The 72089-nt window shown below is 39.3% G+C and overlaps 2 protein-coding genes across 2 annotated transcripts; both read left to right on the forward strand.

Annotated features, from left to right (window-relative positions):
* The first annotated feature begins 3960 nt into the window (after positions 1 to 3960).
* Positions 3961 to 41081, forward strand: LOC115259353 (serine-enriched protein-like). Its single transcript, XM_029859892.2, has 7 exons — positions 3961 to 4782; positions 27020 to 27176; positions 27244 to 27409; positions 28743 to 28876; positions 39696 to 40217; positions 40476 to 40651; positions 40710 to 41081. The coding sequence occupies exons 1-7, from the start codon at positions 4574 to 4576 to the stop codon at positions 40933 to 40935; spliced, it is 1590 nt and encodes a 529-aa protein (XP_029715752.1). The 5' UTR covers positions 3961 to 4573; the 3' UTR covers positions 40936 to 41081.
* On the forward strand, positions 27954 to 28642 carry LOC115257589 (probable small nuclear ribonucleoprotein E). The gene is made up of 2 exons (XM_029857373.2): positions 27954 to 28185; positions 28311 to 28642. The coding sequence occupies exons 1-2, from the start codon at positions 28050 to 28052 to the stop codon at positions 28448 to 28450; spliced, it is 276 nt and encodes a 91-aa protein (XP_029713233.1). The 5' UTR covers positions 27954 to 28049; the 3' UTR covers positions 28451 to 28642.
* Positions 41082 to 72089: the final 31008 nt, after the last annotated feature.

A 72089-nucleotide genomic window follows, 5' to 3' on the forward strand; every position in this document is an offset into this window, starting at 1 on the left:
TTTCAGAAACTCGTACAAGAATTCCTCAAAAGATTTTTCCAGGAATTACTTCAGAGGATCATCCAAAAATTCCATCACGAATTCTCCTAGGCATTCTTCCGAGAAATTTTCCAGGCATTCTTTGAGGGATTCCTTCTTGGATTTTTACAGAGATTTCTCTAGCATTTTTTTCAGCGATTCCTTCAGGAATTCCACCAGATATTCCTCCAGAAATTGCCTCGGGGACTCCTGGGATTGCTTCAGGAAATCTTTTTGGGATTTCTCTAGAAATTCATGCAGGCATTCCTCCAGGAATTTCTCCAGGAAATCGCGTAGGGATTCCTTCATAAACTCTTGTAGGAATTTCTCCAGGAACTCCTCCGGGAAATTCTCGAGGAATTACCCCAAGAATTTCTTCAGGAACTCCTCCAGGAATTTCTCTAGGAATTTATCCAGGAATTGCTCCAGGGATTTCTTCACAATTTTTTTCAATGATTTCCTCAGGGATTCCTCCAGGAAATCCTGCGAAGATTCCAGCAGGAAATCCTCTAGGGATTTTTTCAGAAAATATTTCAGGAAATTCTCCAGGAACACCTTCAGGAATTTTTTAAGAATTCCTCCAGGAATTCCTTCAAGGATTCCTCAAGAAATTCCCAAAGGAAAACCTCCAGGAATTCCCCCAAGATTTCATTCAGGAATTTCTCCTGGAACTCCTCCGGGAAATTCTCGAGGAATTACCACATAAATTTCTTCAGGAATTCCTCCAAGAATTTCTCTAGGAATTCGTCCAGGAATTGCTCCTGGACATCCTTCAGAAATTATGTCAGCAATTTCTCCAGGATATTCTTCAGAAAATGTTCTGGGATTTTTTTTTTTCAGAAATTTCTTTAGGAAATTCTCCTAGAATATCCTCAGGAATTTTTCAGGGATTCCTCCAGGCATTTCTCCAGGATTTTTTCCTGAAATTCCTTTATGAACAGCTTGAGGGATTTCTTCAAGAATTTTGTTCAGCGATTTTCCCAGATTCCTCCAGGAAATCCTCTAGGGATTGCTTCAGAAAATATTTCAGAAAATTCTCCAGGAATACTTTCAGGATTTTTTTAGGAAATTCCCCTGGAGATTCCTCTAGAAAATTATCCAGTAATTGTTTCAAAAATTCCTCTAGAGATTCCACCAGGAATTCAATCAAGGATTCCTCCAGCAATTCCCACAGAAATACCTCTAGGAATTCCTCCAGGCATTCCATCAGGATTTTATGAAGGAATTTTTCCAGAAACTCCTCCAGGAATTACCCCAGGATTTTTTTCAGAAACTCCTTCATATATTTCTCCAGGAATTGCTCCTGGATATCCTTCAGAAATTATGTCAGCACTTCCTCTAGGGATTCCTCCAGAAATTTCTCCAGGGATTTTCCCAAGTTTTCCTCCAGGAAATGCGTCGAAGATTCCTCCGTTAAATCTTCTAGAAGTTCTTCCAAGGATTCTTCCAGGAAATTCTCCAGGAAATTCCTTCTGGAATTTTTCAGAGATTTTTCTAGGTATTCCTCCAAGAATTCCTCCAGAGATTCTCCCAGGGATTTCTCCACAGATTTATTCAAAGATTCCCACAGGGATTCTTTCGGAATTCCCTCAAGGATTTCTCAAGGATTTTTTTCAGAAATAGAACAATAATAGAAATAGCAATCTCCCAGAATTCCTCTGGTGATTCCTCTAGAAATTCATCCAGTAATTCTTTCAAGATTTCCTCTAGAGATTCCTCAAGCAATTCCCACAGGAATACCTCTAGAAATTCCTCCAGGCATTCCTCCAAGATTTTATCCAGGAATTTCTCCAGGAACTTCTCCAGGAATTTTTCCAAGAAACTCCCCAGGAATTTCTTCAGGATTTCCTCCAGGAATTGCTTCTGGTCATCCTTCAGAAATTATATCAGCAATTCCTTCAGGAATATCTCTAGGAAATCCTCTAGGGATTTCTCCAGAGATTCTTCCAGGAAATTCTACATTAACGCATATGACGAAGTCAACTTCAATCTTGTACCCCATTTGACCGACCATTTGACGTTTATCTCCATTTGAAATCTGTCACTACAAATGCTGCAAATTTGTGGAGATTGGCTTTCATTGGGATTCTATAAATAAGGTTCACTCAGATAGGTACAAGAATCAGCGCCAACCCAAAATTAATTATATTTTCCCTCGTTGCCTGCCATTGTTCACTGCTTGATTTAGAATAAGAATGAGTATGATTTCTGACCAATCATATTCGATTCCTTTCTTAGAAAAAGGATGATGCCCACAGGCACAAATAACTGCAGCTTTCATGATATCGTGATGGAAGCAGAAATATCCACTCGATATATCAGCAAAGAAAACATACCGATGTTGATTGATATTTGATTTAGGGTGGCGTGATTATATTTTCTTCGTTTTCATCGTTCATCGAATCCACACGTTTTATTCGATAAACAATGCCATTTGATGAGGGAAGCCCCTGCAGATGAAGCGCGTTCGGACAATTGGATCTCGTACGTTCGATAGGGTTGGAGCCATGAGCTGTAGAACAAATAAATGTTTTGTTTTTATGAATATCAGGAGTAATAATCATAACTCTGAACATTATTAGTGTTTATGTAATAGCAAATCAAGTCCCAAAATTTGTATACCCTAAATGGTTCCGGGTCATTTGGCCGAAAGGGTCACTTGGCCGAATGTCATTTGGCCGAATGCCGTTTGGCCGAAAAATGAATGATGTACTATAGTGACCATACCACTGTTCCTAGCCTCAGTATAACATGAAAGAACAGCCTATGAGTCAATGAAGGAAAAATCTGTGGCAGTTTCAATGCCAACTAATCTCTGAATGTCTAAACTAGAAAGAATAGCCTGTGATTTAAAGAAGGAAATATTTCTGATATGATCATCAGGTAGTTAGAATGTCAAAAACTACTTCTTTCAAATGGCGTTCGGTCAAACGGCATTCGGCCAAATGGCCGGACACCACCCTAAATGTATTTCAGAAGGATTAACTCCTAGGGGTCTCCAGTTAGCCTAGTGGTTAAGGCTATGGATCGTCAATCCGGAGACGGTGGGTTCGGTTCCCGTTCCGGTCGGGGAAATTTTCTCGACTCTCTGGGCATAGTGTATCATTGAACTTGCCTCACAATATACAAATGCAATGGCAGGCAAAGAAAGTCCTTCAATCAATAACTGTGGAAGTGCTCAAAGAACACTAAGTTGAAGCGAGGCAGGCCAAGTCCCAGTGGGGACGTCGAAGAAGAAGAAGGGTTAACTCCTGTGTACCGTAATTTCAGGTGAACTTAATCGCTTTTTACAATTTTTAACGTCTTAATTTTGAATACTTACTGATATTGCCAAACAACTGGTTTAAAAATAAGTACGATGTCAAAAATAAGTAAAGTGGAAAATAAGTACATGTAAAAATCAACAAGGTTGGATTTTTACTGCAATATTTTTAGTGAAATAATTAATATAATTAAAATATCACTGATTCTGCCTTCGGAGTGAAATTGATCAGTCGATTGGGTGGCTCTGTCAAAGCTGAAAATGTTTTCTTTTCTAACTGATAAAAAATGGAAAAGTATGAAAAACCCCGAATTTGGTAGCCTCAACTGAGTATGTTCGAGTTCTTCATCTGGTCATATCTGTGATTTGTTTTCTTTAAATCCATGCACACCATCTCCATAAACATTCGAATGAAACGGATAACAATAGAGTATCCTACCAAATCTAATAAAATATAGACCACTACAACGTAAAACCTCATATAAACCAGACACCAAACCGTATTGAACAAACGATCAAAACATGAAACAGAAAAGAGAGAGAGACCTCAACAGCAACAGACGAGATCTCTCAACACAAGCCTTACCGGGCCAAATGAACGATCGTCCGTCTGGAATCCCAAAGAGAAGACGATGAAAGTTGATCGAGCTACTGCTGCTGGCTATCTGGCTGGCTGCCGGTACGTACTCAGTCGGTCGGTTAGTGTCTTCAGTTGTCCATAAGTTGACCAGGTTCGTTGCTTTATCAGCTCAAATCTCCGCAATTCTGTAACGGAATGCGCTAAAGTTGGTGTTCAAGTGATCTTTGGGCTACCCATAGCAGCTAATTAGTAAAGACTCCCTGTGATATGTCCAAATCAGACCGTTTTATGAGATTTTTTTCTTGACCCAACAAGTGATCGGTTTCACTGATTTGAGGACCATTATTTTTGTTGGCTTATGCTGTCGGTTGGTGTGAGTGAAATGCGAAAGAGTTCGGTTACCTGTTGCACAAACATAAGCTCAAAGGATCGTCGCGGTTGTTCCAAGTGATGGTGGTGGTTCCTATCGCACGTGTTTTGTTTATGCTTTGGTCTAGCGGCCTGTAGTCTGCGTATTGCGTAAGAAGCCGAGACGCCGATCAAAACATAAAAACGTGATCGCTCCTTAGCGGGCACAAGAACGTGCTTAGTTGTTTACTCATTTTGTTTACGCGTCTACGAAATCAGGTGAACGTTCCAAAGCGGCGGTCGGTGAGAGTAAAGCTTCATCGAAAATTATTTTGAGACTACCAACGGTAAGGAATTTCGGTTGAATGAAATACGAAATCAGCTATCACAGTGACTCTGAGAAGATGGGAAGCCGTGCGCAGTCTGTAATCTGTGACAAGGTGCTGGCTGGATTGCCACAGCTGTTGGATGATTTGCAGAAACTATCGGAAGATCAGGATACAGCGGATGTGGTGTTCATTCTTGGGACGGGCGAGGAAAGGATCTTCGCTCATCGGATCATTTTGATGGCAAGGTTAGTATACTATAGTAAGCTTCATAATATGAGAGGAATTTCACGGAGTCATGTCAGTCGATCCTGAGCGACCATTTCAAAAATATCTGAAACTTTGCATAGTTTTTCAATTTCATCTAAATCTCCATTTTTCGATATTAAACCTTCATATTCACTCACGACTAACTTTTCAAAAGGGTGTATGCGGCAATAAAGCCTGTATCCGCAATAATCGGGACACAGAAGTATGGCAGTAACTCTGTACTGAATCAATAAAAATTGATCAAAAATTAACTGAGAACTCTTTGATGTATGTTTATTATTTGTGCAAAATTTCATTAAAATCGATGCATTACTTTTAACTGTGGATGAGAAACAAACAGACGTGGTTTTTAAGATTTTGTACAATCATCAACAATTTTCATTCGCATACTTGATGGTTCTTTTCCGCTACAATTCAAAGTTCAGTGAGGATAATTATGAAATTTCGTGAGCAGTTATGATACTAATAGAGACACTTTCTTGCAAAATTTCATCAACTTTTATCGATTGGATTGAAAGACACTGGTGTTGATAGGGGATAGTGTTAGTGAAAATGTTTCATGTTTTTCATGTGCGATGTTTGCCCATTCATAACTTTTGAATGTCTCTGCCAATTTTCATGAAATTTTCACAGAAGGTAGTTGATTATGTGTATATTATTTCTGCAAAATTTGGTGATTATTGGTGTAGTACTTTCAACAATACAATCGAAACAATAAGGGGTGCTCACTAATTGTTGTCTGAGGGGCTAAAATCACGGTTAGCCCCATTATATGTTTCGGTTATAAAATTGTTGATAGTGCATCGATTTTTTTGAAATTTTGCCTATGCAAGGGATGTACATTTAGGGGCTGTCCATAAACCACGTCATGAGGGGGGGGGGGGGGGGTTCGGCCAATGAGCATTTTGTATGGACGAAAAAAAAATTTTGTATGGACAAATGACCACGCGGGGGGGGGGGGTGGTTTGAGAAGTCCCAAAAAAATGACCACGTGGTTTATGGACAGCCCCTTAGAGGTTTGTGTTCAAAATTTTAGCCATTTCTTTTGTCAAATTCAAAAGTTACAGCGCTGACAAGCTAAACCAGGGGCTGTACAAAATTCAATTGCTCGCGTTCTACTGTTTCATTGCTACAACAAAAGGTACTTCACCGATTCAGTTGAAATTTTGCAGGTGAAATAAACACGTCTTGAGATATTATCAGGCAAAATTTGAGCAATTTTAATGTATATATTGCAGAGTCGCAGCCATATTTCTGTGTCCCGATTATTGCGGATACAGGCTTTAGTTCAAAAATATTCTAAAAGCTGTACAGCAAAAACTGATGGTTCGATTGTTATGAATTATCCAGCAAAGTTAGATAACTAAATGATGATTCCTAAGAAAATGTATACTGTTAAAAATTTTTTTTTTCATAAAAAAATGATCTTTGTCACAAAAACTCAAATATCTCAAAACCCTATCTTTTTACCAACGTCAATTTTTTAGGGTCCCATTATATCAGCTATCTACCATAAAATTTTGGTGATGGTAAACTAATAATTATTAGTAATTATAAACAAAAAAGGTATGACATTTCAAACATTTCACAATTTTTACATTAAGTAACAAAAAAAAATTTCTGTGTAGATTATTTCGAGAATTATAGTTTGATGCTGATTTTATTGTAAAGGCTACCGCCTAAATTAAACAAGTTGTTTTCATGATATTTTTGTTTGATTATTCATAATGACTATAGTCTATAGTACCTATAGTATATATAGTATCTATTTGAAACTTAGACGCGATCCAGTGTTGTGATCAAAAATATTGAGAGTGTCATACTTTTTATAGTACGTGACTGGTGAAAAAATATCTTGATAGTGTTGAAAACTTGTTGATTATAAGAAAAGTGGAATTAAACTTATTGTTAAGACAAAAGCTGTATAATAAAAGTTTTATATACGCGTATACGTCTAGTTTATCTGCAAAAAAAATACCTCTTAGAGAACAGATTTTATGATCGGAAGAAAGCGAGTAACTTCAACAACAACAAATGCATGAGAGGTACATACCACAGACAACCAGACGAAACACCTAGAACAATTTTCGTGAAAATCCATCGCCCAGTTCACACTACCACCACCTGGTGGAAATATTTCACGAAACACTGCGTTGTGCAATATCGTCGTCAGAAGGCGCTGGTGTGACCTCTAGATCGGTCAATTTCAAAGCTACATAAAAAAAGGCTTCGGCAAATTTGCTCAAAATTGATAGATCTACAACTTTCCCGAAGAATGTATACAGTTATTCTTGCAAATAAAAAAGTTTGGTTACCAATTTCTTGGAGAATGTGGACCACCCTATTTTTCATGCACATTTTAAAGAGCGCCTTATTATTGGGGACAACTTTGTAGAAGACCATATTTGCCTAAAAACTCATTTGAAGGCGTTGAATGCATCTTTCCTCGTAAATGTGGTTCGTGGACCACCGTGCAGTGTATGTGTTAGATGTTCATCTAATCCCATCCGAAGGAGGTTTGGATTGTGAAAAGAAGATAACCATGTGCGACTGTGAAATCGAGTTCAGTTCTAGGACTGCTGGCGACGGAGATAGTCGTGTGACTCCGTAGCTTGAAGGAATAGAAGCGCCCGTATAGCGAATTGGGATTCGTGAGTTCGAGTCTCACCGGAGTACGTAGGTTTCTTTTCATAATTCAAATCTCAATTTGTTCATCGAGCACATGTTTTGTTGTGCACATGGATGTCAAAGCATTTTCAACCGTGTTCTTTAGCCATGTTAAGATAATTTCATATTGTGAATCTGCATGCCAAACTGAGCGGAAATTCAAATTTTCATGAATGTTGATGCCCAGGAACCAGTGCTTGAAATCGAGTGAATATGAAGGATACGATCAGTCATCAGCGCCAACCATCACTACGAACGAACACGCACAGGGAGCAAAGAGAAACCGAACCAACCGCGACCACTATTCCTCATCGGTCGGTTGGCTGGTGAAGCATATTGACTGGTAACGATTATTTATCACTTGCTGCGGTGAGGCTGAAGATGCGTAAGTGATCCAGTGGATTTATTTTTTGCTCAAAACTTGTAAAAACAAACAATTTGTCCGTAAGAGAATGATGGACATGACTATTATAATAATTATTTAACTTTGTTTTGGTACCTAAAATCAATTTCAAAGAGATTTTTTGAAATCACCTTTTGACAGCTGGACAACTGCTTAACAGCTGCGCCCAGTACAAAATGCGACGAGGGGTGATTCGACAAATCGCTCCCATATAAAATTCAAATTGATTTTTAAATAGGTTCCCGGGCACCAAAATTCATCATAATTTGGATTTCGACTCAGTTTTGCATGCAGATTCAGAATATGGGATTATCTGAACATCGCTAAAGAAGCCAATTCGAGTTTATGTCATTTGCACTGTAATAACGAGATAAGAATCAAGTACAGTCAGGTCTTTTTTTACGCGGTTTTCATTTACGCGGCCGCGTAAATGAAAACTCCATACAAAAAAAAAATTCATCGTCTTATTTTTGCATGATTCGTCGAGAAATGGTGAGACTTTTTTTACGCGGTTTTTTGAATTTTGAACTGAGTTTTTTTTTTACGCGGTACGTATCCCCCGCGTAAAAAAAAACCTGACTGTATATTCATTGCTGTATACACCGGCGAAGAGAGAGATTCAGAGAGCCGCACGGCGCTGAATCGTCGTTCCTCACTCTCACTCGTAATTTTTATTGCTCCCGCTCCCACTTGCTTCAGAGTTCAGAAGCATGTTAGCCAATGAAGGCATATTGCCGCACAAGTTTTCCATATACCATATTCTCAGGTTCAGCTGCCAAAATGAGCTGTAGGTAGTTGAATTTGGATATGACGAAATGAATTTTTCAGCACTGATTGTGACATTCAAAGTTTTCTAACTTTGAAAGTGTTAAGACAAAATTGCTCAAAATTTGATTGAAAACTTGTTATTATATTAGGTTCACACTGTCAAGTTTTATTGAGAACCGCATCAGTATTGACAGTTTTATAGTTGAAATAGTGCAAATGAATCTTAAAATTGTTAAGAAGTGCCTAAAATTCAGTCTGAAGCGGTTTGAGTTTCGAATTTTATAAAAATCAGTACTCAACCGATTTCGATGGAAATTTTACCACTTAGTATTTATTATGTTGAAAATTTAACTGCGACCCACTTTTGATTTTCAAAGAATTTGGCGACCCACCAGCACGAAAATTTATATATATTATTTTTGGACTGCCTCTTTAAATAAATACATTTTATCAGCCGTCACACTAAAAAAGAATTATAAGGACTGTTCAGTGTTCATTAAAGAAAGTGGACATCTGTTTACGGTTAGTTTAGAGTTAAAACTAAATAAAAAAATGTATTTTTGCTCAGAGTGTAAAAACAATGTTCACTTTGGCAACACACTCAAAGAAAACGGAAAAAGGCAAGAAATTTTGAGTGATGGGTCGAATTAGCTTAGCGACTAGCCGATTAATTCTGCACAAATGATGTTCCAAAAACTTGACGTTTCGAGAATCGGCATACTAGTACACTTCCGGGACCGCATTTTTTCAACGCTGAGCAGGAGACAGATGTGCCGGATGATGTAGGGCTACATCAGAACCGAAAAAAATGGGAAAAAGTTTTTGGTCTGACAAGCCAATTGTTCATGCGGCTTAAAGAGTTCTTCATATTTCACAACGGGAACAATCAACGGTGAAAATAACAGAAAGGAATGCATCAAAAAACGACTTTTACCTATCTACCGAAAACATACGGATCCTCTATTGTTCTGGCCGGTTCTGGCATCTGCTTATTACGCTTCTTCTACACTAGAGATGCTCAAGACGTAAATTGTCGAAAAGTGGCAAAATCCACCAAACTTCCCTGAACTGCGTTCTGTAGAAAGATACTGGACAAAAATTGGGTTGTTTAGTGAATTAAATATTGCCATTTTCTTTAGCCTAATCGAAAGAGCTCATTTTTCTGAGTATAAGGTGATTTTATTGCGTCCCGATTCATTTGTTTTGATGGTTAAATAAACAAAACAGTTTTAATTTCCGCGGCTAGAATGACAGTTCAATCGATAAAGTGACAGTTCGCCCCGAACAAAAAAATTTCCCCATACAAACTTAAAATGCGTTTTAAAAATAGTTCCCGGCCACCAAAAATGATGAAATTTTGGATTTCGACTAATTTTTGGACGTAGATTCCGATTATGCAATAATCAGGATACCCCTAAAGAACCCAATTAAGCGGCATCTCAAGAAAGATGGAAGAGAAGCAAGCCCAGTTGATTGCTTCAAGAAAATATGGTCTGCGGCACAACGAAAGGCTACGGAGAAAGTTGAGCAGAATCTAATGGTAGGTATTGTAGGAAGAATAATTGAATTGAAAATAATAAATAGTTTGATTGTTATGAATTTCATTAGAACATTCATATCAGTGTAAAGGTAGAGAGACGAAATAATTGGATTCTGCAATATACCAGCATCCGAGCTGTCGGCGGCGTCGTCGGCGCGGCACGTGAGCATTCGGATGAAATATGAGCAAGGGAGAGAGATCAGCGACGGCAGAATGAAAAGGATAGCAACAAAAGGAGGCTTGTGAATGGGATGAGTGGGCATTGAGAGTCAGTTTTGGAAACGAAGTTTGTGGTTGAAGGATGTGATGGTGTAGTGATGGTAAACAAAGTGAACGTTTGCGAAATAAAAGAAAAAATGTGAGAATTACAAATGTGTTTAACTTATTCGCCGAATCCTACAATGGCGCAAATCGGTAGGTACAAGTTACTTATATTAATGAACGGGATTACAAAGGATAAAACCTAAAATGAGTGTGGCGTTACCCGAGATTTTCTGTGTGGTGTTTGGTAAGAACGGATCTAAATGGCGAATGGTTTTCTTTATAGACTTTTCTTGTGATTTGAGCGAGTAATGTGGGTGGATCTGTCCTAGTTTGAGTGTAAGGGATGGAGGCCGGATTGCGGATTGGAGCGGTCACAGGTTTATTGACAGCGCTTTGTTTGAGTGATTTTCATGAGGTTGACGAATCGTTGCATTTTTGGTGGCGGAAGTGCTGTGGGCGAGCTGTGACATGATTTTTTTTCTTACCAGTGCTGTACTCAGGGGCTATAAAGGAGTATTGGCAGCAACGAGTTGTTTAGAGATTGTCGTTAAATGAACTTTCAAGATCGTTGATTTGTCGTGATAAATAAACGAGTTGTATTCGGCCATAAGCTGCATTGTTTGCAAACAGCGATAGTCGTTGCACAATGTAAAAGTTTTCAATGAAATTGTAAGCTGTTAGCATATTTGTTTTTTATGGATGGACATTGGACGCTCCTCACCTTGGGTTTGCCATGTTTTTGACATCAAAAATACCAATCCAAAAAAAAAGATTATGCGATCAGAGATTGTGATTTGTGGAAACATTGAGCTTGAAAACCTCAATCAAGAAAGTTTTTGAGGTTGGAGGTAATGAATGGACACACTTTTGGCAAGGAATACGAAATGAAACAATGGAATATTTTCTGGTTTTGATGCTTTATTGGATACATTGACCTTGAAAACCTCAATCCAAGAAAGTTTTTGCGATCGGAGATTGTGAATGGAGTACCTGTGGCAAGGAATACGGAATGAAACAATAGAATATTTTCTGGTTTTGATGCTTTATTGGATACATTGAGCTTGAAAACCTCAATCCAAGAACGTTTTGAAATCGGAGATTGTGAATGGAATACCTGTGGCAAGAAACAATAGAATATTTTCTGGTTTTGATGCTTTATTGGATACTTCGAGCTTGAAAACCTCAATACAAGAAAGTTTTGAGATCGGAGATTGTGAATGGAATACCTGTGGCAAGGAACACGAAATGAAACAATGGAATATTTTCTGGTTTTGATGCTTTGTTGGATACATTGAGCTTGAAAACCTATATTCAAGGAAGTTTTTGAGATCGGAGATCGTGAATGGAATACCTGTGGCAAGGAATACGGAATGAAACAATAGAATATTTTCTGGTTTTGATGCCTTATTGGATACATTGAGCTTGAAAACCTCAACCCAAGAAAGTTTTTAAGATCGGAGATTGTGAATGGAATACCTGTGGCAAGAAATACGAAATGAAACAATAGAATATTTTCTGGTTTTGATGCTTTATTGGATACTTTGAGCTTGAAAACCTCAATCCAAGAAAGTTTTGAGATCGGAGATTGTGAATGGAATACCTGTGGCAAGGAATACGGAATGAATCAATAGAATATTTTCTGGTTTTGATGCTTTATTGGATACATTGAGCTTGATCCAAGAAAGTTTTTAAGATCGGAGATTGTGAATGGAATACCTGTGGCAAGAAATACGAAATGAAACAATAGAATATTTTCTGGTTTTGATGCTTTATTGGATACATTGAGCTTGAAAACCTCAATCCCTGAAAGTTTTTGCGATCGGAGATTGTGAATGGAATACCTGTGGCAAGGAATGCGGAATGAAACAATAGAATATTTTCTGGTTTTGATGCTTTATTGGATACATTGAGCTTGAAAACCTCAATCCAAGAAAGTTTTTGAGATCGGAGATTGTGAATGGAATACCTGTGGCAAGGAATGCGGAATGAAACAATAGAATATTTTCTGGATTTGATGCTGTCTTGGATACATTGAGCTTGAAAACCTCAATCCAAGAAAGTTTTTGAGATCGAAAATTGTGAACGGATTAGCAAGGAATACGGAATGAAACAATGAATATTTTCTGGTTTGATGCTTTATTGGATACATTGAGCTTGAAAATCTCAATCCAAGAAAGTTTTTGAGATCGGAGATTGTGAATGGAATACCTGTGGCAAGGAATACGGAATGAATCAATAGAATATTTTCTGGTTTTGATGCTTTATTGGATACATTGAGCTTGAAAACCTCAATCCCTGAAAGTTTTTGCGATCGGAGATTGTGAATGGAATACCTGTGGCAAGGAATGCGGAATGAAACAATAGAATATTTTCTGGTTTTGATGCTTTATTGGATACATTGAGCTTGAAAACCTCAATCCAAGAAAGTTTTTGAGATCGGAGATTGTGAATGGAACACCTGTGGCAAGAAATACGAAATGAAACAATAGAATATTTTGTGGGTTTGATGCGTTATTGAATTCATTAAGCTTGAAAACCTCAATCTAAGAAAGTTTTGAGATCGGAGATTGTGAATGGAATACCTGTGGCAAGGAATACGGAATGAATCAATAGAATATTTTCTGGTTTTGATGCTTTATTGGATACATTGAGCTTGATCCAAGAAAGTTTTTGAGATCGGAGATTGTGAATGGAATACCTGTGGCAAGGAATACGGAATGAAACAATAGAATATTTTCTGGATTTGATGCTGCCTTGGATACATTGAGCTTGAAAACCTCAATCCAAGAAAGTTTTTGAGATCGAAAATTGTGAACGGATTAGCAAGGAATACGGAATGAAACAATGATTTTTTTCTGGTTTGATGCTTTATTGGATACATTGAGCTTGAAAACCTCAATCCAAGAAAGTTTTTGAGATCGGGATTGTGAATGGAATACCTGTGGCAAGGAATACGGAATGAATTAATAGAATATTTTCTAGTTTTGATGCTTTGTTGGAAACATTGAGCTTGAAAACCTCAATCCAAGAAAGTTTTTGACACTAGATATGTCTGAAAGATGGCATGAGATGTGTCTGAAAGATGACACTAGATTTGTGTGAAAGATGGCACGAAATGTGTCTGAAAGATGACACCAGAGATGTCTGAAAGATGGCATGAGATGTGTCTGAAAGATGACACCAGATATGTCTGAAAAATGGCATGAAATGTGTCTGAAAGATGACACCAGAGATGTCTGAAAGATGGCATGAAATGTGTCTGAAAGATGACACCAGAGATGTCTGAAAGATGGCATGAGATGTATATGAAAGATGACACTAGAGATGTCTGAAAGATGGCATGAAATGTGTCTGAAAGATGACACTTGAGATGTCTGAAAGATGGCATGAGATTTGTCTGAAAGATGACAGTAGAGATGTCTGAAAGATGGCATGAAATGTGTCTGAAAGATGACACCAGAGATGTCTGAAAGATGGCATGAGATGTGTCTGAATGATGACACTAGAAATGTCCTAAAGATGGCATGAAATGTGTCTGAAAGATGACACTTGAGGGGTCTGAAAGGAGGCATGAAATGTGTCTGAAAGATAACACTAGAGATGTCTGAAAGATGGCATGAAATGTCTCTGAAAGATGACGCTAGATGTGTCTGAAAGATGGCATGAAATGTGTCTGAAAGATGACATCAGAGATGTCTGAAAAATGGCATGAGATGTGTCTGAAAGATGACGCTTGAGATGTCTGAAAGATGGCATGAAATGTGTCTGAAAGATGACACTAGATATGTCTGAAAGATGGCATGAAATGTGTCTGAAAGATGACACCAGAGATGTCTGAAAGATGGCATGAGATGTGTCTGAAAGATGACACTTGAGATGTCTGAAAGATGGCATTAAATGTGTCTGAAAGATGGCATGAGATGTGTCTGAAAGATGACACTTGAGATGTCTGAAAGATGGCATTAAATGTGTCTGAAAGATGACACTAGAGATGTCTGAAAGATGGCATGAAATGTCTCTGAAAGATGACACTAGAGATATCTGAAAGATCGCATGAGATGTGTCTGAAAGATGACTCTAGATATGTCTGAAAGATGGCATGAAATGTGTCTGAAAGATGACACCAGAGATGTCTGAAAAATGGCATGAGATGTGTCTCGAAGATGACGCTTGAGATGTCTGAAAGATGGCATGAAATGTGTCTGAAAGATGACACTAGAGATGTCTGGAAGATGGCATGAAATGTCTCAGAAAGATGACGCTAGATATGTCTGAAAGATGACATGAAATGTGTCTGAAAAATTACACTAGATATGTCTGAAAAACGGCATGAAATGTGTCTGAAGGATGACACTAGAGATGTCTGAAAGATGGCATGAAATGTCTCTGAAAGATGACACTAGATATGTCTGAAAGATGGCATGAGATGTGTCTGAAAAGTGAAACAAGATATGTCTGGAAGATGGCATGAGATTTTTCTGAAAGATGACGCTAGATATGTCTGAAAGATGGTATGAAATGTGTCTGAAAGATGACACTAGAGATGTCTGAAAGATGGCATGAGATGTGTCTGAAAGGTGACACTGAAATCTTAAAATAATATAAGCTTATCTGAATGGATTAGCTTAATTAAATTTACTGTTTGAATAGATAAATTTTTAACTTGGATTAGGTGAATCCTCAAGCGGATTGCTTGAGCTCTGATCAAGGATGCACAAATGTGTCGATCGCGGTTGAAGCGCATCGGGCGATCATAGTAACAACGATAGAATTTTGTCGTCAAGCATCATGACATCATAAGCATTATAACAAACCACGCTCCACGATAAATGAATTGCTCGGCATGTGCGGCCGCAATGCGATCGTTATCATGAAGTCGAAATTTTCACGAAATCATTCGCTTGTTGAGCTTTCTTATTGCACTTACTTCAAAATTTGACTATGAATATATTGTTTCTAATCATGAATTTGGTTTATGGGCTCATAAATGTCATGATTTTAATAGTAGAATGCATATAACCATGCATGGACGACTATATTGTTTTGTTGGTGTAATGTATTATCCGTGGCTAGATTTAATTTTCTTTAAACCTTGGCTCTGACAGTAGTATTTAATAGTAGAATGCATATAACCATACATGGAAAGGCGTGGGTATTCATCACGATCATACTGAAGGTGACGGATTCTAAATCATGGTTACTACATCAAGACTTTAGAATTAGTTGCTGCCTTCCGAAGCAGAGTTGAAACAAAAAAAAAAACACTTGATTGTGGAATAATTGGATTCATTTTAAGAAAATTAAGAGGTTGTCATGTAAGTTGTAAGAAAGGACATGTTTTGTTTATTTTTATGTGACATTGAAAATAATGAATGAAAAAATTAATTGAATGTTTTGTGAGTATGTATTCAATGGAGCCTAACGTTAACAAAGTTAAAGTATTTCTGTTTGATCAATGATATATTAGCATGGATATGCACATGAATAAACTAAGAGAAAATGTTCTGACTTCAACAAAATATAATAAAAAATAATGAGTTGATCATTTTGAAAATTTGATATGTGAGCGCTTTAATGTATATCAATTATATGTAAAAAAAAAAAACTAATCTATGTTGAATAGCTATAAAATAAAGAGTTATTTTCAAATAAACATCGTGAAATTTATGCTTTAATGGGTTTTTAAAACACGCAAAACTATAAAAACAACCTTTTGTGTAGTGGGATATATGTTTAGACTGTGCAGTCTTGGGTGATAACGGTATGTATGTCATTGTCTTTTCTCATATCCCTTCTCGTGTCCTTTCTTTCGAGTTTTCAAAAATACTGTAAGTATATTCCAACGAACACAATAGTGTTTAATTTTATATTGTTCTCTTTAAAGCTAATAATTACCTTTTTTATTCACAGGATTATTTTGTTTCTTTACGTTTAGGTTAAGTCGGTTAATCTAGCAAAAGGAGTCACAGAAGATATTGAAAATACTATTATATAAGTACAATGCTATGTTATGTTAAAAAAATAGACCAAATAATTCCAAAATTTCAAAATATTTCAATGGACAGCAAAATGATTATAAGATCTAAAGGAATCAAAATAGAGTAGGGGAGCAGGAGAATGTAGGAAGAATAATTGAATTGAAAATAATAAATAGTTTGATTGTTATGAATTTCATTAGAACATTCATATCAGTGTAAAGGTAGAGAGACGAAATAATTGGATTCTGCAATATACCAGCATCCGAGCTGTCGGCGGCGTCGTCGGCGCGGCACGTGAGCATTCGGATGAAATATGAGCAAGGGAGAGAGATCAGCGACGGCAGAATGAAAAGGATAGCAACAAAAGGAGGCTTGTGAATGGGATGAGTGGGCATTGAGAGTCAGTTTTGGAAACGAAGTTTGTGGTTGAAGGATGTGATGGTGTAGTGATGGTAAACAAAGTGAGATTTTGCGAAATAAAAGAAAAAATGTGAGAATTACAAATGTGTTTAACTTATTCGCCGAATCCTACAGGTATCAAGAAGAAAGTCCGAGCGTTCTTCAGAAATGCGAAGTAAATGTTCAAACTCACGTGAATTCTGCCACATGTATGTTGATTGTCATTCATAAAAAATAAACTTATGAATTTGTTTGAAAATAAATATTTTCTATTGAAAAACAGGTGTCCACTTTCTTTAATGAACAGTCCTTAGGGCTCTTTAAGGTTTTTTTTTTTTTTGGAAAAGTCTAAGAAAGATTACGGTACCCAAGTCTGCAACATCAGTTAACTCTTAGTTGTAAAAGTTTGAGATAAGATTCCAAGTTTCTAATATATTTAACCAGATATAGTGGTAATTTTATGCTTCTGCAGAACTTTTAATCTACTCAAAAGTTAAATATCGGTTGAAAATGCTATAGATATTCACAGCGTATGGGTGAACATCAAGTAGTTTTAGAATTATAGCACTGCAGGATGGGCAGATGAGTACTCTTGACATTTTTAATACTATCCTTCATACACACTTATTTCAAGTGTCGTTAATAAATAGTAATAATAACTTATTTCATGTCCATTTTTTATTGAAATCACTTTTCAGTTGTGTCGTATTCCAGCATTTCGAAGCTGAATACGGTGTGAAACGCGATAACGAAACAACTTAGAGAAAATTTATCACTACAAAATAAAACGCGACTGCACTTGGCAAACTTCGATCACTGAATGGCTACCGTCTACCTTGATGTTCTTTTCCTCGTCCCGAAAGCTCTCTTTCTTTTCCGGTCCTGTTTTTGCGTTTCATCGCAGCGTTCGAGTTTTTCCGTTTCGTTTCACCTCATCTTTTTAAGCTATAAATAATCAAACTTTGTTTTCAGTGTACTTTGCTATAATTGAAAGCTTTCGCTTCAAAGCGTTCGGAACTTTTCGCTTGAAATATTTCATCAGCAGCTGTCAAGCGAATTACTGTTCAGTGGATTTTTGTTTATTTATTTTTGCACTTTTCTGCTAGCTACTCGTCGAGTAGTCAAAACGAGCGAAGGACTAGTTACATCGCTGGATTGTTTACCTACGTAAGTATTTACTGCCGTCGCTGCGTGATGCCTGAATAACGGTGCAGGCTTTATTTACTACATTACCCTCCTTCTCTACTCTGCGTGTGTGAACGTTTGTCAAGAAACGAAGTAAAATAACAGATCCGAGCAGTCCGGTTTTTTTTTCTTTTGGCATATATGAATGAAAACAAACTACTTTTTTCTCTTTTTTTTTTAATTCAAGTATACATTTATTAGTGGGGGCAGAAAAACAACTCCGCAGTGTTCATTGATTAATAATTCACATTTCTTCTACATTTTAGGTTCGCGCATCCTCACCAAAAAACACGATACACGTACTGGTCGTCGAATCGTCTTGGTCGTTTGATCGCATTCCTTTGCCGGAGGTTCCTATTTACTGAAGACTCAGCCGAACCTTTGACGTCAAGATCTCCAGGGAAAGTTGCCCAAGTGCTTGTCCATCGTCGCATTCTTCGGAAATTTGTCCGTCTGCAGTTTTATCGCGCACATCAACAGGAACCTCGTCGCATAACGAAGAGTCGTCGGCTACCCAATTCTCCGGAGCTTTTCTTACTTCCCGGACATTGCGACTATATTGAATTCCTGCTTTACTCATAACTACCACTTTTGCCCCATCTCGAGCGACAACGGTATACCGCTCTGCCGAAAATGTGGGGTCGACCTTGCTTTTCTTGGATTGTGCTAGCAAAACAATGTCACCAACCTGGATGTTAGACGGTTTGGCTCCCCGGATGGTATCAGCATACGTTTTACTGGCAAGTTTTGCTTCAGCATCTTTCTCTCGCCAATCGGAATGGTCGCCGTTTCGGTCGTCGTCATCTCTCGTTGGCGTCCACAAGCAAGGGAAAGTTCCGCGATATCTCCATCCAACCATCATCTCGAATGGAGTAACTCCGACTCTAGAGTGAGGAACCAACGTGTTGTGCCGGTGAACATATCTTTGCAGCGAAGTTCTCCAGTTGGTGCCATCTAGTCTAGAAGCCGCCAGTGCCTTTATTATACCTTGATTCTGTCTTTCGACAGAACCATTGGATTGAGGGCTCAATGGTATCGACTTGCGTACTTCAACGCCCTTATTTTGCCAGAACTGAATGAATTCTGCACTCTGAAAGGGCGGACCATTGTCACTCTGCAGTATGACGGGACACCCCCATATCTGGAACACTTCACAAAGCGCACGGTTAGTGCTGCTAGCATCGATTCCCGTGAGTAGGTGTCAACGACAACCAAAAGCTCTCCGGATCCGTAGTTAGGGACCGATAAGAAATCAACTTGAAGGATTTCCCAGGGTCCACCGGGTAGATCTCTGCTGACTAGAGGTAAGGGTGGGTTCCTCTTCGATAACTGCGCACATGTTTCGCAGCCTTTTATGAACCTTGACACCTCCGCTGACATACGAGGCCACCAGAAGAACAGGCGCATGATTCGTTTGGTGGCAACCTCTCCGACATGCCCTTCATGCGCCAAACGTAGCGCTTCGTTCCGTAGAGAAACAGGGAGAACCGTCCTATCATCCTTGAACAGCAGGGAACCGAGAGTGTGCAAATTCTTCCTCTGGGCTTCGTATGCACGGAGCTCCGGTGGCCATTTATTCGACACAACGGCTTCTCTTACCATCTCTAACTCACCATCTTCCTGCGATGCGATTTCAATGTCGTTCCAGGTCATTTGCATACAGCCGGCATCCAACGCATACAAGTAATGATTTTCCTCATCTTCGTCGAACGGCTTGTCTTGCTGTGAAGCCGGGATTAGCCTGGATAAGGCATCTGCAATGTTCTGACAGCCTGGAACACGCTCGATTGTAAAGTCATATGCCTGTAGCCGAAGCGCCCAGCTCTCTGCTCTCGATACAGCTCGCTTGCCCAACCTGTGGTTCGTATTAAAGATAAACTGATTTGCTTCAGCATCCGTACGTACCACAAAGCTTTTGGCCAGCAGGTAGAACGAAAACTTCTCTACCCCCCACACGACAGCCAAAGCTTCTTTTTGCGTCTGAGGATATTTTTGTTCAGGTGCGGTCAAAACTTTAGAAGCGCAAGCAATTATCCGTGGAGTTCCTTCAGCATTAAATTGAGCCAATACTGCTCCCAATCCTATAGGGGAAGCGTCCACGAATAGTTCCGTTCGATCATCGGCGTTGAAATATCCAAGACGTTCAATGGAAGCTAACGCTTCTTCCTTGAAGTAATTGAACTCAGCTTCCTCGCTTTCGGTCCAATAGAACGAGTCAGAACATGCTAGGCTGCGAAGGTATTCCGTTTTTGTTGCGCGGTGGGGTACGAATTTGTCGATAAAAGTTATTAAACCCAGGAAACTCTTTACTTCGGAGCATGTCGTAGGCCTTCGGAAATTCTTGATTGCTTCCGTCTTCTGTTCGCTGATTTTCCATCCATCGGGAGTTAATGTGAATCCCAGGAACTCTGCTGACTGTGTCCCAAAGGTACATTTGTTGTCGTTTAGCTTCACATTGTGGTTTTCTAGCCGTGCGAGTACGGCTGCTAGATTTTCGTCATGTTCAGCCTTGGTTCTTCCGAAGACCAGTACATCATCTAGGTAGTTTTTACAGCCTTTACAGCCAGCCAATACCTTGCGTTGTAAAGCCTCTTGAAATAGATCTGGCGCATTGCACAGACCAAAAGGCAATCTCACGCAGCGGAACATTCCGAATTCCGTATAGAAGTTTGTGAGATGTCTGGATTCTTCGTCGAGCTCCATGTGAAAAAATGCGTTCGACAAATCGATTGTCGAAAACCATTTCGCACCGTTCAACTCAGCCAGGATCTTTTCAAGAGTGGGCATCGCGAATGGAGTACGGTATATATATCGATTAGGCCCTCTAAGATCTACCACTAGGCGGATATCATCTTTCCCTTTTGGGACCACTAGCATAGACGAGCAAAATGAAGTGTCCATGCCGTCTACGATGCGTTCGATTATATTTGCCGAAACTAAGCCTTCCAGCCTTTCCTCGACCAATGGCCTCACGGCTAATGGTATATTCGAAAATACGTTACGGCACGGAGGCTTCGATTGGTCGTAGAAAATCTTCACAGGTGGAAGGTTGAACTTGGGGAAAATTTTGTTCAGTTCCACCGCAGCTATTTCTCCAGCACATCGAACCGATTCGTAAGGATATTGTGACGACTGAACGGGTACCTTCAAGCCAATCATTAGTACGCTATATCGAGAAGCAGTTGGCCGACTGAGTAGAGCTCGACTTTCTCTGACGACGTAGAACTTCTCTAGCAAGGTGGGTCTGTTTTCCGTGATGAAAAGATACGCCTCGAATGTTGCCAGAACCTCGATAGCCTTTTCTGTAGCATATGCTTTGAGGAAGTGGTCTGCCGAGTCTTGGACGTTGAATACCTCCTTGTTGGATTCAGGGTTTTCGATGAGTTGCTGGAACATACCTTCGGTGAACGTGTTAACTTGAGCTCCCGAATCAATCAGGAAGACACATTCCATTCCCGCTACTTTTGCTGTTATGTATCCGTCGTCAAAATGGTTCAACGCCGTTTTCCGTCGTACAATCAGACCGCTTGCTCGTGGATCCGTACCAACACCACCACCTGGTATCGATACGGGCATGCAATCCTGTTAATAATAAAAATTATCAACTAAGCATTGAAATGGCGCTTTGTTTAAAATATACCGCTTTCCTTCTTTTTTTTTTTTTTTACGGCTTGTACTTTCCTTTAATGGGAACTGTTACTTACTCGTTGTAGAAGATTATTACTTAGTGTCGGAATAGCATTGACAGATACCGGTTTGCTCTCGCTTTTGTCGTTAGTTGGGTACGAATGATCCTTCTCTTGCTTTTGTTGAGGAATAGCGGATTTCATGTTTTGTCCACGTATCGAATCAGGCATACGATCCTGTCAATTGACATAAACCAATCAATTGTTGTACATTTTAGTTTTTTTTTTTTTTGACTTTTCTTTCTTTTAATACATTTATACCAGTTATTGGACATTTTATCATATCGTGTATTCAAGATAATGGAAATCATTTAATGGAATTCAATTTCATGTAAGTTATTGAGAAAAGAAATATTGAGGATTCTCGAGCAATCTCAAGGCTCTTGAATTTCTTTTAAAAAAATCATGAATATCATTTACGCTTCAAATCTAGGAATCAATTTCACTCACATTTTCTACCTCTGTCGGATCTTCCTTTGTTTTCTCAACAATAGCAATGCGTTGTGGTTGCTCCTCGTGAACTTTCAATACTCGCTGCTCCCGATAACGTTGGCAGGCCCGTCGAATGTGTCCTTTGGTACCGCAACTGTCACAAAACTTCCACTTGGCTGAGCATTCGTCCGGCGAATGAAATACGCTGTCGCATCTGTAACACTTCACTTGAGTTTGGATTGCAGCATTATTGTTGATTTGCCCATCGCGGGGTGGCCTCCACCCAGTTCTAGACATCTGTGCTGGTCGTTGATATGGCCTGTTGCGTGTTTGATAACGACCTGAGAATCTTTGTTGACGCCGGAATGGTGCGGAAACTGCCGCAACAGATACCTGACCCTGTACCTGACTGGCCATCCCTTGTTTGCGCATCACGTACTCCTCGTTCAGCTTAATCGATTCAATTTCTCTGACTTTGTCGATGAGATCTGTGAAGCATCCATTTTTCTTACTCAGCATCTTCAACGCTGTTGTACGAATTTCTTTATCGCGGGCATGTTCCGCGATTGTTGCGACGGTCTCTTCAAATTCCTTGCCATTATCAAATCCACAAAGCCTAGCTGTTGAACCCACTCGGGTAACAAATGCCAGGTTAGTCTCGTCAACTTGTTGAGCCATCATTGCCAACTTTCTACGCATCAACATAATATCCGAACCGGAACCAAAGTAGGACTTAAGCCGCTGCATTGCATTGGCAAATGGCTTAGTGATGGGATCCGGGTCATCGTTTTGGGACTTCGTATTCCTGAATATCTCCAAGAGTTTGGTCCCCGCTTTCACTTTGAACACGGTAAACCTTGTATGTTCATCTTCGATACCCGCTAGGCTCATGGAATCAACTAGCAGATCTTTCCACAGTTCGAAAGATTGTCGATGAATGTCGCCGTCGTCCGTCGGTTTGCATTCGGGAACATTTATGGATGCCACCGACAGTTGATTCATCGACGAGAGAAATCTAGATTCCTCCTGTGTCGTCACGTTCCGAATAAAACTAGTTTGATAACCGGTCTGTCTCTCCTTTGTTGCATTTCGTGCCATAGTGATCCGAGACTCGTCGTCACTTCCTAGGAATCGCGATTCGTCCTGATTGCAAGCATTGTCATTCTCATCCTGCGGGTTGCCGTGTGACGGGTCGTGGACTTCATCTTGAATCTCGTCATTTTGCGTATTACCCTTCCGTTGTTCCTCCTGATTGACGTCCTGGATCGTTCCAACTGCATTTCTCGTGCTGCTCAAGCCATCAGATTGTTCCATACCAAACGCATCGCTTCCGCTCGTAGAACTACCGTCGACCATCGAATGTTTGTTGAGCCTGTTCTGAAGCAACTTGTTTTCCGCTTTTCTTTTCAGAAGCTTCCTTTTCAGCAACTTCGTTTTCTTTTTCTCGGTGACCAAGCGCCGCATCATTTCTTTATACTTCATCCTCTTCTTTGACTTCTGTGATGCTTGCTCATCTGCAATATTTGAACAAAAGAAAGAAAAAACAACTTTATTTCCCATATTACTTTTTCCTTTCATATCTAGTATATTTCTCATTTCTTATCACATGGTTAAGCCGAAATTTTCTATCTCGAGGGTTTCAATCAACATTTTGACCACACCACATCCACTGTGATCTCCCGCGCAAAGAAAACCAACTCCATCGTGACCTCTCGCACGGATTTCAATTTTCATCGTGGCCTCTCGCACGGTAAATCAAATAATTCCATCGTAACCTCTCACACGATTAAACTCGAATCTATTCTTCGTGACCTCTCGCACGGACAATTCAAATAAATTCTTTCGTGACCTCTCGCACGGTATTTCAATAATCATCGTGACCTCTCGCACGGTACTTATTTACTTGTAGTCTCTCACCCCAAAATTGACCACGTATTAATGGACGAATTAAAACTAAAACGTCCATAAATAGTAGACAACTTTAAACTCTTTTACTTACCCACCGACTGCACCATGTCGTATTCCAGCATTTCGAAGCTGAATACGGTGTGAAACGCGATAACGAAACAACTTAGAGAAAATTTATCACTACAAAATAAAACGCGACTGCACTTGGCAAACTTCGATCACTGAATGGCTACCGTCTACCTTGATGTTCTTTTCCTCGTCCCGAAAGCTCTCTTTCTTTTCCGGTCCTGTTTTTGCGTTTCATCGCAGCGTTCGAGTTTTTCCGTTTCGTTTCACCTCATCTTTTTAAGCTATAAATAATCAAACTTTGTTTTCAGTGTACTTTGCTATAATTGAAAGCTTTCGCTTCAAAGCGTTCGGAACTTTTCGCTTGAAATATTTCATCAGCAGCTGTCAAGCGAATTACTGTTCAGTGGATTTTTGTTTATTTATTTTTGCACTTTTCTGCTAGCTACTCGTCGAGTAGTCAAAACGCAAGGAGAATACATTTTACTAAGGTGGCGCAGATAAACATTGCAAACCACTGGTTGTCTCTTCCACTCTTCTGGTGTTCTTATGCAACTAAAATAGTGACGTCACCATTTCAGTTCCATAAGAACACCAGAAGAATGGAAGAGACAACCAGTGGTTTGCAATGTTTATCTGCGCCACCTTAGTAAAATGTATTCTCCTTGGTCAAAACGAGCGAAGGACTATTACATCGCTGGATTGTTTACCTACGTAAGTATTTACTGCAGGGGACTGTTACGGTCTTCTTGTTTTCTTACCCCGCATTAAAATTATGCTGCTGTGTTGAAAGATAGGTTGTCAGCTTGAGCCCTACGCTTGAGCCGCTGTTATGCTGGCTACGAAAACATTGCATTTGTGGGATAGGGATGCCAATTCCTTGATTTACTGCCGTCGCTGCGTGATGCCTGAATAACGGTGCAGGCTTTATTTACTACAAGTTGTTCCGTTAAAGTTCAGATTATCGACATTCATCTGAATTTCACAGAAATTGAGCTTTACCGAAGTTCGGTAAAGGTGACAAGCAGAAAAATAAATTCTAGATTGAGTTTAAATAAGGGCGAAAGTAACATGAGCGAGTTCTCTTCATCGACTCTCTCTTCTTTAAATTAAAGTGACAAGATGCAAGTATGGTTGCACTTTTTGGTCATTAATCGCTAGGTTGCGATGCAATCTAGCATCTAAGTGTAAAAAAGTTCGATTAAATTTGCATTTTGTCACTTTAATTTGCAGAAGAGAGAGTCGATGAAGAGAACTCGCTCATGTTACTTTCGCCCTTATTTAAACTCAATCTAGAATTGCGAACACAATTAAATTCTAGTTCAAATCAACCAATTTTTCAGTTTGTTATAGCGACAAACTGATTTCTAGTTAAAACTGAACTGTTCCATTATTTGATAATACATATATTTTCATTTGCCGAAATTTTTGACAGTTTGTTAAAACGAACACAGATTTGGTAGTTTCAACACAAAATACCGGATTGTTTCAAACGACTGCACTTTTGCCTCTAACAAAGCCGGAATGTGATTGTGTTGGTGATGGCTGCTCCTGCGGCAGTTCGGAAATCTAATTTTAGACACTCGAGCGGATGGAAGCGAGAACAAATAAAAAAAAAGACAAAAAGGCGAAACCGACCAACTTTTTGTGGATGTTGTCTTGAGTGCCTACGCGTTATCCATCACGGCCAAAACTGCACTTGGAAGTTTGAATGATGGGTTTGCTATACTTTCTTCGTTGTGGCGATGTTGGGGTAAGAATTTTAAAGATGTGTGAGTGCTTCCGGGCCATGTTTGTGGTCCTCATTTTGTTAATACAAATGAAGTTTTTAACGTTATATGGAATGATGGGAATTGGTTGTTTTGATCGATGAACTCTACGTAAGAACAAAGAAATATAACTTTGGAATAAGTAAATGGTAAGTTTGAAAATCAACCATGTGTTTTATTGTTTTAAACAAGCCTCATTTTTCTGCGTGTAAAGTTTCTTGTCGAAGTTTAATAATTTTTTGCTAATTTTTGGTATTTCCAATTTTTTTATATTTTAACTGCTGAAACTGGTGTGTAATTCCAATATGAAATGCTAACTGCATCAATAACTTGAACTCATTTTTTCCAGAACACAAGTAAAATCTGGAATTTTACCCTAATCTTAATCTTAAAAGAAGTCTCTGGAGATAAAAATATCTCCTCGAATGAATTTCAGATGGAATCCCCACGGGAATTTATGAAAGAATCCCTCAGGAGTTCAGCGATCGAAAGGTGCATTCTCCTCAGAAGAACATATTCGTGCATTCCAGCGAACCTTTACGTTTGGGTGTAAGGGCCCCGAGCTCCCATATTTTAAGGGCCTCCACAAAAACCGTTTTTGCTTGCTAAACATTAACTTTATTTTTCATTTTGCTCAAGCACTGTTCAAAAACATAGAAAAACTTATTTGCTCATCGCATTTGTACCTCCGAGGAGCCTCTACATCCACTCCGGCCCCGGCCCCCCACAATCCTTAATTCAGGCCTGGTGATCCCCATTTTGTTGAAACAAATAAAGTTTTTACCGTTATATGGAATGGTGGGAATTGGTTGTTTTAATCGATAAACTCTAAGGCCTGGGACACACTGATGGTGTTCGTGTCATGGTACAAGTTGTCAAGAAAATTGATCTATGGCTATCTTGAATGAAGACAATTATCAGTATGAAATTCATTTCAAGATAATTGTACCATGATACGAATACCACCAGTCTGTCCAAGGTTTAAGTAATAACAAAGAAATATAACTTTGGAATAAGTAAATGCTCAGTTTGAAAATCAACCATTCGGTTTTTTTTTTGAACAGCCTCATTTTTCTGCGTGTTACTTGAAGTTCATATAATATTTTTTTTGTAAACTAGTGTAACTTATTCAGTCTTTGTTCTCTTGCAGGTGCAAATCCTTCCAAACTCAAAAACGTGGCGAGATATGTCGAATACCGGGATGCTCGGTACTTCCCGCTGCCCCTGGAACACCCACACCAATCCGACTGCCACACATCGAACCGGACATCTTTCGTCAGTTTATTCTTTACGTGTACACCGCGAAGGTATAAAATCGTTTACATCTTGATAATTTCAATAGTTTTCTGGACGATTCTTATTTGATTTATCCAGATTATGCTACAGGACTCCAAAGTCTTTGAAATGATGACTTTAGCACAGGATCTGGGCGTTGACGAGCTCAAGATCGCCTGCGAAGAACACGTGAAGACCACCATGTCGGTTGCCAATGCATGTACATTTCTCGCTGCCGTCATGGAAATCCAGGAGAAAGCTTCAGGTGAGTTTCCAAAACTATTTAAATCAAAATAGTCCTGTTCCACCATTTAGTTCATTTTATTGTCGGGCCGCCACCAAACCGGACTTCGCACAATCAAGTCGCGATGCGACCCAACTCGCGACGTTTTTGAATCATGTCAAAAGTAGTGCGCATCCTTCCCGTTGATGTCAGCAACACAGCGCACTAGATGCGAAACAGTTGCGACACTTGTGGACCAAGAAAATGGCAATTTTTGATTGAATGTGTGTCTTGATTCCAACCGGATAGACAATAATTAATTGATTTCTTTCTTGTTTCTAGTTATTGTTACAAACTTTTTTTACTAGCATTTATTTTACCGTGTAATTTTTTGCTAGTGCTTCCACCTTTGTAGCAATAGAAATATTGCTTGCCATAAAATCATCAGCCAACGTTGATTGAACTATTCGCCGCGTGGTGGCGGTAACGTTCAAAGTGGAATTTTCCATTTGTCCTAAACTCGTTTGCTATAAAAGGGCGAAAAAGACTATAACCGTAGACCGCTGTCAAACGAAACGTCAAATTCGGCTTGTTTTCATCGTCGTTCGCGTTCGCGTCTTTCGTTCCGGGAACGTTTGCTTGAAATTTCTTTTTCTAAAGTGATCAAAATCCGGCTGCAAAAATGTCGTTCAAGGGCTCAAAAGTGCAAAAGGTGATGGTTCAACCCATCAACTTGATTTTCCGCTACCTTCAGAATCGGTCTCGGGTTCAGGTGTGGCTCTACGAGAACACTCATCTGCGGATAGAAGGACACATCGGTAAGTGGCTGCTTGCGGCATCTTTTGCATAACCTCAAACTAATTGGGATGGATCGTTTCTGCGGGAAGAGGTAAATAAAAATATTCATTGGATAATCGATTTGCTTTATTTTTTCGGTTTGCAGTCGGATTCGATGAGTACATGAACCTGGTGCTGGACGAATCCGAAGAGTACAACATCAAGAAGCAGAGCCGACGTCCACTGGGGCGAATAATGCTCAAGGGGGACAACATCACACTCATCCAGAACGTGCAGACAAACTGAGCCAGACCGGAAAGCGGGAAAACTTCCTAACATTGAATTCTACGATTAACTTAATTTGCTTAATTTCATATTTCATACAATGATAAGATTGTCTCATTAGAAGTGTGAACTTTTCAGAGTACGATGAACGAACTCTTAGTGTAAGCTGTGAGCCACTGCTGTAAAGTATGAATAAATGGGAACTAAACGAAACTTGTTCGGTGTAAAGTGTGTCAGTGCTGAAAGAAATCGGATCAATCTATGTAAAAATATGTATTTGCAGCAGTGGCTTACAAAATTTGTTCCATTTTAGGTGCAAAGTTTGCCCCGCCGTTCCTGGAGAAATGCATCACCTACATCGCCGAGAACGCATCGGAATGTGTGAAGACCAATGCATTCCTAAATTTGACCAAGGAGGGCCTGATCCAAGTCATTTCCTATGATAATGTGAGTATTTTTTATTGATTGGTTATTAAGCTTAGGGAATATGGTATGGGTTTGTTACATTACAATACGAAATGAACTGGGAAACTTCTGATAAAGATAAAGAGAAACGAAAATGAAAAGTGTTCCAATGAACGAAATCTGGATTTATTCGGCACCTAGGTATTTGTCGAAACAAAACTAAAACGCTTGTCGTTCCGTGAATTTTTCATATTCATTCCTTTTACAAGTTTGTTGCGAATGTACCTACTTACCTTCTTGGTTATTTGATTTGCTACAATTCGCTCCGCTGAATGGAAAAAATCTTCTTAACTGGGCCCTGTCACGTTCCAATCAGTTCCCTGGACGCTGAGTGCCCTTAGATCCTCCTCGACTGCAAACGGCCACCTTTTGCACGGCCTTCCACGCAGTCTTTGGCTTCTCCCTGGTTATCTACTGTAGGGGGATGCGGGACATAATGAGCAGCTTAACCCTATCCCGCCCATGACTTTTTCGTGTGTTTAAACATATTTTTTTTTTATTTTTGCTCAAAATGGTAGAACAAAATCTTATTCTCTATGCATAAATTATTGTTCAAGGCCATTGGAACTCAAATCTGTGGTGATGCTCTGGAGTACCACCAGGCATTTAGAGAACTTTATTTCTTCATTTTTCTTGATAAATACGTTCAAAGCACATGATTCTTTATTTGATAATCCGTGAAATCACTTTCCGAACCACTTTTCTACAAACTTATTACGATTAGAGACAAGTTGTTTCCAAGAACTAAGAATTTCTGCGCACTCACAATTCTAGATTGGGATGCAAGTAACGATTACATTGAAAAATTAGGGTAAATCGGGGTAATTTGGCCCCCCTAAAGATGCAGAAAGCAAGGTTTAAACTTCCGCACATTGTATGACCATAATGATTTTGATAATACTAAAAAAGCTGTGTTTTTGGGTCGATTTTAAACCGATGGGGTTATATGAGCACCCGATTTTTGATAAAGAATTCATCCTACATAATGAAATACAAACTTGATATGCGTCATTGTGCATCAAATCAGTATCAACTTGAAATATATAGAAAATGAATAAGTTTAAAAGCTATCTAAGCTATTTAAACAAGATTAGTCTTACGTGGTGTTTTTGGTCTGCGCTCGTCGGGGAAATTTGGCCAATGTTTTTGAAAATTATTTTTCTGATTTAATGTGATCTTCCAGTACATCGTTTTAACGTCTCAATCGCTTCAATATCAAGCCGGTGTTAGATCTGCAAGGTGAATTTGCAGAAATTACTAGATTTTATGTGTTTTTCATGAGGTGCTCATATTGCCCCATTGTCCAAATGACCCCGACTACCCCTACTCGTTTTTTGCATGCCATATGCCCAGCGGTGCATATGTGCACCATTCATATTGTATCGAATTAATGGCTTACTTATATTTTTCTGTTCTTTTCAACGTTTGACTACGCTAATAACACTAGTTTACAGCATTTTTGAACTCGGCAAGCTGATGATCGTTTTTGGTGTAGAAACATGCCCAGAGTTCGAAAACGCGAAGGAAAAAAATTACAGTAGAGCGGAAATTTTTTCGAGTTTCCATACAAGGTTGATGATTTGAAATCGATTTTTGTTCTATTTTTAAGCAAAGTCGCTCACTTCACACATCTCATTCTCCGTAATCGATGCTCCGATTGAGCTGAATTTTTTACTGTAACTCGCCTACATATGATACATATGTCCAATAAACGTTGAAAAAGAATTTTTAAATTGTTTTTTCTTATTGAAAAAAATACATTTCTTCATATATTTTTGGAAAATTTGCTAAAATTTAAGGAGATGGTCCCCAAAACTCGCCAATATCTTGAATATCACCAATCTGACGCAGAACCTGCATTCAGATGATCGAATGGTATTATATTCAGCTTTTAATTTATGAAAAAAGGTTTAAAATTAGCTGAACAAAACACAAGATATTTGATTTTTTTTTAATTCCATATTTTAAAAAGTTGTAAAACTCGGTATTGAACTAAAACTCAAAAACTGTTCTACTTTAAATTTTTTGAAGCACGGTTTCGAAATCAGCGCTAAATTATGCTTCAAAAATTTTGGTCGTTGACAGAAGTTCACGACTTTCGTTTTATTTTGTAAACTAGTGTAAATAGTAAATCGATGGGCCCATATAGCCGAGGCGGTAAACGCACGGGTATTCAGCATGACCATGCTGAGGGTGACGGGTTCGATTCCCGGTCGGTCCAGGATCTTTTCGTAAAGGAAATTTCCTTGACTTCCTTGGGCATAGAGTATCTTCGTGCCTGCCACACGATATACGCATGCAAAATGGTCATTGGCAGAGGAAGCTCTCAGTTAATAACTGTGGAAGTGCTCATAGAACACTAAGCTGAGAAGCAGGCTTTGTCCCAGTGAGGACGTTACGCCAAGAAGAGAGAGAGAGAGAGTAAATCTGTTAGGAAACTATTTTCATTTCATTCCGTGAGGAGTCAAAAGTTTTTCAGAGCTCATTATATAAGTCATTAATGGACAAAATTTCATCACATTCGGTTCATTGAATCCGGAGATATAACATCTCAAAGTTGCCTATCGGAAAATCATACCTTTTTCTAGACTCAGAATAGCCTGATCATTTCCAAATTTTGACCACTGATACACGAATTGTTCATGAACTTGAAGATTTGAGAATATTTCGACAATGATTTTTCATAAGGGCCTAACTGACTTGATCGATTTCTCTTCGTCGACTCTCTCTTTCGCTAATAACTTGATCAAAACAAACAAAATCATAATTCTTTTTGTTTCTATAGCAACATGTAGTCGTCTTCTTCGCATTTCAACCAAAAAATCTTTGGAAAACTCAATACACATTCTGTGATAACACGAAGAGAGGATCGATGAAGAGAACTCCAAAATGTCAGTTAGGCCCAAATGAAAAATCAGTGTCGATTTGATGCCTTTTTCAAAAAGTTACAGCTACTTGAACATTTTTTGAAAAGTGAAAATTTTACCTGTCCCGATCATTTTGTCTATCCCCATGTATCAAATGATACGAAATTCCATAATCGGTTTTACAGTTATCACATGCAAATGAATCAGCCTGCTGAATATTCGCCACATGTCTACCAAGTGGTTAAGACCGATAGTTCACGAGAGAGGACACCCGCACCAGCTCGACCTTCGAGAAGAAAACCATCAATATAACATACGATTCTGTCTGAAAAACTTCTTCCCAGTTTTCCACTTTTACCGGGCAGGGATTTTTGTAGAAATGTCCTGTATGGAAAGTAACAAGCAACTGTAAGATCACTTGGAGCAAGGACAACTTTGTCCCTATTAACCAAAAGTGGAAACAACGAGGTGTGTGTTGATCTGCGTTTCCAGGAGTTTCCTCTAGTAACTTCTAGGCGGTAAGTCCAAGAAAGTGCTTCTTGTTTTAAAATGAACAAGTGGGGCAAAGTCAAAGAGAACTTAGAGCGCTGCATTGAGAGTAGAAGAGAACGCTCCTAACTCCATTAAGCACTTTCTTTGGAGAAGCCCTGATAAAAAAGATCATAGAGATACAACAGAATGGATTGTTACAACACGCTGAATTGAATGGTACTTACCATTAATTCAATTGTTTAAAACGATAGAGTAACAACAGATCTTATGGTTTTCCACCATAGCATGTATTGTAAATGTCACTTTTACAATAGAAAATGGGGGTTGTTATGTATCTTTACCATAAAAAAATCCAAATTTTCTGGAAAAAAATCAAGTCAACTACCATTCAACTTATGGTGTTTTTATTATTGAAATCTCTAGTGCCATTGATTTTATTGTACACGTATTGTAGTTCCAATACACCATTTTCAGCAGGAAAATACGTACACAACATAATTTGTTGTTGAATAGTCAAATTTATCATTATTCAATGGTAATTTATGGTGATTTTATTGGAAATTTTTATCAGGGAGGCCTAATTTTGATTAGAGTGTTCTCAATTCACCCTTTTGCCACCACTCAAGGCATCCACAGTCCAATTAATCGAACAGTAGCTGTGTAAATCTATTTGCTATCCTTGGGTTTTAGACATCGTGGCGTTGCAGGAACTTTGTTGGACTGGACAGAAAGTGTGGAAAAGTGGGCATCGAGCGGCTACCTTCTACCAAAGCTGTGGCACCACCAATGAACTGGGAACAGGATTTATAGTGTTGGGCAAGATGCGACAACGTGTGATCGGGTAGCAGCCGATCATCGCAAGGATGTGCATGTTGAGAGTTAAGGGCCGTTTCTTCAACTACAGCATCAGCAACGTCCACTACACGGTAAAAAATCTGCACTGTGATATAAACTGATTGGCACTTGAGTTCGCACTACTGTTCAATCAGCTTGTTATCAATTACATATCATATGACAAAGAACATCCAATGCCTCTTCAATTTTAATGTAATTTCACATCAATTCGTTGTTGACAATGTTTTGATTTCAAAACTAAAATTAAAAAAAAAAAATGTGTACAGCCGCACCCAGATTCGATTCCAGGACCTTTAGAGTCACGATCAACTATTTTACCACTACACTGCCTCACATCTGTTAGAGAGGTGCGAATCGAAGCGAATCACTTTCTACAGCCTGTCATCTATATTTACTTTCATGCCCAAAACAGTCATTACCAAATCAACAACTTTTCACTTTGGATCGTATTGCTTTTTACAGTAGTGCAAATCGAAGGGATTTTCTGTTGATTTCTCTGGTGGGTTTGTTTTGGTCCTCAAATCAACACTGACAGCATTGCGATCTCAAAGGAAAAGCACTTCTGATCATGTTGATTACGACATTGAATAGTTAAGGGATTTTTCCCTTACATCTAGCGTGCAGAATTTTTACCGTGTACCCACACGAAGGGAGACCTGATGACGAGAAAGAAGCGTTCTACGCGCAGGTAGAGCAAACATACGATGGTTGATCGCCGCGTGACGTGAAAATCGTTGTCGGCGACATGAACGCGCAGGTAGGAAGGGAGGAAATGTACACTGAGGATACTGGAACCAGTGTTGCGAAATGAGCGAGTACTCACACAACTAGTCAAACTCACGAGTGAGTATGAGCAGTACAGCTTAAACTCACCGTGAGTATTACTCACATTTGAGTAAGCGCTGTACAACTCACACTCACTCGTGAGTATTGACGTGCAGATACTCACTCACGAGTATGCTTTACTCATATTCATACGGTAATCTAAAATTTATCTAAAGGCTTGGAATCCTATCAAACATTAAAATGGCATGTTTTATTGGGGCGGATGTGTTGAATCAGTAGACAAGGTTGCTTGTCAATAATTCTATTGTTTTTTTTTTATTCTAGTGAATTGTATCTTACTGGTAGTTCTAAGCGCACGTTAAGGGCGGTCCTGAAGAGGTACCCTTTGAGCCCAACAGCTCAACGTGAGGGGCTTTTGTTTGAACTCAAACCTCTTATAGACAGAGATCAATCCCCTGAAATGGCTGTCATCCACATATAACTGGCGTGAAGCCAAAAATTTGGTGCAGGACGTGGTGCTGATTTGAATGGGCGGTTGCATTAAGCTGAAAACAGTGATTTTTTTCTGTTAGTGCAGGCGTGACATTCACATATAATTGAGTTCAGCGTTGTCTTAAATGGACGAAATGTATTTGCATGCTTGTGCGTCTTGTAAATTTAATAAAGAACACTAAACGCATTGAACAAATGTGTAAACGATTGTTTCTCAAATGCACGATAATTCGTACGACAAAGTTCGCATCCGCACGTAGCAGATTGAAAGGCAGGCTGAAATTTCGTAAACGAGCCCGTTCGAGCCGGCTTCAAGAACTAACGCTTTCTTCAGGGGGTTGGCAGAGATAGAAATTAAGAAAAAGTAATTTTACGGAATCGTGTGGTGTGCTCGATTGGTAGCCGATTTGACCTTGGATTTGACCGTTCGATAGCAGCAGACCTGCTGCAAAGGCGCATATAGTGCTGAATTAATGCCATTTTAGCTGTTTATTTGTTACCTGGGTGTGATTACTGGCCATGTTACTGGTAGTAATTTGCTCGGCAGTTTTTTTTTCTTTTTAGGTCCGAGGCTCATATAATTAGGGTGGTCCAACTTTATATGAAAAAAAACTAAGACTTGAAAAAGCTCATGGGATTCCTTCAGAATTTGTTCCCTTTTTTCCATTATTCAATCACTTTACCTAATTTACAGCTCTTTTGTCCACCAGGGCACTACGTGAGCGATTCCAATTGGAAGCTGTACTCACACTTTGTACAGCTCCTAAATGTATTCTATTATAATTCTACTAGATCGAACTGGATTCCAATGCGCTGCTTTCACTTTTTACACTATCATGGTAGAATGATGAGCACGAGGATGTTGATGTGTGGCTCTTGTTCCTTTTCCAGTTCGATTGGGGGTCCATTATGAGTTGCCGTTAGCCGATATCCAGGTGTCCGGGTTCGTTGGAGCAAATGCTTTGAAGAGGGTCAGGTGCCAGCTGCTCTCGGGGGGAAGAGCAACTGACGAAAAATTGCAAATGCCGGGCTGGGATCGAACCCATGATCATTCACTTATGAAGTAAACGTGTAGCCACTACGCTACGGGCCCTGGCAATGTGTTGCTTTTGTCACCCATAAGTTCCAATAAAGTTTTGTTTCAGTTATATCAAGTCTAAGCACTTTTTTATGAAACATCCAGCAATTGGTGCTGATAGGGCACAAAGTTGTACCGGATTCTAGCAAAAAAAAATGCTTAAAAATCAACTATTCGTTTTGCTGGTTTTTGCTTTGCTGGATGCGTTTAGTGTGTAAGTTTAATGTTCGAAAGTTGAGTGCTCAAGTAAATTTACTATTTTTTGTAAATTTTAAATTACAGACTGATCAAGTGTTTAGTACACGCAGAAAAATCTATTTTAAAATCAAAAATATTTGAGGCAAATTCAAATAAATTGTCAATTTGTTCTGGCCACAAAAATAAAACTTTTTGGAGCAAATCGAACGTCACATTTGAAGCTAATGAAATCCATGTTTGAAACAAAAATGCATCTTCTGACAGATTATGTTAGAAATAAATGTAAATATTTTTGTTTTTTTTTTGTGCAGGTCGGCCCTACGGAAATATTTGTTTTCCCATTGAACTTATAAAGTCATTTTCTTCGCTGGAAAAATCCACCTCCCGTGTTGTACTTCCAATGCCAACATCATGTATATATCTATTAGATAACATACGCTCCCGACAACAACGGGATTTCGTGAAGACTTTCGGTGAACCTTTCCTTTTTTGCAGGAGGAAATTTTGTTTGACGTTGCAGCTGGAACTTGTGAGTTTTGTTTATGTTCTCGAGCGCGGAACGGGGGGCTCCTCAATGGGTATCGTCGCAATAAATGTGTAATTGAGTTAGTTTTAAAAATTAAAATTTTAGTTTTAAACATTTTATCAATTTACCGAATAAACATGAATATTTTTATTTCAAACGAACGAAATTTGTCTCCGTGTATGAGGAAAAACGATACTTTTCCTTACGGAATAATAGAACGGACTATTTTTCCGCGCAGAAAAAACTACAGCTCTTTTAGATTTACAAGGGAGGCGTTACCAGTGTAAAACTTTTTTTTCCTTACTTGCCTACTCAAGTAATTTTGAGGCGAAACCACTATTTGTCCATTATATGCCTTTTTGCACAGTAATACTCCAGACAGACATGTGATACGATTGTGATTCCTGTACAACGGTACGCAGTGTCAAGAAAATTTCAACAAGACTGACTTGAACTGAGAGAGTTTTCAGTATGGCACTCATTTCAAGCGCAATTGTACAGTGATTCTTGTATCACATGTGTGTCATAAGTATAATAGAAACTAGCCATATGGGAAAAAACGATCAAATATATGCAGAAAAGAAAAGTTTTAAATGTTTCGACCTAGGAGATGCTGTAATTGACCCTACCATTTTTAATTTGAAGGTAGGTAAATACAGGGTGTTAGGTTCCTGAGTGCAAACTTTTTAAAGGGTGATAGAGGACCATAAATGGAGAAAAAAATTGTTCTACGCATATGGTCAAATCTCAACCGTTACGTAGTTATTGAACTTCCCATGTTTTTGACTCTTATTGCCTTAACTGGAAATAACTTGAAAATGGTCAAACTTATCGAAGTTTTTTTACCCTTATTCGAAAGATTATTGAATTTTCTAACAAATGGCATCTTTGAATCGATTGGTTAAGTTAAATAACTAAGTTTTCTAGAGCAAAATAGCTAAAAATAGTGTATTTTTATTGGTTTTTGTCAATTATCTTTGAAACATGCGTGATAAATTAAAATTCTTTCTTAGGCAAAGTTGTGGCCCCTATTACACTCTACAATTCGTTCTTTGACACCAAACTTCTAGCTCTTATCGTTTTCATGCAATTTTGATTTAAATGTGCGGCACAATGCGCAAAAAAGTGCTTTCCATGACAGTTGCAAATTTATGATCTGAAATGCGATGTTAAAAACGAAATTGCAACAAAACGATAGGAGATAGAAGTTTGGTGCCAAAGAACGAATTGTAGAGTGTAATAGGGGCCACAACTTTGCCAAAGAAAGAATTTTAATTTATTACGCATGTTTCAAAGATAATTGACAAAAACCAATAAAAATACACTATTTTTAGCTATTTTGCTCTACAAAACTTAGTTATTCAACTAAACCAATCGATTCAAAGATGACATTTGTTAGAAAATTCAATAATCTTTCGAATAAGGGTAAAAAAACTTTGATAAGTTTGACCATTTTCTAGTTATTGCCAGTTAAGGCAATAAGAGTCATAAACATGGGAAGTTCAATAACTACGTAACGGTTGAGATTTGACCATATGCGTAGAACAATTTTTTTCTCCATTTAGGGTCCTCTATCACCCTTTAAAAAGTTTGCACTCGGGAACCTAACACCCTATATATGCCAAACATCTTTATTGAATACCGTAAAGTGACCCGACGTATGCGAAAAAAGTTATACCATTGACAAAGTGTGGTGAAATATAGAGATTTCCTAATTGATGATACCTATTACTTTGAATGCGTAGGTAAACAATAAGAGTTTTTAGCCTATGGTGCCAAAGCTCTCGAGCAGATCCACCTTTCCTCGAAAACTGTGCCTTGTGCATAAATAATCACCATTTCAGTACAGAACAAACGAAAACATCATTTCAAACCAACAAAAATAACTTACTCATTAAACTCACCGCGAGTAAAATGAGTAACTCACGCGTGAGTAATGACGTCATACTCTCGCGTGAGTATTACTCACAAGTGAGTAATACTCACGCGAGAGTATGACGTCATTACTCACGCGTGAGTATACTCATACGCGAGTAACTCACAGCGTGAGCATTACTCGCAAATGAGTAAGGTGAGTGAGTATTTTTTACTCGTGAGCATGAATTTCGCAACACTGGAACTCCGAAAATCATACGAAACAACTATGATTTTTTGTCACAAGAATTTCTTGCGAAAATCATAGTTACGAACTATGATTTTGGATTCAAAGCGCCAACTATTATCGTCATACTGTTAATGTATAAATTTCATTACACTCACGTATGAAAATCATACCGAAAACGTATAAAAACTGAAATTATGTCTTATGACTATCATACATATTTTTATGAAATATTTTGCACAAATAAAAAAAAATCGCAACCTGGAATCGAACCAGGAACGTCAAGGTTGGCGGGTGCGTGCTTTACTTATTCGCCCATCGACGCTTCGGAAATTAAAGTGTTTAGAAGCCAATAAAAGGTTTTGTTGTTTTTTATCAATGGTGTTTCATAACACATCTTATGATTTTCATACGATGCTTCTTATGAGATTTTTCATACGACAAGTCTTATGGATTTCGCTTTTCAATGTATGAAAACCATACGAGAACTATGAAATGGTGAAAAAAAAATAAAAATAGCTGGTTCATAAGATGTAAACTATGAAAAACATGCGAACAGTATCCTCAGTGTACCGATCGGTGGTAATCAGGCGAAACAGCCTGCACGCCGTATCGAATGATGACGGCTAGCGATGCGTAAACTTTGCAGCCTCCCGTGGTATGGTAGTCGGATATAACCAATGTCCGTACATACCGCAGTGCGAATATAGATTCGGATTACAGATAGTAGAGTAAACATAGATCAGCTAAGATGAATCCGTTGTATCCAAACGAACTGTCAAAATCTGTATCCAAACGAGCATGACGTCACGATTTGGACAACATCAATGGAGCGCATGACGTCATATACATCCGTCGCACTTTTGAAAATTACACGCTTGAAACATTTTAGTCAACGGTGTCCGCGGAATCGCAGCTTGCCGCAATGTCGAAAAGAGATGACGGTTTTTGGGCATTTGGTAAGTTCAATGGAAATCATTGGAGATATACAATGACTCCGTGAGGCTTTAAATATGGCATCGAAAGGCACGTTGCCAAAAGCACCCTCGATATCTAAGAAAACGCCCAAACAAAATTGCTTTTGTATGAATGCTTTCTCAATATCGTTAACAACCTTGTGTAAAAGAGTCGCAGTGGACTTACCAGATTGGTAGGCATGTTGGTTCACATGAAAAAGCACGTTGGCCAGATGAACATCACGGATGTGTTGATCGATAATGCGTTTTAAGCATTCCAGAAGAAAACAAGTCAACTTGATAGATCTGGAACTTTGCTTCTTCATACAACGCACGACCCACTTTTTGGAATAAACTTTACAGTTTCATTCGGTATATCGTATTCCCCCAATAAGAAGTTCTATATTTGTACAGTCATTTTCTTATACTTAATTCAATCCCAATTTTCAGCTTGGCCTGGAGGAAGAAGACGTGTGGCGTTGTGTCCTATCGTGGGCCAAAAACCAAGCCGGAGTGACCCAACCCACGGCTCACTGGACCGAGGAGGAACGTCAACGTGTCTGCCAACAGTTAGCCCCAGTTATTTCCCACGTCCGTCTCTTCCTGATCGACAGTCAGGTGTTTGCCGAAGAGGTTGAACCCACCGGAGCCGTCCCGATCGAACTTTCCCTGGAACGATATCGCCGTGCTGCTCTGCATTCCAACAAACTTCCACCATCGGCAGTGCCAATCCCGGCAGGGCCATTGGCCGAGAATGACAAACGTCTGCAACCGAGGTTGATGTTGAACTTGTTCCACGGATCGACGATTCTCAAAAACGACAAAATTCACATGCAAGGAACACTCAACGGATTCTACGGAGCTGCGAAACAAACTTGGCGCTTAGTTTATCGTGCTTCCACCAATGGGTTCTCTGCTGCATCGTTTCACCGGCACTGCGATGGAGTCGCGCCGTTGTTCATCATCGCTTTGGTAAGAATCAATCAATGTTTTTGGGTTCAATGAATAATTTTCCTATTCCCGATTTGTTTCGATTCACGGACTGCTATCAAGTCATTTTTTAGTTACATGATCTTCACTTAACTTTTGGAAAGAGGGCTCTCGCCCTTCGTGAGACAGGCAGGAAGTATTTCCGCGACTCATCGGTTGACAGAAGACCTTTGAATTTCAACCAAATTTCAATTAAATTTTCGTCCAGATTTATAATAATCTATGTATGTGTATTCATAGGGAACTCAAGGAGCCATTAGCGGAGGTTTCACGGATGTGGCATTTGCCAAAACGAATCGCAAGGGTGGTTACATTCACTCCGAGAAGGCGTTTTTGTTTGCCTTGAACTACAACAACGATCCACCGATGAAGTTCGACATCGTTAAGAAACCCTACGCCATCTGCTACCATCCGGAGTAAGTTTATCTTTCTCATGTTATCTTTTTTTTTACTAATGACAGACTTAATTTACAGCTGTGGACCAATTTTCGGTGCGGGAGCTGATCTGCTGATCTCGAACAATTGCAACGTGAACATGGAGTCGTATTCTAACTTTCCTCACTCGTACGATGGACCGAATGCCGTCTTTGGAAACCTGTTCGGTGAGTACAATTTTTCGATTGCCGACTACGAGGTGTTTACATTGGCACCCTCGGCAGCACCGTCCGGGATGAAAATGAAACATGATCGATATCCTTGAAATGATGACTGATTGCAATGCTGTTACAGGTAAGTTAATTAGTTTTGTCTAAGAAGTGTAGTTAAATAATACGCTTGATGGAATTTCAGAATAGCATTTTTATAGGGTTTAAGTACTCATAATGGCAATAGAATAATTTGCTCAAACTTATAACGTAATAACGCTGTGCAGTTACTTGGAAAGAACTACATCCCTTACCATTTTCGAAAAGCATGATGGTCTGTTTTTGGCAAGCAAGAGGTGGTTCCTCGGGTAATGTGGGTTTCGAAGTTACCTTACGCGGTACGCCCGTTAGGGATGACTTCGAGAAGCGGGAACCATACATGAATACTCTCTATTGGTAAGCCTTCCACAAGGCCTTCCACCATAGATTTAACTTCCACCAGCTACCGTCCTGACTTGTCCTTTCTCCCCTGAAAGCTAAAATACTGGCTAGTATTGTAGACTACCCGTTGAACTCAAGCTTCCGAATGGGAAGGGGGGCAACTCAGCTTGCTGCTGCTCGGCTCGCCATTTTCTATGTAGTTCAAGTACGATTCGGGAGACCGTGGAAGTAATGTCCTCTCTCGTACACGTCCTTTCAACATTGTTGCCGGAGTGATATCCCTACCGCACGAGACTCGACCTTTGCTCCTCCAAGAAGCGTGGGTTTTCAAAGAGCATACGCTCATGACTTGGTATTTTTTCACACATTGACATAACAATTCATAATTTTCATTATTGTTTTTGGGAGTACATTGAAAATCATGACTATTCATAACGTTAACTTAAAAGGGATGTAAAGTCATGTGGGACTGTTATGCGAGTGGGGGTAGCGTAGGCCTTATCAAGGCTCTCATAGAACTCATCATTCATGTCATGTTTATCGTTCATATGGCGCATAGATGGCTAGACCCCCGTACTACCTCTAGCTGCATTTTTGGAGATGCATACGAAGTTTTCCGCTGCGATAGGAATGCAAATAACAGTCGAAAGGCAACTGGAGGATGCGTCCTCGTAGCAGTTCATTCCAGGCTAAAAGCTAGGCTTATCGAGAACGATTCATGAAACATCATTGAACAAGTTTGGGTGGTAATCCAGCTTGGCGACCGCCAACTTTTCCTATGCGCGTTATACATCCCTCCGGATCGGGTTCGAGATGTGGATCTTATCGATGCACATTGTAACTCTGTCGCAGTTGTTACGAATATCGCAAATCTTTGTGACGAAACGATGGTGCTGGGCGATTTCAAGGCATAGCTTGGTTCCCAACTCACAGTGGTTTTCTTCGTCCTGATCACGAGCATTCTACTTTTCACGTCGGAGCCGTAAATCTTCTAGACAGCTACAGTACCGCCACTCTATTTCAAATCAATAGCGTTTTGAACGAAAGCAACCGTGTGCTTGACCTCTGTTTTGTGAGTGGTCGCAATACTGCTCCTAGTATCTCGATGGCACCAGCTCCTCTAGTTAAGGTTGTTCGCCATCATCCACCTTTATTAGTCGCCATCGAAACAAATGTCGTTCGCGATTTTATCAACAACCCATCTGCTGTGTCTTACGATTTCCGGAGAGCTGATACACGTAGCATAGCTGAAGTGTTGTCTGACCTGGATTGGGAGCTCATCCTAGATGCATTCGACGTGAACATCGCAGCGCAAACCTTTTCCAACATCTTGGGGTATGTCATTGATCGACACGTTCCAAAGAAAGTCGTACGAACTGATTTCAAGGTTCCGTGGATGACCAGTGATCTTCGATCGCTGAAAAGGTCCAAAAAGGCAGCACTTAAACGATTTTCTAAATTTCGCACTATGCCACTGAAAAACTATTACGTAAGATTGAACTACGAATACAAGCGTTTGAGTCGTTTCTGCTTCCAACGATATCAGAGGAGAATAGAGCGACGGCTTAAATCGCATCCGAAATCCTTCTGGAGCCACGTGAACGAGCAGCGTAAAGAAGCAGGGTTGCCATCGTCCATGGTATTGAACGGCGTAATCGGTTCAACGCAAGAGGAAATCTGCAATCTGTTTTCTACAAAATTCGCAAGTGTGTTTGAAAACGAACAACTTTCCACTGATCACATCGCCAGCGCAGCACGAAACGTTCCCTTGGCTAATCAAACGCTTATTATTACTAGTGTAAATGTGGACACTATCTCGAAAGCGGCATCACAGCTAAAAACTTCGTTCAAGCCGGGGCCTGACGGTGTTCCATCTGTCTTCCTGAAGAACAACATTGGACATTTGCTGGAACCACTTCGATTGATCTTTCAGCTCTCTCTGTCTACTGGCATTTTTCCATCGTGCTGGAAAACGGCTGAGATGTTTCCGGTATACAAAAAAGGAAGCAAGCGAGATGTTAACAACTATCGCGGAATCACATCACTCAATGCGGTTGCGAAGCTGTTTGAGCTGGTTGTTATGGGTTTCCTTAATGCGCATTGTAAACAATATATAAGTGCGGATCAACACGGGTTTACTACTGGTCGCTCTACAACCACAAATCTGCTGTGTTTCACGTCGTATATTACCGATAGTATGACTATGCGCACTCAGACGGATGCGATATACACTGATCTATCTGCCGCATTCGATAAGCTCAACCACGACATTGCGATTGCTAAGCTTGATAGACTTGGAATTGGTGGTAGCCTCCTGAGATGGTTCCGTTCATATCTCACAGAACGTCAATTGATAGTGGCAATAGGAGACTCTCGCTCGTCGAGTTTTTGCGCTACGTCAGGTATACCACAAGGTAGTCATCTGGGACCGTTGATTTTCCTTATCTACTTCAACGACGTGCATCTGGTTCTCAAAGTTCCTCGGCTGTCTTTTGCGGACGACCTGAAGTTATTCCTGCGTATCCATTCAACTACAGACTGCCGCTTACTTCAGGAGCAGGTCAACTGTTTCGCGGAGTGGTGTAAAGTTAATCGTCTCACCGTTAACCCTGAAAAATGTTCATGCATCTCCTTCTCGCGAAAAAAGCAATCAGTGCCTTTCGACTACAAGATATTCGACACGCCTATCGGACGAGTGCAGTGTGTGAAAGATCTGGGCGTGCTGTTGGACAGGGATGGCATGTCACGCAGAAACTGTGCCCATTTACGCTCATCTTTCACTGAACTTCTCAGTTTCATTTTTCTTACAAAAGAGAGAGAGCATAAACGCACAATAAAATGTACATAATTTCTCTCGCGCAGAGTTTTTGTGCGGGTGATTAGAGTGCTGCGTGAGAGCAATGAGAGCCCGCAGATCATAATCCCAGTGCGCAATTTCTGCGCGCACGTAGAAAAAACAGAACTCAGTGCACACGCAGTGTGTTCAAAGGGATCAGTGTTGTTTGAGCATTTGGTGAACCGAAAGCATGCCAGTGAGTCCAAAACCCGCTAAGCGGTATCAAATCCTGTGATATCAGAGACAAACAGACGTCTTAAGCTGGTCCAGAACTTACAGTTGATGGATATTTTGGTTCCAAATTCCACCAAAAGGCTGTGCTAGTGAGCTAACAAATTTTGTTTTTCAAATAGGGTCTGGGACCACTTGGGCAGGAGCACCTATTTTGGGCACTTGCTGATATAACTCAGTCAATTTCAAATCGATTGACTTGAATTTTTGCACATGGCTAGATACTGTGCGTATCTGATCGTGTCTCAAAATCGAGTCAATTGGTTCAAAATTGACTGAGTTATAGCAGCAAGTGCCCAAAATAGGTGCTCCTGTCCAAGTGGTCCCAGACCCTATATCAGGAAAATTTGCAAAAAAATGCAACGAAATTTCAATCTCATATATCTCATGATCCTGATTACTTAGAGAGTTGCCCCAAGTAACCACAAGCATTATATCATTGCACGAATTAGACCGAATATCAACCTTTGCAGTGCGAAATGCAGTAATTCCACACTTGTCATGTAATAATCCTTTAGATTGGCATTATCAATGTAATGATGCATTGCATTTTTCTTTACATTAGGGTTCATTAAAAGGTGATATAAGATAATTCAATAATTCAACACTGCAAAAACTGAATAAATGCAGTGCACAAACTAGCAAAGTTTGCTCTAACAATGCAATTATAAAAGCTTGACTCTAATGGTAAACAAATACAAGAAGATTGAACAACTTTACGGTCAACTCTAGCGGTCTTCAACATTTCTGGTTCGACTCCCGACCAACTTAATCCCCGTTTAAGCCACCGATCGACGACAGTAAAACCTTTTTAGAGATGAGCTTTTCTCTTTTCTGTAGGCTGCTATCACATGCCATTAATGATGGAAACCACAATTATCACATGAGCAGTGTGCGAAGGGTGTTTTAATAGAGGTTTTAATTTTCTTATATTGATTAAATATCTTCTAAAATGCATTATGTATTTATCATTAATTCAGCAGAATGTGATAAATTATTGTATTCTATTACATATGACATAGTCGTTTTGCCTTCTACTGCAGTAACTCAGACAGAAGAACAGCTTCCTTTTAGTTAGTGAAATATATGTTGTTATCACTGCAGCAGAAACGGTCCAAGGCGCTAGAATGTACGGAACTCATCTAGCGGTCTTCAACACTTCTGGTTCGACTCCCGACCCGGCGACAAAAAAATAATGGTTAAAGCATTCATGTGTGGGGGGCATCAGTACCGTCGATAACGAAACGGTGCTAAAAATAGATTTTTGTTTTGGTTTTGCGTGTTGCACGTATCAAGCATGTGCAAATGCGAATGTACAGCACATGCATTTATGTTACTTTAGCAATGGCTGTCAGCGTGCTGCAATATGTGGCACTAATTTGATTTTAGTGGGGCCCTTTTCGACTTTAATATTGCTTCAATGAGGTGTTTAAAGTAATGCAGCATTTTATTCACAATTTTAATTATCAATATAAGGCAAAATTGATGCACTTATATACGGCTTCGTGGTTACTTGGGATATATGTTTTGTTTTGCCCTTGAAAGCCAATCAGAAGCGGATTTTTTTTCAGAACAAATTTATGGTAGTATGTATGTATACCATGGTATGTATGTAATTTATGTATTGATTAGAATACTTAATTTTTGGTAAATTTCACCATCCTTTAAAAGAAAATAAAATAATGAATTCTGTTGTACTTCGTCAAACTGTCTTTGTGGGTATTCCAGAATAAGTTTCCAGTAGAATTACGAATTTTGCTTGATTCTAGGAGTTGTTTGGAATACACAGGAATTTAGGGAGACATTCGTTAAACCCCTTTACATGTTGTTTAGGGTTAACTACTACCAAACCTCCAACCGCCACCTCCAACAGGCCTTGACGGCGTTGCAGTATTGCCGCCTGGCGGGAGTCGTATGGCAAACGTGAGAAAAAACGAGACAAAACACGTTTGTTTATACTTTGTGTCGCACACGGTGACAGATACAAATGGGATTTCCCATTGGAATGAGTGCAGTTTTGCTTCCGTCAAAGCCAAGAGCCACAATTTGATGAACAAATTTTCAGTATAAGACGCATTCAGAAAAAAATTTTTTTTCGGCTGCGCCGCTATTTCTAAGCTCACTCAAATTAAATGTAAATGTCATAATTCTTTACGAAATGTGTGTGTCCAATAAAAAAAGTATCATTGATCGTCGTAAATTCCTCCCATAGCCTATCGGGGAAGAACCAGGCTCGGGCTGAATTTCCCCATAATAAAGAGCTAATAATAATAATCCTCCCACAGTAAATTTCTGGACACGCCACTGTACCCAAATAAATTCATTGGGGCGCAGAAGTTTTCAAACCTCTTAAAGGGGGTCGCCACCTCAAAAAGTTTGGGAGCCCCTGAGCTAGATTGAGCAGGTACGACCCGAGCGTCTGTTCACCAAGGAGGTGCAACTTAAACAGCGTCTATTCTGGCATCCAGCGGTATGTATGAAATGCAATATCGCGTCAGCTGTAGGGAGGCAGCCTGCTGAAAACCTTCAAGCACCAAGAAAAGAAATTGTAGGGTAAACGGATTGATTCAACGACAACAGGCCCAGCAACGAATTAAGGACAACGATTGGAAAGTCAGATCTAGGAACGTGACCTGCAGAAAGTCGATGTTAATGTGGCAGCTATCCAGGAGATGCGCTGGCCCAAAACTGGAAAACGAGAATTCTGAGCGGTAGATCAAATCGTCAATACTTCGTTCAAGTGCAGCGATGGCGGTAAGACATAACGAGAAGTTGGCTCCATGTTATCGGGAAGACGATTTATTCAGTGGAAGCTGAAAGTTACCGATCTATGTGTTGAGGATGAGGGGTAAATTCTTCAACTACTCTCTGATTTGATTTATTTATTTGTGTTTACATCAACAGACTTTCTGTAGTCCCAATGATATTAAGAACTTAAAACTATTTAAAAATGTCACAAATCACAAACAGAAATTACATTACGAATCACGTGTGTACAATATTTCCTACTTAAAATTATGTCAAGTTATTGAAAAAGACAGTGAACCTTCGCTTTATTACGTTCCTTGTCAGATGGAAGTCAAAGACTGATGCCACACGGTTGAAAATATGTTGCAAACCTAGTAGAGCACTTCTTATCCCGTAATTGTTACGGCGAAGTGGAAGCCTCAGCATCGAGCTGTTCCGCAGCAGCCGTGGTTGAACATTGATGTTCACTTGTCGTAATATAGAATCACAATCTATTCGCCCTTGAAGAGTATCGGCCACGGTCAAGGCTCTACAAACATCCCTTCGTACACGCAGAGGTTGCAAATCAATCAACTGACACCGCCTTTCGTAGCTCGGAAGGCGAAGCGGGTCCCTCCATGGTAGCCTACGGAGCGCGTAACGGATAAATCGACGTTGAACTGATTCGATTCGCTCAGTGCCGTTATTGTAGTTAGGACTCCAGACTGCTGATCCGTATTCCAGCGTTGATCTGACGAGGGAGCAGTAGAGCGTTTTCAGACAGTAAATGTCGATGAAATTTTTCGCCACTCTGAACACAAACCCCAGGGTTCTCGATGCTTTATCGACGACAAAGGATATGTGGTGAGAGTATGTTAGATGCGAGTCCAACAGCAGAGATGGCATGCTCCTCAGTGCGAAACGTGAGAAGAGAAAACATGCACTCTACACACGACTTTCAACGAGAGCGAGGGTGAACTACGCAACTTTTTTCACACACAAACCAGCCGCTCACTCTCTGGCATCCATCAGCGGCACACTCAAAATGAGTGCTCAAAAAAAATGATAGAACAAGCATGTTTTTCAGTTTCTGCGTGCACATTTTGTGCGCACAGAAAATGTGCACACAAAAATTCGTTGAGTGCGCACTCAGTCGTGCTTCCAGTGCAATACTGTGTGTACTGAAAGTACTATAGGGCTCTGCACGAAAGTTACTCCCTCTCTTTCGCTCTTATTAAGATTTTGTAAACAACAAGGCCAAGAAACTTCAAAATCCCATACAAAATCAAAACAGTGCAGTGCCCTATAGTCTATTTTACGAAACGACAACAGTGTTGATATTGATATTAACACTCACGGGCTTGGTCGCAGCCTCCTGTCAAATTTTCATTCATGAAATGAGCGATCAGCTGATCCGAAACGTCTCGTAAAATGGCTTATTACGCCGTCTAGTAGCAAATGCATCTGCTTGTCTAAGATATCACATAAATCACAGACAAATAGATGTGCCACTAACGAAATTTCAATCTCATATATCTCATGATTCTGGTTACTTAGAGAGTTGGTGTCTTCGGCAAAGTTGTTTGGCTGGTCAAGGACTATCCGATAATAAAACTTAAGATTCAAAATTCCACCGCTAGGCGGTGCTAGTGAGTTAACAAATTTTGTTTTTCAAATATATCAGGAAAATTTGCAAAAAACTGCAACTAGCTTCGCCTAGCTGCAGAAACTTGAACCAAACGGTAATTATTCTGAAAGCCCATGATCTACCGTCAAACGGGGTGACTTGCAACACTTTTCAGCTTCAACTAACAAAAAATGTTTATTAAACTCAATTTTAAAATTCAAACTATTTGTAATAGTTTTAATAGCCGGCCCCTCTATAAAATAGAGTGAATAAGTTATAGATTGATTTATTTTTTCATGTTGAAAAGGCCAAATAAGGTCGTTTTTGATACAAGACGTCGTGCGGGGTGACTTGCAACACCCAATGTAAATCCCTTTTCAAGCACGCAGATATTAATGTTTAGTTTCAAGCATATTTGATAAGTATTCTTGCTACTATTGTGATATTGTTTGGGCTGACATACTTATTTTTACATTTGTTTTTATATAGGAAATTGAATTGTGAATTTTTATATGGAAATATTGGGCTAAAAAACACCAAGTTACTAATTGTTAATTTAACATAAATTTCAATGTATTTTTCAGTTCATATGATGATCCTTCAGACTTTTGCTGGTGAATTATTAGTTAAACAACAATATTTCCTTTTTCTGGACTTTGAATTGTTAAGAAAATGAGTGTTGCAAGTCACCCCGTCTAGGTACAATATTTTAAAACATATGAATATAACAAAGATATTGTAATATTTTTATAAAGTAAAATGGAAATTCATATAGCTCATTATGTATAGAATCCGCATATAGAATATTATTTTTGGGAAATTTTGTTTTCATTCTTTTGCAGGTAACGATTCGAGGCTCACATTTTTGTTACTTTTTCAGACTAATGTTAAATTTATGAATATTTTGTTGGAACTATTTTCATAAAAGTAAAAATTGTAGCTACTACTCAGATAGTATGTGCACTTCATAGTTCAACTGAGTTTTGGTATGTAAACGTCCGATTTTTATGTTTTTTTGATAAACATAGACAGAAGACTTCAAGTGTTGCAAGTCACCCCGCCGTTGCAAGTCACCCCGTTTGACGGTACCAAACAATATTGCCGAAGACACCATCTTTCTACAAAATCAGGATGCTGAGATATGCGAAATTTAAAATTTGTTTGCTCTCTAGCGCCGCCTAGCGGTGGAATTTTGAATCTCAAGCCTTATTATCGGTTAGTCCTTGACCAGCCAAACAACTTTGCCGAAGACACAAACTCTCTAAGTAATCAGGATCATGAGATATTTGAGATTGAAATTTCGTTAGTGTCACATATCTATTTGTCTGTGATATATATGATATCTTAGACAAGCAGATGCAACACTGACAAAATTTCCATCCCATATATCTCAGGATCCTGATTACTTAGAGAGTTGGTTTCTTCGGCAAAGTAGTTCAGCTGGTCAAGGGCTTTCAGAATATGGGCCGTATGATTCGTGATTTCACCGCTAGGCGGCGCAAGAGAGCATACAAATTTTACATTTCACATATCTCAGCATTCTGATTCTTTAGAAAGATGGTGTCTTCGGCAAAATTGTTTGGTAGATCAAGGGCTTTCAGAATAATTACCGTTTGGTTCAAGTTTCTGCAGCTAGGCGGCGCTAGTTGCAATTTTTTGCCAATTTTCCTGATATATATGAAAAACAAAAGTTGCTAACTCACTAGCACCGCCTAGCGGTGCAATTTTGAATCTTAAGTTTTATTATCGATTAGTCCTTGATCAACCAAACAACTTTGCCGAAGACACCATGCCCAAGTAACCACGAAGCCGTATATAAGTGCATCAATTTTGCCTTATATTAATAATTAAAATTGTGAATAAAATGCTGCATTACTTTAAACACCTCATTGAAGCAATATTAAAGTCGAAAAGGGCCCCACTAAAATCAAATTAGTGCCACATATTGCAGCACGCTGACAGCCATTGCTAAAGTAACATAAATGCATGTGCTGTACATTCGCATTTGCACATGCTTGATACGTGCAACACGCAAAACCAAAACAAAAATCTATTTTTAGCACCGTTTCGTTATCGACGGTACTGATGCCCCCCACACATGAATGCTTTAACCATTATTTTTTTGTCGCCGGGTCGGGAGTCGAACCAGAAGTGTTGAAGACCGCTAGATGAGTTCCGTACATTCTAGCGCCTTGGACCGTTTCTGCTGCAGTGATAACAACATATATTTCACTAACTAAAAGGAAGCTGTTCTTCTGTCTGAGTTACTGCAGTAGAAGGCAAAACGACTATGTCATATGTAATAGAATACAATAATTTATCACATTCTGCTGAATTAATGATAAATACATAATGCATTTTAGAAGATATTTAATCAATATAAGAAAATTAAAACCTCTATTAAAACACCCTTCGCACACTGCTCATGTGATAATTGTGGTTTCCATCATTAATGGCATGTGATAGCAGCCTACAGAAAAGAGAAAAGCTCATCTCTAAAAAGGTTTTACTGTCGTCGATCGGTGGCTTAAACGGGGATTAAGTTGGTCGGGAGTCGAACCAGAAATGTTGAAGACCGCTAGAGTTGACCGTAAAGTTGTTCAATCTTCTTGTATTTGTTTACCATTAGAGTCAAGCTTTTATAATTGCATTGTTAGAGCAAACTTTGCTAGTTTGTGCACTGCATTTATTCAGTTTTTGCAGTGTTGAATTATTGAATTATCTTATATCACCTTTTAATGAACCCTAATGTAAAGAAAAATGCAATGCATCATTACATTGATAATGCCAATCTAAAGGATTATTACATGACAAGTGTGGAATTACTGCATTTCGCACTGCAAAGGTTGATATTCGGTCTAATTCGTGCAATGATATAATGCTTGTGGTTACTTGGGACGCTTCTATGCAAGCCCTATACCAATGAATCTGGCGAGTTTAATCCACATTAGGGTGGCCCACACTTATATGAAAAACCGAAATTTCGAAAAATGCCAAGTCTTACCTCCTCAATCAGTTGTTTTGAACTCCCAGGAGCTACGTTCAAAATTTGAGCAAAATCGGTTGAGCCTAAGCTCAAAACGCTTGAAGTTTGTATGGGAAAACTTGGCCAAATGTATGCAGAAATCTTAAGTTTTTGAATTTTGCCGCTAGGTGGCGCTGTAAGCGTTCAATAAATAAACTGTTTGGACGAGATCTCCACCATCCGTATTTCCGGCTCTAAACTCTAGCCCTACATCATCTGCCTAGCGTATCTGACCCATTGTTTCTAGTCAATAACACAACGTAGTCATGTCCAGTTGAGTATACACTAGAGTGGGTCAACGTTGTATGAGAAAATTGAAATTTGATCACATCAACCCGGAACAAAGTTTTTTCGATGCCTTTTATCATCCCAAACAACTGTGCAAAATTTGGGAGCGATCGGTTGCGTCCCCACATTCCGCATTGCGTTTGAAATTTGTATGGAGTTTTATATGGGAACACATACATTTTTGCATTTTCCTACTGATATGCATAAATTTGTTTTAAACTATGTAACCAATGATGTCAAAGTATAGCCTAGGGGATGCTGATCAACTTTGCCGAAGAGAGTAAGGTGCTAGCGCGACTCTGAAAAAAGATATTAATGTCTAAAGTTAGACACCTCCGCAAAACTACTAAAAACCATTTTTGCTGCCAACACTGCTGGTGCTTCAAATGATCACTTTATCCTTGCATTCCATTCTGACATTTCTGAACTTGATTTGTTCGACAGGGTTGTTTAAAAACAACAACTAGCGGCGTCGGTGGTGTAGTGGTAAGCGTGGTTGTCTCTCACCCCAGTCGGTCTAGGTTCAATCCTAGTCGACGCCGCCGGTATTTCTGAGACAAAAATATCTGATCACGCCTTCCCTCGGATAGGAAGTAAAGCCGTAGGTCCCGGCCCATGTGTTGATGGGTTCGATATGTAGGGTGTCAGGTGTGTGTGGATGTCTCCCTGACCGTCCGTGTTTAGGCTTAGTACCAGAAATAGGCGGACGTTAAACTAGAGCTGATGCCGAACGGTGTCGGCTCGCCAGAAATAAGAAGAAGAAGAAAACAACAACTCATGGTCTCAGTCGTTTTTCTACGCAATTTTCCCTTATTTGTTTTTGAATCGCTAAAAACATTCTTATTATTTTAGGAAAAGGCCGTTCTCTGGGGAATAATCGCGGTTCCGGATTTGTTCCAGGGGAGTAACGGACACACCTTCCATCCACTACTGGTGGCCTTTTTATGAAGTTACCTGAATCTGGTGAATGAAACTTCATAGCGTTACAAAAAGAATAATGTGAGAATTCTTTGCTCTGTATTTGTGCAGTTCTGATTATTCCATGAACTCCGAAAAAAAGGGTACAACTGTATTTGGCCTTTTCAATCGAATGACCAACACCACCAAGATACATGGCGGATGCGATTTTCGGAAAATTCGACCTTCGGATATTCTTCAAAAATATTCGCAAACTGTATTCTTCCCTGCATTAGCTGAGGAAAAATGATTGTATTGTTCAAATTGCTACATTATTAGTCAGTGTCCATTTAATTGTCATGTTTGTGTGTTTCTGTGAACCATTTTTTTTTTTACAATCATGAACTGAACGATGGCAAAAAAAGTTTTATTGCTCAAAACTGTTGAAACCACATCATAGGAATGATAAATATCAATAACTGCTGCAGCGGCAAGATTATCTCTGTGTTCGGGGAGACTCTATACAATTACACATAATTTAAAATAAACATAATTAAACATCCAATTTCTGCAAATAAAATGCTAAAAAAAGTATCAAAGCTCTTTTTATTGCTCTTGGTTCGCATAGTGAAAAAAATTTGATCACAAGCCAGGCTACAGAAATACTGTAAAACTGCTATCTTCCTTGAGGAATTCTGGAACAACCTCGGAAGTTATCCGTGTGGTCAAAATTTCCAAAATCTCTTGCACAATTCTTTTCTCAGATATGTCGCAAGCCAGGTCCAAGGGAATGGCTGAAAAAGTCGCCACCGAGTCAGAAAAATGAATATTATTTGCTCCTCGTACTCCTCTAAAACATTTTTGGAACTATTCCTCAAAAGCTGACCTAAAATTATAAGAAAATTATAAAAAATAATAAAGGTAAACGTAGAAAATTAACTGGAAAACATTTCTGAGCTTCCTAAGTGTTGTTTGTTGATGAAATGGTGTTTGGTTTCCATGAAATGTCAGAATGGAATGCAAGGATAAAGTGATCATTTGAGGCACCAGCAGTGTTGGCAGCAAAAATGGTTTTTAGTAGTTGCGCGGAGGTATCTAACTTTGGACATTAATAACTTTTTTCAGAGTCGCTCTAGCACCTTACTCTCTTCGGCAAAGTTGATCAGCATCCCCTAGGCTATACTTTAACATAATTGGTTACATAGTTTAAAACAAATTTAAGCAAATCATTAGGAAAATGCAAAAATGTATGTGTTCCCATATAAAACTCCATACAAATTTCAAACGCAATGCGAAATGTGGGGACGCAACCGATCGCTCCCAAATTTTGCACAGTTGTTTGGGATGATAAAAGGCATCGAAAAAACTTTGTTCCGGAAAAATGACCATGTTGACCCAGTCTAGTATACACTCCGTTAGTGAATAAAATGTGAAACGTACAAAATATTTATCTACATGGAAGAAATGTTGCCTACCGAACTTATCCTGGTCACGGCACCATTATGTTCGTGCAAGTGGTAGGATAAGTTCGGTAGGCAACATTTCTTCCATGTAGATAAATATTTTGTACGTTTCACATTTTATTCACTAACGGAGTGTACACTCAACTGGACATGACTACGTTGTGTTATTGACTAGAAACAATGGGTCAGATACGCTAGGCAGATGATGTAGGGCTAGAGTTTAGAGCCGGCAATACGGATGGTGGAGATCTCGTCCAAACATAAACGCTTTGGTATTATTGTAGGTGACTATATGCCAGAGAACTTTGTCGAAGGCCGCGAAGTGATCCGACAGATGTGAAAAAAGTTATAGCCTAGGCAAAGTGAGGCAAAGTATTGAGATTTCATTATTGATATTATTCCTTTACATGTATTGGAAAAACAACAATAAAGTTTATCCTCACTTTACCTAGGTAATAACTTTTTTCACAGACGTTGGATCACTTTGCGGTCTTCGACAACTTTATTTGGCATATAGGGAATCGCGCTACTTGGGCGGTGGCTTCTATATTCGTCTGTTTTCCACTATAACTCAGTCTGTTGGATATCATGTCCTCTTATCTCTGGCAATCATCGATCCACCACCATCGTGGTCACTCACCGCGTGACGATCAACCATCGATCGGTCAGTGCACACATTGACCGGCCAGACCTACGTGTGTAAGGCACCGTTTGCTGTGCGATATCATCCACATCTACTTCAACTTTGACCGACAGAGACGAGAGAGGGATTATTATGATCTATATCTACAGCGTTGACTACAGATAGAAACACTGACCGAAGCAGTGTTTATCGAGCCATCACCGCGATCGGGCGCGTACCAATTTCTCCTCACGGCAACAATCTACGTCGCCGTCGTGTAGTAAACGTCCTGCGTAATTAACTGTGTTGTGTATTAGTTAAGAATAAATTAAATAGAACTAAGTTAATTTAATAAAGTGCATGTTTGAATGAACCTGAAGGTCAAATATATAGTGTGTTAAACTAATCGGTCGAGTTTGTAGTGATTTGCTCCCGAAATTAGTTGTACAAGTGTAGTTCGCATTTGGGAAGCAACATAAGCCCCAGAACCGAAAAAGAACAATTTGGAACCAGAACAACCACTACGATTGAGGAAGGTTCCAAACACAGTCAAATTTGAACCAATGGATTACCCGCTTGGCGCACACCCACAGTTGATCAGCAGGAGTAAATCCCTTTTATTTTGTATGGTGAAAAGCATCTAAACTTGAATTACTTGAAATAGAAAGCTTTTACTGAAAAAATATTTGGTAGGCTTAATAGTAGTCACCATTGTGTACAACCACTACCAAATATTTTTTCGAATAATGTATTCCACTTCGATAAATTTGCCTTTAGATGCTATTCGCCATACAATATTTTTGCGATTTACTTTTAGCGATTTTTCGCGCATAGAAGCTAGCGCCACATTGGTCGATGCGGAGAGTAGGAAAACAGCCGATGTAGTTAATTCATTGACACAACTTTTGGAATGTGGTGAGATAGGTATAGTATCTACCCGTGTACAACATTTCAAGTCAATTTGTTCAAAATTGACTGAGTTATAGTGGAAAACAGACGAATATAGAAGCCACCGCCTAAGTGGCGCGATACCCTACTGCCCCCACCCGCATAACAGTCCCATTCTCAATTCCCGTTCTCAATTCCTACTTTTTGCAAATGGGACTGTTATGCGAGTGGGAGAAGTATAGTCACCTACAATAATACTAATGGGTTTTATTATTGAACGCTTACAGCGCCACCTAGCAACAAAATTCGAAAACTTAAAATTTCTGCATACATTTGGCCAAGTATTCCCATACAAATTTCAAGCGTTTTGAGCGCCCCCTTAGGCTCAACCGATTTTGCTAAAATTTTGATTGTAGCTTCTGGGAGTCCAAAACAACTGATTGAGGAGGTAAGACTTGGCATTTTTCGAAATTTTTGTTTTTCATATAAGTGTGGGCCACCTTAATCCACATGTATATGCTGTGCGAGCAGCTTCTATGCCACGAAGTCATAGCTCTTTTATCGATTCCTTTGTAACCACTAACTGAATAACATCTTGAGAAGGCGCTTTTTCAACCTTTTTGCAGTTGTTAAATAAAAGTTATACGGCATCTCCAAATTAATCGATTAAATATAATTAGGTCATGGATACCGTGACGCAATACATGTGGAATTGTAATTATAGCTTTTAAAATTGAAAAATTAAAGTACGTAACGCTACTTGGAATCGAACTTCCGATCTCCGTATCCACTGGTCCCAATGATGTCCTCGCTGCTACACTGCTATATATAAATAGCATAGAAAATAGCTCGTTTTATTTTACTCCAGACAAGGCTTCATAATAGACGAGTGCACCGATGAACATTGAGTTCACTGAGCCTGAAAATTTTTGACAGCACAGCGGGGTCGACTCTCAACAACTACTACTCAGAGATGCATCACCAAAATGTGCTGATAATTTGTTTCTTTGATTTCTTACATGAATTTCCATTTAAAGTGATGCATGAGCGCTTGCACGCTGACGTCATCATTGTCTCCTTCTCTTTCGTTCCGTCGGCGTCGGTCCATAAAGCCGTCCTTGCCCTCAAAAAAAAATTGAGGGCAATGTTTACAAATCGTATGGAAATTCGATGATGTTATGTTTTTGATGCAAGCCTCTATATGCATACAGTTTATACACTAGTTCATATTTTTGCAACTTCATTGCGAAAACTAGTTATTGCATCTGCACAAATTTTCAGCTGGGTAGAAGCTGTTGAGAGTCGACCCCGCTGTGGTGTCAAAATTCGCTGCTGGAGTGAACTTTCAGCGGGCGGTGCACTCGTCTATTGTGCCACAAGAAACCTTACCCAACTTCATCTTGCTGCAAAAGCTTGTGAAACGTCAAACGTAATAATGTTTACATTGAACAAGCTGTGTGGTTGCGCCAACAGGTTCTTCGTCACAGCCCCTAGCTGAAAGAGTGTTCTTTAACCCGTAGGCTACGGGGCTTACAACAAAATTTCAAACCGCTGCTAAAGACGCAAAAATCAATATTTTTCAATGAAATGTTGAGGTTCACTTCACTATTAGTTGTAGTTTCAATTATGCTGGGAGCTTCAAAAGTTGGAGCCACGAGGACAATTTTATCCCGGTGGACGTCTGGGTCAGGAGGGGTAAAAATTGCATAACCTTCCTTTCGGAAAGGCCCCATTAGTTGGAATTCAAATGAATTCATCTGAAAAGTTGTTAGTTCTATGTATTATTGTATATTACGTCAGGCCTGGGGGTTAAGAAGTATATAGGTGGTGTAGAACTGTTTCCAGGCCTCCAAAATATTTTCAATTTTGAGGCTAATTTCTATGCGCTTGTAAAAGATTTTAAGGCACGTAAGAAGTAAATTTTTCTGTCCTAAGCTAGGTCTTAAGCATATTGAATTTAACTATAAGTAAAACTTAATGGTAACACACTGTTTTTGTTAGAAAAATCATGTTTTCCACGAAAGTAACACGGTTTTACAAGAATTCGCCTACTTTAAAACGATAAATGCGGTACCTTTTGTGAAACATCAAACGCCTAAAAGTAGGCAATTTCTTGTAAAATCGTGTTACTTTCGTGAATAACATGTTTTTTCTAACGAAAACAGTATGTTACCATCAAGTTTTACTTAAAGTTCAATTTAATATGCTTAAGACCTAGCTTAGGACAGAAAAATCTACTTCTTGCGTGCCTCAAAATCTTTTACAAGCGCGTAGAAATTAGCCTCAAAATTAAAAATATTGTGGAGGCCTGGAAACAGTTCTACACCACCTATATGCTTCTTAACCCCCAGGCCTGACGTAATATACAATAATACATAGAACTAACAACTTTTCAGATGAATTCATTTGAATTCCAACTAATGGGGCCTTGCCAAAAGGAAGGTTATGCAATTTTTACCCCTCCTGACCCAGACGTCCACCGGAATAAAACTGTCCTCGTGGCTCCAATTTTTGTGGCTTCCAGCCTAATTGAAACTATAACTAATAAGCTGCTAGTACACAGGGTCAAATATTTGTCCGAAAAGAAACCAATGCTCCAACATCTTGTTTGACTCGATCAAATTTTCATTAGTGTCAAACTGATGTTGTTTCTTGAGTTCTTTCCTTGTCAAATATTTGACCCTGTGTACTACTGGCCATAGTGAAGTGAACCTCAAAATTTCATTGAAAAATATTGATGTATGCGTCTTTGGCAGCGGTTTGAAATTTTGTTGTAAGCCCCGTAGCCTACGGGTTAAACGCTACGAAGCGCTGTTGTTTTGTGTTTTTGGCAACAATACAAATCATACTGTATAAGGAATCGAAGTAGGCCTCGCCGCGATCGGACGTCTTTTTTGTTTTGCCTGTCACAGTTTTTTTCGCTCTCCCGTTTTTGCGATTTTCGGTGATAATTTGGCTGGTGCTACGGCGTCTCTAGTTAGCCTAGTGGTTAAGGCTTTGGATCGCCAATCCGGATTGGATTTGATTCCCGTTCCGGTCGGGAAATTTTTCTCGACTCCCTGGGCATAGAGTATCATTGTACTTGCCTCGCAATATACAAATTCATGCAATGGTAGACAAAGGAAGCCCTTCAATTAATAACTGTGGAAGTGCTCAAAGAACACTAAGTTGAAGCGAGGCAGGTCAAGTCCCAGTGGGGACGACGAGCCACAAAGAAGAAGAAGAAGAAGCCACGGCGTCTGAAAGGAGCACGTGTATGATTTGAAGAAGATTTTGGTTCCGAACTGACTGTTTCCGTGTTGTGGCGTATTCCGACCTGGGACGGGACCCGTCAGGTGCTAGTGCAAATACGAAACCATTTGCCTGTCAAAAAAGACCACTTCTGATTGGTCGATTTGACAAAAGCAGCGTTGCGCTGCGTTACGTTCGTTCACAAGAGGGCACTCTGTTGTTGAGTTAGCCGTGTTGCTAGTAGTTACGGGTTTTTTAAACCTCGTATGATTGATAATTAATAACTAACAACATTAATCGTTTTTCTCACTTTCTTTGCTGTTCTTTTCCGGAACTTGACATAGTGAAATGAAGTGCAAAACGAAACATTATGGGCGCAGTGATGTGTATCATTATGGGCTTCATTTTTACTAATTTTCGAATAATTCGAAGGTTTGCCGGCAAGGGATGGAAGTCTGTGTGTGAGATCCAAACGAGGAAGATCAGATTGTTTTCAAACTCATTCTTTGAAGTAGAATGCTAAATAAAACTAGTCAACAAGTTTTGATTGATATGCATATGAAAAGTGTTGGCAACACTAGAACCCCCGTATGAACAGTAACAAAAATAATAAGAGGGCTTGTACCAATGAGCTGTCACGTCCCGTCCCAGATTCCGACGACAAAATGGTGCAACGGCTACGCCATCCGAAAAAAAATAGATGAAAATGTGCTTTTGTAAATTTGGTGTGTCGGATGACTTCGTTTTAGCACAGGAAGAAGAAATATTGAACCGAACAATATTGAATATTGAAGAAATTGTGCAAATAAATAAAAGTAAATATTACGGGCTGTTTGTTTGGCTGAGGCTTTGCCACCCAAAAGTTTTCGCGAGTGAATATTTCGATGCATCGAATTTTGTCGTTAACAATCGCATGTCGTCGAAGAAAAGAAAAATAAAGAAAGTGTGAGTCTAGTAGAAAATACTCGGGAAGCAACACTTAAAGCTGCGAAGGAAATGGTCGAAAAATTGTGAATGAAATTGAAACTCGGTTATCGAGAAATGTGTAATGTTCATATCTCAAAGTCGTTAGTGTCGTTTGGCGGATTCGGTCTCGAGAGAGTTACGTTTGCGGAGACGGAAGAAAAAAAATTCAATAAACAATGCATCGCGACTGCAAATGGATGGAAATGCAAGTTCGGTAGTGCATATTGATTTGTTGAAAAGGATAAAACGTGGTTCACGAATATGAAAAGAGTTTTCTTAGCCGGTTAAGACGGTGAGCAAGAAGGTCGTTAAATTTAGAAAAATTGGTCGTTCCTTATGGAATAAGTGAGTTAAGGAAAACTTGTGATAAGATTTGTACGAAGAAAAAGGGACTGAAACGATCTAGACCTGATATAAGTGCTGAAGATAGTGTGGTTGGCGGTGGGAAGTTTGAAGAAGAATCTGTGTTGTGCAAGTCTTCTGTTTGCTGCCACAGAATGGCTGCAATATTTTCTCAGCTTAATTCGGAGAAGAACAATTTGGATGACTAGTAGAGCATGTAACACATTTTCATAATTGGCGATTTGCGAACTCAAGATGATGAATTTGGTGAGTTCGTTCTGATGTAAACTGCGAAGTTGCCTGCAACTCGTAATAATTATTAGCATATTTTTGATACAGTATATCATTTTTTTTGTATTTTGGGAAGGGATCATTATACTTTTTTCTCGTTTCAGAGAGCGAGTAATGGCGCTTAATCCTAGGCATATGGGCCAGGATACAGAGTAAATACCTGTGTTCCATCCCTGGAAACCAAGGACCAAGGGGTGACATTAACCTTCTTAGCATCGTCACTCCCACCAATTTTATTTTTTTTGCTTTCTAAAAGGCTGAACGGTTGATACGAGATGTCCCCGCTCTATAGCTTTCTTGTAAAACAAATAACGCTGCACAGTAGGCCTGCCCACTTTAATGCTTGTAATGCATTACCGATGTACTGCAAGCATTAATAATGACAAGAAAAATGGTAGAATTAGTCGGTTCTATCATTTTCCAGGATTCTTTCAATGAATGGCTGTGTATGTGTAGACTAGACTAGACTAGACTAGACAATACAAATCATCTCATGCAGTGGCATACGTGGGACCGCGCATAACATGCAAACGGGTGGTCCGATTTGGGTCGGCTGAGTTTTGTTTTGTAAGTTTTCACCCAAGGAAGGTTTATGAGGCAAAATTCATGGGAAAAATGAAAGCTTTTGAAAATCGGGTTTTATACATTTTGCACGGGGACTTGACTGACTAGGGACTTGAAACGTCAAAAAACGCAGTAGGTAAAACAAAGTTTGCCGGGAGCAGCTAGTACTGTATAAAAGCAGCTGTTGTATTGGCTGGGACTCTTACTCGATTTGCACCTTCGGATAAATCTTCCAGCATTGAATTAAAGTGCATTAAAAGCAACCCAAATAATTTCACAGCACAGAGATGGATAGCTGTAAAGAATTTGTGTAGTAGCTATATATCCCGCTTATAGTTTGTTTTGACAATAATGTTTACATCCGACAAGCCGTGTTGGTATACCAGCAGTTTCTTTATTACAGATTCTAGCTGTAATGAAATCGCATAACGGCCTTCCAAGCGCTGCTGGTTTGGGAATTTGTCAGTATAACAAGTTGTACTGTATAGTAGCAGCTGTTTTGTTAGTGGGGACTCCTATTCGATTTGTTCTAGTTTTTACATCTTCCAGGAAATCTCCCGGAGTAGGAATAAAGTGGAGTAAAGGCAATCCAAGTGACAAATGATTTATTTCTGAAAACCAAGTTTGGTAGCTGTATGGTGCTTATTTTGCAGTCGTGTTTTAGCTTATAATTTATATTTGACTAGCTTCCCTTTTATTCAGCGTTGACTGCTTCAATTCGATGGTTACACAACAGAAAGCTCAAGCTTATAGCGCTGAAAATGTTAGAAAACCTAGTTATTTCAATGAGATCTGACGGAACATTTATAAATGTTAAACATTACAGTTTTCAATAAATCAACGTCTGATGAATTATTTCAGAAGGGCTCTGATTTTAGAGGTTTCAATGCTATTTAGCATCCGACTAATAGTAACCTTTCGAATAAAAAAAATCGGTGGTTGTACGTACTACGTAATCCTATGGAAAACGTTTGAAAATGCCAAAGTTTCATAAGAATAGATTTTTACCAATCAAAATGAAACCACCTCATATAAATCGTCATCGACACCGGCGACAGGACAGGAATAAACTTTGGCAAACGACTGAGTAGATGATCATTGTATTTTGAAGCCGTGAGAAATATATGGGAACGAGATGACTTCAATCCGATATCGCTGGCGACGACGATGTCGTCTGAGATTTAACACCTTCGGATCCAACACACAGTAGCGACCTCATCGATATAGGTGGTACAATAAAAAGCATTCCTTCAACATTTTAACACTTTTGATCCGTATTGATCGATGCCATAGTTAGCGTTCCGGGCCTCGTTCAACCCCCAGATCCAATCTGATTTTAATTACAAATTTTTACGACTACCGTCATCGTCATCATCGCCATCACCGCAATCGTTTTGGTGGCTGGCGGGTCACGCGAGTTGTTGAATGTTGATGCACAACATTTCAGAACACTATCCCGGTGCTCAAAAGCCAACCGCCAATAAATCTTGCTTTTATGGTGTAATATTCTCAAATCGATCGCTCTTGAATGGAAAATGATGGTCTTTAATTTCTCTTAATTCATTCGAAATATTTTCTTTTTCGGTTAGTGTGGACATAAAGCTCTCCTCTGGGCTTTGAATAACAAGCTTGCACGACTCGCTCTGGTTCGTTGCGAGAAAGGAAAAGGTTCAAATCTTATGATTTATCACCTGATCTGCAGTTTTATTCTGTCGAGGTTCGGAGGGCGAAAACTTTTTCTCCGAAGTACCGTGAACGGGTTCGGATCTGAGTGTTTTTGATAAAAGATTAAACGATCTGATCAAACGCCAAACTTGCCCCAAACGACGGTACATGCTAAAAAGTTCCATTTATTTATGCTGATTTTGAAAAAGATTACTTCTCTCATTCGATGGTCGTTAAAAGTTAACATAAGTTTTGATTTTAGGTGCAACAACGTTCTGAATTAAATAACGTTAGACGTTCTTTGTAGTAAGTTTTAGGCTGTTTTGAAATTCATTTTACGGTCTCTTATGGACGTCATTTAGAGGGATGATTTATTACTGATGAAGTTGTGAACCGACACTAATATTGGTTATTTTGTGTTAGAAGGGATCGATGGAATAAGTAATGTATTCGTATGATTCATATTTTTCGTTTAGATGAACCGCAAGGAAATGCCAACCGACATTTAACCCTTTGGAGGCGTATTTACGTCTTTCTAGATGCAACTTCGCTGGTCTAGAACACGTTTGTAATGGTCAGTTTTCTCGGCTGGGCTAATGTGATCCATCCGTCTCCAAGGGGTTTAAGGGTTTACATTAGAGATGGTCGGGTTTCAGATTTTACAAACCCGAACCCGACCCGTACCCGAACCATTTTTAATTTCAAAACCCGGACCCGACCCGAACCCGAGAATTTTTTGCTCTCTCAAACCCGGACCCGACCCGAACCCGAAAAATTTTCGTCGATCAAACCCGAACCCGACCCGAACCCGAGAAAATATTTCTCAATAAACCCGACCAAAACCCGAGTCAAAAAATAATTGTTGAATGTATCGAATATGACAAAAAAGCATTTTTCTAAATACTGATTTTTTTACACCGGTACTAAACCCGACTTGAACCCGACGTTTTTCGAACCCGACCCGACCCGTACCCGAAAATTTTGAAAATGTTTAAACCCGGACCCGACCCGAACCCGAGTATTTTAATAATTTTCAAGCCCGAACCCGACCCGTACCCGTCGGGTTCGGGTTCGGGTCGGGTTTCGGGTTTGAAAACCCGAAACCCGACCATCTCTAGTTTACATGTTATGTACCTTGGGGATGCAAATCTACTGGTTGAAAATACGCCCGTTTGATTTAACCGGGAATAGCTGATTTTTGTTTACTATTTTCCACCAGTAACTCAAGTAGTGTTCGTATAATACAACGTGTACGTACACGCAAGCTTATCGGGAAAATAGCTCCATACGGGTCTGAAAAGCCATCGTTTTCTTTACTTGGTTCACAGGCTCAATGATGACCCAATTAAAAAAAATGAACCTGGGAAATATCCAGCATTTTCTTAGCACACCGTAGCTCATCTTCATTGGCCTACTTCCACCTTTGGTTAGCATCATGAGGGCATGTATATTCCCATTGTGAATGATATCTCTCACGCGGAAGGCGCACGCCCTCCGGTTCGAGATCCCGGCTCGAGATGCACTTGCCCATCCGATACGTTCGTCAGTTCCTCTATCTCGTTGAACATGTATCCAATCCACACAGACAGCCAGACAGACAGGCTAAACCACGAAGACCTGGAGAGATATGGCTTTCGCGATTTTTCATTCAAGTCAGCTCGAAACCTCGCGGCAATGAAACATTCCGCCCGTGTCCGTGCACATCCTTGGCCAGTCAACCACACTGAATCTGCAGTGACCCGATGAGGGCTAGACATTGTATTCAAAACTTGCCATCATCCGTTGCAAATGCCGGTACAAACGGTTCCGTCTTCGTCGTCGTCGTCGTCATCGCACAAATAGTTAGGCCCCAGTCGGCTGGAATTGGCCTGAGTGCCCTCCTCCCATACATCTACTCCGGTCCCATTGGCCCCATAGTACAGAAATGAATTGGATAATAAAACACTGAAACATCAGATAATGCTATCGATGCGCGAAAGACCCCGTGCGACTCATCGAATAGTTTCTAAGCGATCGAACGAGATTCCCCGGTTGAGGGTCGCCGTGGACGAGGAAAACCCATCAAATTGTGCAATACAAGAATACAAGTTAATTTGTGGAATGAAAATGGCAATAACAATAACTGCAGTAATGGCTGCAGCTACGGAGGAAACGAGGATCCCCTGCCGCGAATGGGTTTGTAAGGCATGGCTGTCTTACTGGGCCGAGGTCGTCAGACTATGGCGATGCGGATGTTTTCAAATGATTTTTTAGTTAGAGCAAGGTGGGGTAAGATGCTATTTTTCAAATTTGGACAACATAATATTATATTTGAATACAGTAACAAATTTTGAAAACGACGTATAATCAATGGTGTAGCATTGATTATACGTCGTTTTCAAAATTTGTTACTGAATAATCCCTAACATGGAGTACCGTGGGCACCAACAACCATGCGTCTCCATAAGGGTGGGTTTCTTTTTAAAAATCTCCGGGATATGATTTCCCTGGTGGAAAGTGATCTATCAGTCAAAATAAGTGGGCTGTACAAAAATGAGAAATTTCGGTTGATATTTAGGGGTGGCGCAAAGTGTTTAAGTGAAATTTTTGCTAGAGTAAACCTTCAAAAAATATTTCAAATTTAATTTTCAAACATATTTTTTCTAGACTAAATCGGTGATTATTGGGCCAAATTTGTGTTCAAAATTGCGATATCTCAACTGGTATCGTATTTCGAAATTTTTTGGGTTGGGTATCAAAATAAGACATTTTTTCAAATATTTCGGAAACCAGTGGAGATATCGCGATTTTAAGCATAAATTTGGCTAATGGGTTCTACAATCACCGATTTAGTCTAGATTAAATATGTTTGAAAATTAAATTTGAAATGTGAACGAATGAAAATTTGAACGAATGGAACAGGAATCACCACTAACAAAACAGCAGCCATTATACAGTACGATTTGTAATACTGACAAATCCATAAACCAGCAGCGCTTTGATGGCCCTTATGCGATATCATTATAGCTAGAAGCTGTAATAGAGATGTTTCTAATTCTGTAAGAAAGTGTCTTGGATGCTGCAATCAAAACTGACACCTCTTTTCTCGGAATTCGGTAATGAATGGCATCAAAGCCAAGATCTAGGCAAAGAAGGTAACTTGATTTGTTTGCTGATTTTCCTAGCAAATATTTCGGTGAAAGTTTGAAACTTGATGGTTGCATGTACCGTCGTTGGGGGTGAGAATGGGTCAAAAAAGGATACTCAAAGATTGTTTGTTAAATAACAAATGCAGTTGAAGTCGGAATAACTTTTTATTTGGTATGTATACTCTTCTATATGATAATGATAGTTTGGCAAGAAAATATCACATTATATGAGTTGTCTACTAAACTACAAATGATTGAAAATTGACCCAATCTCACCCCTTAGAGGGGGTGAGAATGGGTCAAAGTATTCGAAGTCGCCTACCTAAGAATACAAGTTAATTTTATTGATCATATCTAGGGTCTGGGACCATTTGGGCAGGAGCACCTATTTAGGGCACTTGCTGTTATAACTCAGTCAATTTTGAACCGATTGGCATGATTTTTGAAACGCGATCAGGTACGCATAGTTTCGAGTCATGTGAAAAAACTCAAGTCAATCGGCTCAAAATTGACTGAGTAATAGCAGCAAGTGCCCAAAATAGGCGCTCCTGCCCGAATGGTCCCAGACCCTAGTAAACCTACTTAAAATACAATGTAACCATGACGAATAAAAGCTTAGGTAATTTTAAAAGATGCTTAATCCACCTAAAAGGGCTAATACAATCGGAAAAATGGTTGAAATTTGATAAAATAAAGTTTGTATGTTGTATCGCCATTTTTAGCCACCATAATCATCCTCGTTTAAAGTTAAAACCTCCATAAGAGGAGGGGGGATTACAATGAGGGAGAGGCGTATTGAAAGATTTATTGAAAAAAAAAAACATGATATTTTTCGACGTTCGTTCGTCTTCCGAAATTTTGTCATGTTACCGGTTTTATGGCCCCAATATTTCCTGGAGGCCACCACCGTCTAGTAGTTTCACGATATTTCCTTAAAATTTAAAAAAATAGTGGAGAAGAAAAACACTATTTGTATTTTAAATAATTCATCTGACATGTTAGTCCTAATGAATAAAATTAATTAATATTACATACATACATTTAAACGACATTTAACACAGATTTTATACGATTAGTGAAAATTTTTGTCGGTTCATTAAAAACGAAGAATTCCTCCACATCTGTAAAAGCACGAATACACGCTGAGAAGGGCTCGTTGTAGCCATACACGGTTCGGTGTAAGTCTATTTTGTGAGCTTACGATATTGCAGTACACTAAAGATTAGCTGATGATCAGAGGAGCTGTCCAAACGCATGGGTTTATTGTTATAAATGATCTTAGGCACTAAAAGTATGAACACACTCGCTTGACACTTCCTCAACATACCGTGTATGCACCAAACTTTGCGCAGTTAAGAAAAATCAAATTTCTAGTCGTTATAAAAAATATAAACAAACAAAATATATCATGAACAACATGCTCATACGATAGACTAATGATCCTTCTTTGAGTCTGCAATATAAAAAAAATCATAAAATTAACCAAAAAAATACTTAAAATAGAAAAACTATTTTATCGCCTTGTTCCTAACTTTGCGCACAAAATCTTTGATTGTTCCTAACTTTGCGCATAGTGTGCCTAACTTTGCGCATGCTATGAATTGCTCAAAAAAGTAATCAAAAATGCTATTATTTAATATTTGCCCATTAAACTAAAGTTATTCAGATCAGGTAGTGTGCCCTTAATTGATCTTTGTTGAAATACTTTGTCCTACGAGGGAGGGGTAACGGAGGCCTCTGGAGTTCTTAATTTCGTCTGCGGTTCGTACTAGGCACCTACCGTGTGAACAATCCAAACTTCATGAGAGGTTGTTTCCTGTGGCTAAAGATCGAAGGTCAAAGCTTCCTGATAAATGAAGTGACCGTTACGGATGGGATCAATAAGGGGTCATTTAAATATGACGTCCATCTCTAGGGGGAGGGAGCTGGGCTTGTCTGAAAAAGTGTGATGCCATGTATTAGGTATACTATGAAGCGTGACGGGGTGGCCCTGGGGAAGACGTGGTTCTAAAAATCTAAAAAAATGGTGGACGTCATATTTGAATCGTCCCTAACATTGACCGCCGGAAAATTCAAATGAAGGACTGTTCACAAATCACGTCTCACGTTGTAGACAGATGGAGAGTGCCGTAGTGCTACGGTTCATACAATTTTCTACTAATCTACTAATACTCTATACAAAATCTGCTACATGGTGGAGAGGCAGGCCTGAAATTATCAGTACTGATGTTACATAATATTTGAATGGTTTATATGTCATGTATTCACGTTCAACATGCATTTACTGAAAGTGCGCAAAAATTAGGAACACAGTGCAAATAATGGTTCCAAACATTGCGCACCACTATTTACTAATTAAATTGAAAAATTTATTGCGAACTGTGATTGATATTACTAGAATATCACCTTTTTTGTCAATTAACTGCAAAGTTAATCATCGTTGCACAGTTTTATCGAGGAAAATGTTGATTTTTAGTAGAGTTACTTCTTGGCAACCGTGTTAAGGCGAGGCAAATTTTGACATTTTTGTGTATTTTTTGTTTATTATTCAACATGAACAAAGATTTTATGGCAATTAAATAATTGTCAAATAATGTTTATGTTTACACAATGCTAGTGCAATGATTAAACTGGTAAATATGTTGACATTTAGTTATTGGTTTCCTTATTTTACACGAATGCGCAAAGTTTGGACCTTCGCAAAGTTAGGTGCGCACACGGTATTTTTGAAAAAAAAATCGTGCTTTTTTGAAGATACGGTAAACATGGCACCACTCTAACGTCAAATGGGGACTGGATAACAAGTTGAATTTTTAGTTAAGGTTATGTGCACTCGATAACTTGCTTGACCCAATCTCACCCCCAATCTTAATATTTAGACATAGGGTCGAAAATATTGAATGTTTGAATAAAAAATGCATTGACAGCCCGCTTTTATCGTTGCATCAACCAGGTAATACCTACAGATAACCACTTATAAGAAAAATTATGGTTGGGTACTTGTGTGAAACATTACGTTGGAGAATTTTTTTCAGAGTCATTTACTAGTAGTTTCATCATATAAGTTTAGCCACAAATTCAACACAAAAGCGATTATTGCTAAACATCTTATTCTGCATCATGATGTGTAAAAACATCTTCTCTTTGAAATAATATAAAGTTATCAATATAAATTAGCGATAGTTGATGAGCTATTTCCAATTTTATGTTTCTCCGTTTTGGCCCAATCTCACCCCCCAGACCCATTGTCACCCCCATCGACGGTATCTCAGTATTTTTTTGTTGTTGCAAATCTCAGAAAATCTATGTCGTTTGACAAAATCGCATGTTGCCGTTCTAAATCAGTAAAATTTTCGGCCGAGTTCAAGAAGCAGATTTAAGTATGCGTGAACAAAAAATTTCACAGGATTTAAAACAAATCTTTGATCAAAAGGGTTTTTCAATTAAGCATATTATTAGCAATAAATCAATGATTATTATTGTAATTCGTCAATTGTTGGACAATTTCAGAAAATGTTATTATAAATTGAATTGTATGGCTAATGTAAATGCCAGTGAATAGAATTGTCAGACAAAAGAGGCACAAAACAAGCAACAAAAGCGCCATGATTACTCTTTATCCCTACTGGTAACAGATAATGACATGATCTCGAATTTTTTTGTTGCAGACAAAACGGAAGCTGAGTTTGTTGCGTACTTTTCAACTCGTGAAAAATCAATTATTATTAACCCAAAGCCGAAACTGTTTGATGATAGATCTTCAGCAGAGTTACAGTGTTCACCGACTCGAAGTTACCGTTCGAAAATCGCAATGCAAGGTTTAAAAATCTCTAAACTTGTGGTGTACGATGTTTATCCTATTATTTTCAAGTTGGGACAAACTTATGTTGCATTGGGTGGATTGTCGCAACAAATACAGATTGCGACATTGCATTGTCATTATTGTTGCGCGATGGTCGAATTTTGATTCACTGGTAAATGCGCATACTATAAATCATTTTTTTTATATTTTACGGATCGTTTTCCTTCTTCTTATTGGCGTCACAGAGAACAGGCATTCAGGCTAGAACAAATTTCATTCATAAAGTTGTGTAAGGATTTGAATCTTCACTTGAGTAAGATTGCAATCCAATACACGATGAAAACACTAACGCCGGCAAACACCAAATTGTCACAGTCAGTGGTGGATAGAAATATTTAAAGTGGTGAATTAAATTAGTGTGGGAAATTAAATGCCAACCACTATGCTGCCACTTGTGTTGCCGATTTCAAATGGCCGTTAAATTCCTTACACAATTTCGGAACTGGACTTGGATGTCTGTTCTCTGTGTTGGCGTCACGTCCCCACTGGAACTAAGCCCACTATTTAGTTGAGTGTTCTACGAAAAATTCCTGGGTCGACCGGGAATTGAACCCATTACCCTTCGTATGGTCATACCCGCGCTTCTACAGATGTGGTTATAGCACTATAGAGGTCCTATCATCCTTGCCAGTTGCTTTTGAGCTGGAGATGTGCCTCCTTAAACGTGGGAGTTGAATCATTTCCTCCTGTGCTACACTGACGTAGTCGTTCCCTCCGTTGTCTTGGTCTCGCGTGACTTGGATCTCCTCGTCATTCAGATACTTATCCATGTTCTGCTTTAACCTTTCAACCACCTCACGTCCCGTCTGTCAACAAGCTCCCATCTCTAAATATCCCTGCCGATTTCGGCTCATGGCGCCATGCGGAATGCGCTGGTGGAATTTCCTTATTTCCTCGAGAATGGTACAGTAGTTCCATTTCCTCACACTCTTCGCATCTTCTTCCAGACAGCGTTTTTCTCCTGAACGAGTAGGGTCTGGGACCATTTGGGCAGGAGCACCTATTTTGGGCACTTGCTGCTATAATTCAGTCAATTTTAAACCGATTGACTTGAATTTTTGTACATGGCTAGATACTGTGCGTATCCGATCGTGTTTCAAAAATCAAGTCAATCGGTTCAAAATTGACCGAGTTATAGCAGCAAGTGCCCAAAATAGGTGCTCCTGCCCAAATGGTCCCAGACCCTATGTTGTTTCAGCTTCTGTTAGGTCCTTTGCTACATTATTATCCTTCAAAGTCTCGCTACGTTATTATCCACCACACACTGCACTGTTCGTCGAATCATTCGTTCCGTCGATTCTTTTCCAAATGTCCCATCTCGAATGTGTCGTTGATTTCTGCTTTTACTGTACTCCAATAGTCCTCTAGAGGGGCACATCGAGATCGCCCTCGTCTGGAAACGCTACCTCGAGATTCTGCGTGTATGCTCAGGCGGCCACCTGGTTGATTCAGTCGGTTTAGGTTACACCTCGACGGTCGCTGGTACCGTACATTGTTAATGACGGAAAGTTTTGGGCGCCATGTAGTGATCAGAGTCGATGATAGCGCCACCATACGTCCAGACATCGATAATGTCGGAAAAATGCCATCCATCAATCAGAACGTAGTTGATTGGCGATTCCGTTTGCTGTGGTGATCTCCAGGTCTAACGATATGCGCGGTAGTTGGAAAAAGATGTTACGATTGACTATGTTCTCGAAGGTGGCGAAAACGTAGATCATTTTCGTGCACCAGTTGGTGGACGCTGAGCTTTCCAATCGGCGGTCTGAATTCCTCCTCGTGTCCTACACACTAAGATTAGTGTGCTGGGTGAGTACGACTGGAATATATTGATTCCGGAAGGCTGGCTTTCTCAGTCTTGGGTAAATCAAAACGGCAAGTTTTGCTTTTCCCGACGTTTCGGCTTTTTATTAAGCCTTTTTCAAGGGGTAACTACAAGGATAGGACAAATTTAGAGAAGACTAATCACACTACATATAACAAATAATTTTCCTACGTTGTCAACCGTTCCTCGTTACATAAAGTGTTGCCGGGTTTTTAGGAGGGAGCTTCTCGTATACCTATCAATTACATTCATTTTAACATATAGCAATAGCTCTTATGGAATTGGACTTACAATTTTGTACATTAGTTCTACAATTTTGGGACACTGGGACACTACGGTAATTATGGGGAG

Source organism: Aedes albopictus, chromosome 3 (assembly GCF_035046485.1).
Source record: "Aedes albopictus strain Foshan chromosome 3, AalbF5, whole genome shotgun sequence".
NCBI lineage: Eukaryota > Metazoa > Arthropoda > Insecta > Diptera > Culicidae > Aedes > Aedes albopictus.

Excerpts from the sequence above, each read along its gene's own strand:
- LOC115257589 (XM_029857373.2), top strand. The coding sequence starts at position 28,050 with ATGTCGTTCAAGGGCTCAAAAGTGCAAAAGGTGATGGTTCAACCCATC. Across the intron at positions 28,186-28,310 it reads GCGGATAGAAGGACACATCG|TCGGATTCGATGAGTACATG; the intron begins GTAAGTGGCTGC and ends TTCGGTTTGCAG.
- LOC115259353 (XM_029859892.2), top strand. The coding sequence starts at position 4,574 with ATGAAATACGAAATCAGCTATCACAGTGACTCTGAGAAGATGGGAAGC. Across the intron at positions 27,410-28,742 it reads AATCCAGGAGAAAGCTTCAG|GTGCAAAGTTTGCCCCGCCG; the intron begins GTGAGTTTCCAA and ends GTTCCATTTTAG. Across the intron at positions 28,877-39,695 it reads AAGTCATTTCCTATGATAAT|CTTGGCCTGGAGGAAGAAGA; the intron begins GTGAGTATTTTT and ends CCCAATTTTCAG.